General features: G+C 51.0%; 1 protein-coding gene across 1 annotated transcript; it reads right to left on the bottom strand.

Annotated features, from left to right (window-relative positions):
* Positions 1-38563: 38563 nt before the first annotated feature.
* LOC144670500 (NF-kappa-B inhibitor alpha-like) lies at positions 38564-61577 on the bottom strand. The gene is made up of 6 exons (XM_078533000.1): positions 61020-61577; positions 55652-55754; positions 50304-50550; positions 49275-49363; positions 42667-42915; positions 38564-39835 (listed from the first exon to the last, which is right to left on the bottom strand). Exons 1-6 carry the CDS (start codon positions 61316-61318, stop codon positions 39779-39781), a joined length of 1044 nt encoding a protein of 347 aa, XP_078389126.1. The 5' UTR covers positions 61319-61577; the 3' UTR covers positions 38564-39778.
* Between the last annotated feature and the right edge of the window lie 10361 nt (positions 61578-71938).

Here is a 71938-nt window from a genome sequence, read left to right as displayed (position 1 = left end):
AGCTTGATGCTGAAATAGGGTGCATCAAAGGCATCCTGCGGAATATCATCAGATTGTTTCACGCTGTATATCATGCAATCTCAAGAATGGCCCTAAGGCTGTCACTTTTGGCCCTGAAAAGTGGCCAGTCTACCTCGCATTACCCTGGAAGGGCAAAGGGTATCTCATAAATTTGAACAATGGGTGAAGCTAGCTGCTTCACGCTGCTCCTATGCAGTAGCAACACGAGCGGTATTCGCCACTAACAGGGTGCTGCCGTCAAGCCAAAAAGACGTTCTGCCTATCATGCCAATGAGTAATGTGGTATATGAGTTTCAGTGCCAGTGTGATGCTCGGCATGTAGGCCGTACGTTCCAAAGACTGGTGGATCGTGTCAAACAGCAAGCCCCAGCCACTGTTCACAACGAGCAAGGTACAGACTATACCCAACCAGCCCGTGCTTGCAAAACACAAAACACACCGTGTCCAACATGAGATGCTATTCCGTGATTGAACAATATTTGCTAAATAATCCTCAGGTGCTAAGACTAACGCTGACAACTAATTTAAGATTGTCAGCCAGGCTCACAGTGTGGCTTATTTGCGTGTACTGAAAGTTACATATATTAAGACACAGGGCCATGCTCTTTGCAAACAGAAAGAACATGTGCACACGTTTCACCTGTTTCAGCTAAACAAAATCAGTGACAGCCATTCACTGACTCATTCCTCAGGGCAATGCCTTGACCGATCAGGGTCAAGCTGTCTGGTTTAAATTTCAAACAATGCTTGGCAGTTAACTGTCAGGCAGCATCACTGGTGCGTTCTCCATGGCAGCCAATCAGGATGCGCTTGCCAACCAATCAGCACTCTCTTCACATACAGTATAAATTGTTGTTTTCCTCATATATTCGTATACTTGCAAAGTGTTCTGATGAGTGCAAGACGAAAAGTTTTGACGTGTCTCTTTTTTTCAGAAACGCTTATCAACTTCGTTTTCGTAAGACCCTCCATCCTCGCCTCTGGCAAATGTGACCCTCTAGACCTCAGCAGGCCCATTTCTCCTATGCTTCGTTCCAAAATAGCAGAAAGAGTGAAAAGGAATTTGCACAGTGAGAGAAACCAGGAAAAAAAACGCAGCGATTTAAAATAAATAAATAAATGGGGGAAATGGCAGTGATGGAAGAGAGACAATTCAAGAGGGGGAGAATGCAACTAAGGCACCTTTACAGTAGGAGCCATTGAATAGTGAGCAGAAGCAGGAACTCTGGCTGGTTTATGTCCTACCTTAGGCCAGAGGCCAATTTTAGATGCTCTCACTGCTATCTGAGATTATTGCTCAGCAATGCTGGAAGCTGCAGTTGATGGCTAGAGAAGAGGAGACAGCTCAGAGTGGAGGTGGTGTAATGGAGGATGGCCCTTTTTCCCCTCCAGGGTATCCTCTCCATAGGACAGCATTGCTACGTGCCTGACAGGAGCCAGAGAAGGGAACTATTACTGTTTGCGAGTGGTGCCAGCTGTATTGCATGTATGAACTGCAGGGGTTCTAGCTGCAGATGGCAGGGCTGACGCAAAAGACTCTGCAGCTCATTGCCAGGTAAGTACACTTGCCTAGCGTGGCTGAGAGACACTGACAGGTATGTACCGACTGCCTCTAGTTCAGCCAGACCAAATTCGCATCCCCCAGTTGCTTTTTACCTTCGTCCAAAACAAAACAGGGTAAGCAAACGGGGTATCCCCCATTGGGAAATCCACTCTTACCACACCATGGACCCAAGAGAGAGCAGGTGCTGTAACCTTTCATAATAAGGCTTTATGACCAACTGAACAGAAATAGGAAAGAAAGAAAGAATCAAGTTTAAATGGAGGTTCAGCAGTAGCTTCAAGGTTCTGCTACAATCTCCCCCGCAGAGACTGAAACGACAAGAAAAGGCAATCTTATTCATCACCGCTAGACACAGGGCATTCTCATGCTCTACCTCAGCCTCCTTGAATGTCCCATCTGCAAACAGCAGACACCAGTAGCTTTGGATAGCTGAATGAACACAACACTGAAGGACGCGTTAGAAAACTGCATAAAAGGCAAAACGCTGTGGAAATCTGAGACGAAAACAAAAAATGCTGGAAAAACTCAGCAGGTCCGACAGCATCTGCGGAGAGAGAAACAGGAGCTAACGTTTCGAGTCTGCTCCGAAGAAGAGTCATGTGCACTTAAAAAATCACATAGTTGTCTAAATGATAGAATCGAGCACTACTGTAAAATGTCAGTTATCCGCCGTTCTACCAACCGGAATTCTCTATTAACCGGAATTCTGAGGTGTTTTTTCTGTCTGTCGATGTCAAACTCACTGATAGTTGTTATCGGCGGCCTGTCCTCGCACCGGTCTCAGCCTCCCACTGTCCTGTAGCAGCATCTCCCCTTGGCACCGCTCACTAGATTCACGCGCTCCTGCATCCCTCCTCACGAGACCTCGAGACCCACACGATCACCCTGGACCTTCCTCACTGGATGAGAAGGCAGAGCTTACCTTGCGTCGTAGTGAACTGGCATATTTGATTAACCGGCCCCTCCTAATCCCAGAGCCGGTTGGATAACGGAGATTTTCCAGTGGTTGTAAAATTCACTGCAAGCTGCCGGGTACCTAGGTGCTGCTGTAAAACCCAACCGGAGAAGCTTTGATGGGGTGCTGAAAGGGTGGAATTCTGTCACAACAGGTCTTCTCCCCCCGTTCACGTGTTGGCTCTGCTCGCCTTACACCCGGTAATTTAACATATTTGATCAGAAATCCTTCCCTTGACCGGTGGAGTGGGGTAGGGTGGAGGGGGCAAAAACTTGGATCTCGCACAAAAACAGCCCATTCAGCCCCACAGGCCAATGCTGGTGTTTATGCTCCACCCAAGACTTCTCCTACACCCCCCCCCCACCCCCCTTCATCTCACCCTAACCCCACATCCTTCTCTTCCTTTCTCTCTCAGATGTTTATCCAGGTTCCCCTTAAATGCATCAATACTATCCGCCTCAACCACTCCCATGTGGTAGTGAAGTTCCCTCATCGCACCACCGTCTGGGTAAAGAGGTTTCTCCTGGATTCCTGGTTCTTGCTGATGAACCAGAATTTTGAAGCAATGAAACCTACAAAAAACAAGTGAGTGCAAACTGGTCAAATTTCAGATGACCCAACGACCAACGCCGTCCAGCACCAAGTAACTGGATTTCAGAACAAACAAACGTCAAGCGACAGAGGAAAGGGCAAATAGAAAAATCTGGTAGCCCAGGACACATTAAAGCCTACAAGAGAATGACGCAGGCTCCAAAATAAGATAAACCGGGCAAATAAAATTGGAATAAAAACAAAACGAGGTGTGGGGAAGAGTAAAAGATTTCGATATAAAGACTGAAAACACTGGAAAACACTCAGGAGGTCATGCAACACCTGTGGAGTGAGATCTCACTCCAGTCAATTTACACTGCAATGTCTCCCAACGCCAGTATGTTCTCCCTGAGGTGTGGTGCCCCGAACTGCACAAGTAACTCCAGGTGTGGTCGCACCAGGGCTTTGTAGAGCTAAGGCATGGCATGACTGCTACCCTCTTGTATTCCAGTTTAATGTCAACGTCCCTTTTCCCCTCACTTGCCCTTCACAGTTGGTTATTTGTATACTCTCCGCCTCATTGTCACGGTATGCTTTTGGTGTTGTAGTTCCATAAGGAGCAAGGTTTTTTTAAAAAAAACTACAGCTCCCATGACGCAGCTCACTCCCACTGAATTTCTCCACAGGGAGCAGGAGCTCTCTGACCCATTTCCGCCCGGTTTCCACGCGGTGTGGGATGCCGTGGCACACTCCAGCTCTTGTAGTTCCACAAAAGCAGGTCCAAACACTACACTCCCTACGACGTCTCTTTCCCTCCTGCGGAATTGTTCCCAGAAACTGTGGCGCTGCAGGAATCTTACACGGGGTGGAAATGATAAGTTTCCCATTCTCGTCTCAAAGACCAGAAGCCGGCCGCTGGTGCTATCACCCGTTGACTGGCGAGTTTGCTCTGATTAAGTGGGTCACGTTACCTGCACTTGGGGACTTTGGTGCAGCTGAGAGCTGGCATTTGATGGGCAGAGCCTTCTGCACACCAGCGTCATCCTTTCAGATAAGGAGTGGACTAGACAGGAAATTAGGACAGGTCTGATTGTCACAAATTTCAGCTAAAGGATCCACAGTATTTTAGGTAAAAGATAAAGCCTTTATATTTCATGCTGAGATACCAGCGGTGGCTCACTCTCTCTCCTCTTGAGTCAGTAGGTCATGGCTTTGAGGCCCACTCCAGAGACTAGAGCACATAATACTCACTGGTGCACCGATGGAGGTCAGATGCGATGGCAAACAAAGGCCATGCCCATCCTCACAGGTTGCCACTATTTCGAAGAGCTAGTGGTGTTCTCGCCAGGTTCAAGAAGGCAGCTCACCGCCACCTTCTCATGGGCAATCAGGGATGGGCAATAAATGCTGGCCTAGCCTATGAAGCCCACATCCCTTGAATGAATAAAAAAGAATTGTCCTGCCTAACATTCATCCCTCAAATAACATCAATATTAACTAATAAAAACAAAAAACTACTGCGGATGCTGGAAATCCAAAACAAAAACAGAAGTACCTGGAAAAACTCAGCAGGTCTGGCAGCATCGGCGGAGAAGAAAAGAGTTGACGTTTCGAGTCCTCATGACCCTTCGGCAGAACTCTGTTCTGCTGAAGGGTCATGAGGACTCGAAACGTCAACCGTTTTCTTCTCCGCCGATGCTGCCAGACCTGCTGAGTTTTTCCAGGTAGTTCTGTTTTTGTTATCAATATTAACTGATTTGCTATCACACTGCTGTCTGTGGGAGCTTGCTGTGCCCGTATTGGCTGCCCTGTTCCCTGCATTACAACAGTAACTACACTTCGAAAGCTCTTTATTGGCTGTGAAGCGATTTTGGACATGCTGAGGTGGTGAAAGACGGTACAGAAATGCGAGATGTTTTAATGCAGCACCTTTCACCCACATTAGGTTGCCAAAGGGCTAAATTTGAACATCCATGCAAGTTGCCACTTGAACTGCTGAGAATCTCCTTCTAATAATCCACCCTGAGGACCTGAGTCAGGACCAGTTCGGTATATGGAATATTCTCACTTTCAGTGGCCCAAAGCTGTAACACTTGTCGAGGATTCTCTCCTGGTTTCCCCTCTATCCCCTGGCAAGTCCCAGGCAACACCAGTGTTGGTGTATTCACAGCTGCTGTACTGAAGACCTGAGTTAGGGCCCTCACGCCGGTTTGGCTCCAGCTGATGTTGCGGCACTGTGGAGAAACAGAACGATTCTTGCTGTGATGAACCTTGCACTTTGGGGGAAAAAGGCCTGTATTTCCTTTTTGTGCAGGCCCCTTTAAACACAGAGTGAAACTAAGTTCTGGGAAAGGAATTTATAAGCCAAATTACCAACTGGGTATCACTTCTGAGAAGTGCATGTGGCCCAGGTGGCTACGGAAATGCAAAAGCAAACAGACAATTAATTTGGGATTTGGTGTTCTGCTGGTAGTGGGTGCAGAAGACAAAGGCATTTACACAGGATCACAGAACCACACAGTGCAGAAGAGGCCCTTCGGCCCATCGAGTCTACACCGACGCGTGAGAAACATCTGACCTACCTACCTGATCCCATTTACCAGCACCTGGCCCAGAGCCTTGAATGTTATGACCTGCCAAGTGCTCATCCAGGTACTTTTTAAAGGATGTGAGGCAACCCGCCTCCACCACCCTCCCAGGCAGCGCATTCCAGACCGTCACCACCCTCTGGGTAAAAAAGTTGTTTTCCTCACATCCCCCCCCCAAACCTCCTGCCTCTCACGACGGATTCTCTTGGTAGCAGAAGAAGCAATCTTGCTGTGGAGGACAATTTTATCAGAGCCAACTAGACTGTTTAACAGATCTTACTTAAGGGTTTGGACAAAGGAGTCTCTGGAAATCTGTGCTGTTAGGACTGAGGTTCACCGAAGTGTGCCTTGCTAGCTTTAATCATATCCGGACGACTCAGATGGAGTGGAGCCTTAGCGGAGGCCCTTGGAAGTTTTGACCCTGCATGACGAGAAGTGGCGAAACGCTACTGGAGAGTTGGGAGAAACTTTGGGCCCGCCCTTGATGTTACATGTCTGCCAGTAGCATTTGCGATATGAGTTTAAGCTCAAATTTGCTTTTCTGTTTGAAGTACCATGTGCCTGTTAATTAATGTTCCAATTCTGTTGACTTTAGTTTGTTTGTTACAGTAAAAGTTTTAAAAGTTAAATCTTGTTCATGGGTTTCTTCCGTCGACACTACCTGGTCCAGAAAACCTGACTGAATAGCAGCAGCAGAGGGCAGCAGAGCCCTAACAATTTTAGGAACTGGAATCCAACCCTCGACTATAGCAGGAAGGCTGCAAGTAAATGTCTTTACAGTAAAGAAGCAGCCTTTCATTATTCAGTCAGCTCACATGTGTATCAGTGTCAGCTCCTGTGCATGTACAGTACACAGCAGGCAAAAGGAACTGATTCACTCCCCTCTGGCACTTATGTCGTGTGTGTGTGTGTGTGTGTGGGATAGAATGACTGAGGATTATATGCAGCAGGACTGACGCCAGCTTTGTTTTCTTTAAATTTACTTATTTAATTAGAGTTAATTGATGCAATCTGTACAAGTCTTGCCCAATCCTCCAGTATCCCCTTGGGCACTCCTGGCAGCCTCTCAAATCCGGGAGATGCGTGTGAAGCTGACACTGTGGGCGATGCATCAGTGATAACAACAGAAATACACCCTGTAAAACCCAATTCCGTCCAAGACTTCAATCACCCTCTTTTCCCTGTTCTTCCTTAAACGTTAGTGTCCCGTACTCAGCTTCTCAATCCCTCAAAGAAACCTGTTATATGTTCAAAGGAGACAGCTAGCAGACCCCTGGCAGCCCAGATTAGCCAGGATAATACTGGAGATAAAATGTTTTAACATACGAGAACACGTTGCACAGACTAGGCTTGTATTCCCTCAGATATAGAAGATTAAGGAGTGATCTAAGCGAGTTGTTTAAGATGATTAAAGGATTCGATAGGGAGAAAGGATTTCATCTGGTGGGGTTATGAGAAGGGGAGTCCAGAACAAGGGGGCAGAACCTTAAAATTAGAGCCAGGATGTTCAGGGGTGATGTCAGGAAGCACTTCTTCACACAAAGGGAAGTGGAAATCTGGAACTCTCTCCCCAGAAGACTGGATACTTGGGGACAATTGAGAATTTCACAACCGAGATCGATAGACTAGGCAAGAGGATTAAGGGCCACAGAACCAAGGCAGGTGGATGGTGTTAACATACAGATCAGCCATGATCTAACTGAATGTGGAACAAGCTCGAGCACACTCTTGTTTCTATGTTTTACTGTTATACATGAGACCTGCTCTTACTTAGCTGCCCAGTTTACATCTCGCTGCTATTTGTCGCTAATTGCTATCACCTTGCACCACCTCCTGTGTGCTCCAACCCACCCCCCTAAGCTCCCATTCCAGCAACCTCATCTAAGCAACTCTTGCGATTTTCCTAAAAATGACTTCTGAACGCACGAAAGCTTTACGGCTACCATTAAGCACGTCAAGGTCAGGGAAAGGGTGCGGAGGATATTTACTTAAAATGGTTACATAGGATGAGGGACTTCGGTTATGTGGAAAAGCTGGGATTGTTCTCCTTAGAGCAGAGAAGGTTAAGGGAAGATTTCATGAGGTGTTCAAAATCAAGGTTTTTTTTAAAAGAGTAGCTAACAGGAGACTGTTTCCACTGGTAGCAGAGTCAATAACTCTCTGATTTAAGATAATTGGAAAGGGCGATGACGGGAGGGTGGGGTGGTTGGTGGGGGAGGGAGGGGGCCAATGAGAATTAATTTTACGAGTGGTTGTGATCTGGAAGGCGCTGCCTGAAACGTCGGTGGAAGCAGATTCAATAGAAACTTTCAAAAGGGAAATTGGATAAATACTTCAAAAGGAGAAACCTGCACAACGATAGGGAAAGGGCAGTGAAGTGTTACTGATTGGATAGCTCCTTCAAAGATCCAGCATAGGTCCAATTGGCCAAATGGCTTCCTCCTATGCTATAAGATCCTGTAATTTCACTGCGAACGTATAATGTACTGTGTGTGTATTGTACCACACTACTACCCTTTGCTGCCCATGTGTGATGTATGAACTCTTAATCCTGATCTAGTTCTACATCTGGGTGATGCCTCCAGTCAGGAATATGAGTTAGCTCCATTCCAGTATGTACCTGTTGGCATTGTGTCTCAGAGCTCAGTCCTGTTCCACGACGGCGCAGATAAGAGAGAGTGAGTTCCAAGTTCCAAGATGTAGTGATGATAGTTCTGACAAATGTAGGACTGTCACTTTAAGAATAATCGTGTGCTGTAAGATCACATGATCTGTGTAAACCAATGAGTTAGCAGCGCGGGGAACCGCTAGGAGAGAGTTCTTCTTTAGTGATAGAGTTAGATGCACACATGTAGCTGTTGCTGCTGTCTTATAAATAAAGTTCAATGTTTCCACCAAGAAAAGTTGCCTGGAAAATCAACTCTATAACAAACTGGCAACGAGGATAAATCCGATTCAGATCCGGTGCTGTTCCCCACCCAGCGATTGCGAGTATCTAAGATAATTAAAAAGAAAGGATGGTATACTCATCCGAGATGCCACAGTTTGGCAAAATCGATCCCTTTGAACCAGCCACAGATGACTGCTCTCAAGTAGAATGCAAGACGTTCTATATATTTTAAGCCAACGAAATCACAGGGGAGGAAAAGAGGAGAGCGATTCTCCTGAGTATTTCTGGGAACAAAACCTAAGTTTAATTCGAGGCTTGATGGCCCCCAGTGCCCTAGATTTGAAAACCTTTAGTGAATTATTGGAGCTCATTAAGCGGCATTTGCAACCCAGCCCTCAGTCACAATGCAGAGGTTCAGGTTCAATTCACGGAATAGAGCCCCGGGGGAGACCATTGCTACCTGCGTGGCGAAATTAAAACAACTGACAGAGTAATGTGATTTTGGTGAAACCCTGAATGATATGCTCAGGGATTGTTTGGCCTGTGGCGCGCAAGAGGATGCTATTCAGCGAAGATCGCTGGCCGAAGTGGATCTTGGTTTTATGAAAGCGTTAGAAATAGCGTTTGTGATGGAAAGCGCTGTAAGGGATTCACAAGCGATTCAAGGTGCGCAAAATGGCGCCGCTATCCTAGTTGGCTGGGAGCGGTCAGCCGAAAGTGGCGCGGAAAGCCGGGACTCCGCCCCGAAGCAGGAAACAGCCCCCCGCTACCCGAAAAGTTGGAGGAAACAGCTGGGCAGCAAATTCAAAAACAAATTTTTATTGACGCGGAAACAACCACACTCCTAACGATTGGCGACTTAAAGAAATGGGAGTGTTATCTTTGTCACAAAAGAGGGCACATATCGAAACATTGCAAAGCAAGATTAAAATAGGCTTCCAGGCAACAAATCAAGTCCAATTAAGCATGTAGTGCGGAAGAGCCAGAAACAACCAATTCTGACATCAATTCCTTATTCAACATGAAATTTAGGAAGACAGAGCCAATTACTGTCACATTGCAAGTGAATGGTAAACCCTTAAAAATGGAAGTAGACACTGGTACTTCTACCACTGTAGTAGGAGGACACACTTTCAGATATTTAAGTAAAGGTGCTCAACAATTAAATTTAGAACAAACCTCTGCCAAGTTGAAAACGTACACAGGTGAAGAAATCCAGGTAAAAGGTATCACAAGAATGCCTGTTTATTATAGACACCAAACAGCATAACTACCAGCGATGGTGGTAGATGATGAAGGACCAAGCCTTCTAGGTCGTGATTGGTTGAAAGAGGTTAAATTAAACCGGTCTGAAATCTTCCAGTTGTGAGCAGGAGGACTGCCAGAGCTGCTAAAAGAAAAATGACACCATCTTCAAGGATTATTTAGGAAAAATCAAAGACCTACAGGCCAAGATTTATGTGGACCCAGGAGTAACTCCTCGCTTCTTGAAAGCACGACCGGTGCCATACGCCCTGAGAGAGGAGGTTGATGCTGAGTTGAACCTGCTAGAGAGGCTGGGTGTCATAAAAGCAGTTCATTCTCAGAGTGGGCAGCACCCATAGTCCCTGTCCTAAAACCGGATCAGACCGTCCGGATCTGTGGGGACTATAAACTAACGGTCAATAAAGCAGATAAAAACAAAAAAACTGTGGATGCTGGAAATCCAAAACAAAAACAAGAATTACCTGGAAAAACTCAGCAGGTCTGGCAGCATCGGCGGAGAAGAAAAGAGTTGACGTTTCGAGTCCTCATGACCCTTCAATTCTGTTGAAGGGTCATGAGGACTCGAAACGTCAACTCTTTTCTTCTCCGCCGATGCTGCCAGACCTGCTGAGTTTTTCCAGGTCAATAAAGCAGCCTGGACAGGTACACTATTCCCAAGATTGAAGACCTCTATGCCAAACTAGCAGGAGGGACAACATATACAAAGCTTGACATGAGTCACGCATATCAGCAACTGGAACTGGATAATGCCTCCTGAGAATTTGTGACCATAAACACCCACAAGGGGTTATATCAATACACATTCCTGCCCTCCGGTGTTTCTTCAGCCTGTGCCATTTTTTCAGAGGACAATGGAGAGCTTGCTACAGGGACTACCTCAAGTTGTGGTCTACCTGGACGATGTGGTAATAACTGGATTCGTGGAAACAGAACACTCGGCTAATCTAGAGGAAGCCCTGAAACGATTTTTAGAAGCAGGAGTGCGCCTAAAGAAGGAAAAATGCACTTTTCGGGCAAATGAAGTCATTTATTTGGGCCACCGGGTAGATGCCCAAGGGTTACACCCTGTTGAAGAGAGGGCTAAGGCAATCAGAGAGGCACCTGCACCTAAGAACGTCTCTGAACTTAAATCATTTCTCGGGATGGTAAATTATTATGGCTGATTTCTACCACATTTATCAATGGTTCTGCCTCTCTATATTCACTGCTGAAGAAAAACCAGTGTTGGGTTTGGAAGCCACCCTTAGAAGAAGCCTTCATGAAAGTAAAACAGCTCTTGCACTCTTCAAATTTGTTAGTGCACTACGACCCGACAAAGGAATTGGTGCTACGCGTCCCCCTATGGTGTGGGAGTGGTACTATATCACAAGATGGACAATGGTACAGAGAGGCCGATAGGCTGTGTATTCAGGACACTGACCACAGCTGAAAAGGGGTATTCTCAGATCGAAAAGGAAGGTCTCGATTATTTTTGGTGTAAACAAAATTCCACCAATACATGCATGGGCAACTTTTCACGATAGTATCAGACCACAAACCACTTTTGGGTCTGTTTAGCGAGGAAAAGGCTAGCCCTCCCATTGCTGCTGCACGAATTCAAAAATGGGCCCTAATTTATACCTTGACCAGGGATTCATTTATCCAATGCCGATGCCCTAAATCACCTTTCTTTGCAAGAGAACAACGAACATGTCCCAATTCCCCAAGAGCTTGTATTAGTGATGAATTTCCTGGATTCCTCACCAGTCCATGCCAGGCAGATAAGAAACTGGACGAATCGTGATCCAGTCCCGTCTCGAGTGAGAGACCAAGTGTTACATGGTTGGTCCCAGGAACCAGTCTCTGATGAATTGAAGCCATTTTTCAACTGAAGACACGAAATGAGCAGTCAAGATGGTATTCTATTATGGGGAGCAAGAGTAGTAGTTCCTTCACGAGCAAGGGAACCATTCTTCATAGAGTTACACAGTGCCCGTCCGGGAATCTCAAGAACGAGGGTGATAGTGCGAAGTTATCTGTGGTGGCCGGGAATGGACAGCGATATTGAGAAGGTGGTTAAATACCATATGCAATGCCAACAGCTACAAAAGTTGCCGGTGGCAGCCCCATTACACCCATGGGAGTGGCCTGGTAGACCCTGGGTGAGATTGCACATAGATTACGTCGGTGCTTTTCTTGGAACCATGTTTCTACTGATTATGGATGCTCATTCCAAGGGGTTAGACATATATGAGGTTAAGTCGCCAATGTCAGGCGCTACTTTAGAAAAACTACGCCAAAGCTTTTCTATTCATGGATTGCCAGAAGTAACCGTCCCAGATAATGGTACTGTGTTTACTAGTGCTGAATTCCAAAGATTTGTCAGCCTAAATGGTATCAACCACGTGAAGACTGCACCATACCATTCATCATCCAATGGACTGGTGGAAAGAGCAGTACAAACTTTTGAGGCAGGAATGAAAAAGTTAACCGATGAATCGTTGGAAACTAAAGTTCCCCATTTCACTTTAGAACAACCCCCCTCACACCACGACAGGTGCAACACCTCCAGAGTTATTGTTGAGGCACCGTCTTCGAACAAGATACTTCCCAATTTGGAGGGAAGGTGAAGAAAAGTCAAGGGAACCAAAAAGCGACTCGACTTGCATGGTCGTGAGCGACAGTTTACTGTTGGAGAAGCAGGATATGTAAGGAAAGTCGGTGAAGGACCGAAGTGGCTACCTGGTAAAGTAAGCTCCGTGACCGAACCATTGTCATACCACGTGGGAGTGGAGGGCCGGATCACCCGTAGACATGTGGATCATTTAAGAAGAAGGGAGATACCCCAATAAAATGATGCTCCACCTGTAACCATTGCTGAACCAGTAGTTCCTGTTGAAGTTGCTCAACCAAGGATAGACATGCCCGATGTCTCTGTCGGAGTGGAAGCCACTGAACTGCCTGTGCCTAATGATGTTAATGCGGTTCCAGAGAATGTGGTTTATGCAAAAGAATCGGAAGTTGTGGAGCTACGACATTCCACACGGACCAGGAAACCGCCTGAAAGACTGAACTTGTAATTTCTTGACTTGCGTAAATAGTGTAATGTCATGAGATAAATATCCTTGTAACTACAAAATATACAGAAAAGTTAAAGGGGGAGGAATGTGGTAATTATAGTTCTGATAAACGTGGACCGTAGCTTTAAGAATAATCCTGTGTTGTAAGATCACACGATCTGTGTCAACCAATGAGATAGCAGCGCGGGGAACCACTAGGAGAGAGTTCTTTAGTGATAGAGTTAGATGCACACATGTAACTGCTGCTGGGGTCTTGTAAATAAAGTTCAATGTTTCCACCAAGAAAAATTGCCTGGAAAATCAACTTTGTAATACAGGAGCACACAGGTTATGGTAAAGTTATGGTAAAGTGATCAAGGAACTGCATGAAAAAATGGGGCAGTCAGTATGGTGCAAAAAAAGGGAATTACAAAACACAGGAATGAGATCAAGGAACCAAACGGAATAATACCCAGTGTAAACAATGTGCGCAGTGAATCACATCCAGAGTGAATAATACCCAGTGTAAATGATATCCAGTGTAAATGATACCCGGTGTGAATCACATCCAGGGTAAATGATACCAAGCAAATGATACCCTGTGTAAATCACATCCAGAGTAAATAATAGCCAGTGTAAATGATACCCAGTGTGAATCATGTCCAGAGTGAGTAATACCTGATTCTATTTCGATAAAAGAGCAGGAGAGTTCTCCTTGGTGCCCTGAGGCCAATATTTATCCTCAAATTAATGTCACTAAAAACAAACAATCTGGTCATTATCACATTGCTGTTTGTGGGATCTTGCTGTGTGCAAATTTGCAGCCGCATTTCCGACATTACCATGGGTGACTACCCTTCAATAGTACTTCAATGGCTGTAAAGCGCTTTGGGATGTCCTAAGGCTGTGAAAGGCGCTATAGAAATGCAAGTTTTTAATCTTCTTGCATTTTTCTACCTGACGCTTCAAGTCACTCATGGTGTGCAGGGCTCGGGGGAGTTTATGACTCCAGCCCACGCACAACTGGCTGCCACATTCAGCTTGCTGTTTGATCGATTGAGGAAGGATCAGTACCACTGATTCGTGCTGCTTCCTTTTGTACTTGGGGGACATGTCGGTAAGTGCTGAGCTGAGCGACCACAGAGCTCACCCTGGCTGCCTGGAAGCAATGCGGTTGATGTACATCCGCCCACAATCCTTTAAACCCACAGAGAGGAAAAGTTGACAGCGAGAATCAGACCATCCAAATCAGGGCTGTTGTAGCCTCTTGGAGACCTGTCGAGAAAAGGGGAAAACCGAGGTGTGACCTGATGGAGGCCTTTAAAATTACAAAGGGACTAAGTAGGGTAGATGTGGTGGAGACGGTTCCACTTGTGGGAGCCAAGAACTAGTGGTCATCAAAATAAGATAGTCACTGATAAATCCAATAGGGAATTCAGGAGAAACTCCTTTACCCAGAGGCCTCTCATATTCTACCCTCCACAAACTTGAAGTCATCCAGAACTCTGCTGCCTGCGACCTTACTTGCACCAAGTTCCATTCACCCATCACCCCTGTGCTCGCTCCCAGTCAAGCAAAGCTCGGCTTTTAAAATTCTTATCCTTGTTTTCAACCTCCCACTTGCTCTTGTCCCTCTCTATCCCTCTACTCTCCTCCAGCTCTTCAAAACCTTCCTTTGCGTTCACCTAATTCTGGCCTCTCGGACATCCCCAATTTCCATCGCTGCACCATTGTTGGACGTGCCTGATGCTGCCTGGGCTTGAAGCTCTGGAATTCCCTCCCTAAACCTCTCCACCTCTCTCTTCTCCTTTAAGACACTATTTAAAACCTACCCCTTTGACTGAGCTTTTGGCTATCTGCCCTTAATATGGGCTGATTTGGCTCAGTGTAAGAAATTACATCACTCATGATCCTCTGTGCTCAGTGACCTAAATTGGCTCCCATTCTGCCAATGACAACTTCTTAAAACTCTCATCCTTATTTTCAAATCCCTCCACGGCTTCACCACGCTGTATCTCTGTAATTTCCTCCAGCCCTGTAACACTCTGGGATCTCTGTGCTCCTCCAGTTCTAGCCTCTTGCACACCTCCTGATTTTAATCGCTCCACCATTGGTGGCTGAGCCTTCAGCTGCCTGGGCCCTAAGCTCTGGAATTCCCTCCCTAAAACTCTATCCCTCTTTCCTCCTTTAAGACAGTCCTTAATACTTTTGACCAATCATTTGGCCATCTGCCCTAATATCTCCTTATGTGACTTGGTATCAAATGTTGGTTGATAACATTTCTGTGAAGTGCCTTGGGATGACGTACTCTGTTAAAGGTGCTAGATAAATACAAATTGTTGTAGCTCCATTGTCTCGACTCAGTGATGTTGAAGGAATGGCGATATGGTCCCAAGTGCAACTTGGAGGTGATGGTGCTCCCTTCAACTGCTGTGCTTGATGTACCAGGCGGTGGGATGTGGAAGCATTGGCAAGTTGTAGATGTTACACACTGCTGCCGCTGTCCGTTTGTGGTGGAGGAGTGAATGTTTAAGATGACGGATGGGGTCAAGCGTGGCTGCTTTGTCCTAGATGCTGTCGAGCTTCATGAGTGTTGTTGGAGCTGCACTCATCCAGGCAAGTGGAGAGCATTCCATCACACTCCTGACTTGTGCCTTGTAGGCTGAAGGACATAAAGCAGAGGGCAGTGCAGCAGAGGGACTGGATGATTAAGCTTCTGGGTACAATGCTGACTCCTACAGACAGAGGTTAAATCCACAGACTTATAAATTTGCAAATGCCTCAAGTTGTTCACAGTAACAGATGCCAGTGTTTAATTCAGAAGTTATTCCCAATGGGCAATAATGCTAAGAACAGTCCTTTGTATGTCGTCCAGACATTCAAACAGGACAAATCATTAAACGAGAATTCTCAGGGTGCGGATCAATTATTCAACTGCTGCGGGCATCATGGCGGCACTTGACCTGTTCTCACACACTGTCGCCATGTGTGCCCCTTCCTCCAACGGTCTCTTGGTAGTGATATAGGGACAGAAACACTGGCCCCTGTTCCCCATCCTGACCCAGGGGCACTGAGATCAGGCTCACTTCACCAGAGCAGGGCTGGAACCGGGGATCTTCCGATCCGTGTCATACGTTTTTGGAGGGGAGGGTTGCTTTCCACGGTTCCATTTTCATAACAATGTTTCCTGTGTCTTGACACTGACCAGGATGATGCCAAGCTCATTCCCCATTCTGTGTTCCGTTCGCTGATCTCAACTGGTGCTGCATTGCTGAGCATCCCCCTCCCGCCCTCGCCCCCTACCCCACCTCTCCACACGTAGCAGGGAGGCCCCAGGCTGCACCCTTGGCTTAAGATGGATTAGCTGACTTCAGAATGGTGCAGCAGTAGCCTCAGCACCACTGAGCCAGGGGAGGAAAGTCAGCCAGGATTCCTGTTTCCTGCTGGAATAATTGGCCTATGTACGTTGTGGGAGGACAGGTGACAGTTTGAGGCAGTGTAGGCAACTCGGGGCCCAGGAAGAAACCAGTGCACACAAGAGAGAGAGAGAGACAGACAACAGGAAACTGATCACAAAGAGAAACCAGAAAGCAAATTCTCAGAAATGTCTGGTCAAAGTTTGCTCTTTCAAGGGATTTTTTTCTTCTGACTGAATGACGAGCAGTTTGACACACTTTCAAACCTCAGCTCCCCCACAATATAAGCTTTTCTTCATTTTCGTTCTGATCTACTTCCCCATTCTGCTCTCCTCACCTCAGGCTGAGATCTCAGTGAGAATGCTGAGCGTGTCCCCACTGAGGCTATACTTGGGGACAGGGTGCGACCCCCACCCCCCCCATCATCGCCAGCCCGTTCATCCTTTGTCGCTTCATAGACAACCGACCTAGCCTCCCCGCCTCCTACCTGGGACGAATCTGAGGTTAAAAAGACTTTCACACAGAAGATTTTCCACAGTAACCTGCCAAGTTTCAGCAACAGCCTCTGTAATCTGGTGCAGCAGCTCAGGCTTTGCTACCTCGTGCACATTGTCCTGCTTTTTTGTGTCAGCTTTTTCATTCTTTATCCTATTAACAGAATGCCCATTCTGGCACTGTATCCACGGAGCAGCAGGATCCCCAGGTCCTCCCAGGGGTTAGCTGACCTCAGCTGTGGTAGTAGTGCCAGGGGCGGGGCGAAAATACTTGGCCTCGGTACCTCCTTGGGATAGGGGAGCGAAAAGCCGACCGCTCCTGATCACTATCCAGCAACCTCCATCTCCCTGTCAATAAACAGGCATCTGTGTGTGTGTGTGTCTGTGTGTGTATTAGCTCAGGACTGGAGTGGTCTCAGCTGTGATGGCTTCTGTGGTGCAACAGCCTCTCACAGCCGCAATTAGCCATTGGGCAGCAATGCAGCCGGTACCTGGGTCCTGCCATTGACGGAAAAGTATGTAAACATGTCATGCTGTAATTACATCTTCCCACCAATGGTGGTGCTAGGTGTGATTCCAGCAACAGGTTCCACCAGGAATGTGGATATAGGAATTTGTAATTGGAAATTATTAAAGGGCATGATAGTCCAGTGGTTCATTTCCTGGATTAATGATCCAGAGAACGTGAGTGCAACTCCCACTGTAGGCACTTTGAGAACTTGAATTCAGTTTTGAAAGATCTGGGAATAAAAAGCTGGTCTCAGTAAACGTGATCATGAAGCTGCGGGATTACCGTTGAAAACCCAACTGGTTCACAGATGTCCCATTAAAGAAGGAAACCTGCCATCCTTACCTGCTCTGGGCCAATACGTGACTCCAGTCCCACATCAACGTAGCTAAGAGTCAACTCTCAACTGCCCTCCCAAAGTGGATTAATGCATTGCTGAGTTGTACCAAACCAACTACTGGTGTTGGGCCCTCCAAATATGCAAACCAGAGACGTGCTGAAAGAGCCCTTTGGGAGGTGGGGTGACCAACGACTCTATCTGTTAAAGATCAGCTCCTACCGCTCTTTGCGGTTACTTGAAAAGCTGTTGCAGGAGGATTTTTTTTGGATGGGCGGGGGTTAACCCGCCATTGATGAACTCTGCTGATTCTTTGTTCATTGCCCTGTGATGATAGGCCTCTGAGGCTGGCCCCAGCTCTGCTCCTCAGAGGGACAGTCCCATCTGTCTGCAAGTCTTCCTGCAGCTTTCAACATGCAAACTAGGGCTCGCTACTGATGCATGGACGGTAGGAGCATTGCACATTCAGCAGCTCCTATTCTTGGGACAGCCGTGATTCATAGAATCGTAGAGCACAGCATAAGGCTATTTAACCTACCATGCCTGTGCTGGCTCTGTAAAATTAGCCCCCACGTCTTTACTCTCTCCCCATAGTGCTGCACATGTTACCTTTTCAAGTAATTATCCAATTCCTTTTTGAAAGTTATTATTGAATCTACTTTCTTTCAACGGAGCATTATACATCATTAAAACTGGTTGCAATAAAAATATTTCTTCTCGTCTCCCCACTCGTTCTTTTGCCAATCATCTTCAATCTGTGTCCCCCTCTGGTTACCGACCCTCCTGCCACTGGAAACAGTTTCTCCTTATTTACTCTATCAAAACCCCCTCGTGATTTTTAACGCCCCGCTTAAATCTCCCCCTTAAACTTCCCTGAGAAGGAGGACAATCCCGGCTTCTCCAGTCTCTCCACATGAACTGAAGTCCCCTCATCCCTGGCTCCTCCGCACCCTCTCCGAGGCCCGGACACCCTTCCTAACGTGCAGTGCCCGGGATTGAACGCAATACTCTAGCTGAGGCCCAACCAGTGATGCCTGAAGGATTAATGGAACTTCTCTGAAGTTCTGAAGAAGAGTCACACGGACTCAAAACACTAACTCTGCTTCCCTTTTCCACGGATGCTGTCGGACCTGCGGTTTTTCCAGAAAAAAATTCGGTTCTTATTCTCATGAACGTAACTTCCTTGCTTTTGTGCTCTGTGCCCCCGTCAATAAATTTAAGAATCCCATGCGTTGTTTTCACAGCTTCCTCAGATTGACCTGCCACCTTCAAAGATTTGTGTCTGCATGCCCCTCAGGCCTCTCTGGTCCCCCACCCATTTAAAATTATGCCACTTATTTCATATTGACTCTCCTCATTCTTCTGACAACAGTGCATCAGCTCTCACTTTGTTGTCAGATTTCATCCGTCACATGTCTGTCCATTTCACCAATTTATGTTCTCCTGAAGTCTTCCCATTGTTTACTACCCTTCCCAGTTTAACGTCACCAGCAGACTCCGTAATGCTGCCCTCTATACCCGGGCACAGGTCATTAAAATGCATTGCAAAGAGCAGTGGTCCCAGTATCGACCTTTGCGGAACACTGTATACCACCCTCCAGTCTGAAGAACAACAATTCACCACTACTCTCTGCTCACCTCAGCCAATTTTGCATCCATGCAACCATTATCCCTTTATCCCCGTATCCCCATAAGCTTCAGTTTCGCTAGAAAGTCTAGTGTATGGGATGGGAGGGTCTTGCGGCGCAGTGAGTAGCATTGCTGTCCCTGAGTCAGGAGCTCCAGGTTCGAGTTCCACCCCAGAGACTTGACGGGCAAGGAAGGTGCATTCATAACGTAGCCAAACAGGTTGATTATCAGCCTGTGAGTCCTTCCAACGCATGTTAATGGTAGGTGGTAAGAGTGGGAGAGATTCCTGGTCAGCCATGTGATGGAAAGAACATTGGACTCTCTACCATCGTTCCAGACTAGAAACATTCACTGAGAGGGTTGTAAATCTTTGTAATTCTCTGCCCTGGAGACCTGTGATGCTAATTAATTCAATATATTCAACTAATTAATTCAATATATTCATAAATATGAGATCTAATAGACTTTTGGCTTCAAAGGGGCTTAAGGGATATGGAGATAGTGCAGGGAGGTGGAGTTGAGGTAGATCAGCCATGATCTTATTGAATGGTGGAATATGCCTGAGGGATTTACTCCTGCTCCTCTTTCTTCTGCTCTTACGAACGTCCTTGCCATATACAAGGCATCAACCACGCTACCTTCCTGAATTTGCTCTGTTGCTTCACTTAAGAACTCAACGTATGTCAAACACAATTTACCTTGAACAAATCTGTGTTCGCCGTCATTGATTAAGCCAGAGAGTGGCAGAGAGTCTCCTGCCAATCCTAGAGGAGGCCCTTAGGGATGAAGAGCCCAGCAGATTGTTCCAATCCACCTGGGAACTGCCTGGACTCCAGCTCCCTGGGTTCTGAAAGGAACCCGTGGATGGCAGTGGGACTCCGCAAACCTCTCGAACGTTAGGACAAGCCAGCCCATTGGACCTGTCCTCCCCTGGCACGGTGCACTTCATCTCGGACACCATGTAAGGATTTGGAATGAGTCACTTCTCTGGGCCTGAAATGATACCCTGCCTTCTTCATTTCAGGAATTGATTGATTGCTGTACCGTTCCAGTGTGTCACAGTTCATACTACAGATTTCCAGCCTCTCTCCAGTTTCGTTTTCCCCCAGTTAATGATTGAGTTGAATCCGGTTACTCAGACTGTTTGTGGGAATCACAAACAGTACAGGAAGAGCTGAGTTATAATTAGAGACTGTCACTGATTTATTAGCAAGCTGTGTAACTGGATCTAACCCCGTGCTGTACCTGTCCTGGGAGTGTTTGATGGGACAGTGTAGGGGGAGCTTTACTCTGTATCCAACCCCATGCTGTACCTGCCCTGGGAGTGTTTGATGGGGACAGTGTAGAGGGAGCTTTACTCTGTATCTAACCCCGTGCTGTACCTGCCCTGGGAGTGTTTGATGGGGACAGTGTAGAGGGAGCTTTACTCTGTATCTAACCCCGTGCTGTACCTGTCCTGGGAGTGTTTGATGGGGACAGTGTAGAGGGAGCTTTACTCTGTATCTAACCCTGTGCTGTACCTGCCCTGGGAGTGTTTGATGGGGACAGTGTAGAGGGAGCTTTACTCTGTATCTAACCCCGTGCTGTACCTGTCCTGGGAGTGTTTGATGGGGACAGTGTAGAGGGAGCTTTACTCTGTATCTAACCCCGTGCTGTACCTGTCCTTGACCAGCACGATAATGAACAGCAGCGACAAAATAAAAAATCTTCGCCTCAGCTGGCACTTGAAGTTGAGATGAATATACCTGATATCGCAGAAACATGGGGGGGGTGAATTTTATGGGGAATGTATTCCTTGCTCCCCACAGCTGAAAAGTCGGTCAGCAACTTGCCGACTTTAAAACGGGATGCCCCAGAACGATGATATGCTGGGGCTGTCTGAACAAGGTGAGCATCCGACTTGTGCCCCTCAGGCACAGGAGTTCCCACCCTCGGGAGCTGCCGACCAATCGGACTGACCGGCAACTGAGTCGTCCCAGTAGTGGAGAACACAGCCGTGGCCACTGCTGGGATCACCAAGAGTCCCGAGAGGAAGGAAGATGGAAACTGGACTTCAAGGATGAGGCTGGAAATTTTGTTTGGGGAGAGATCGAGACCCCTAGTGAGGTGGGGTGGGGGGGGTGGGAAGGGGGTGTCGTGTTTTAGAGGCCATTGAGGGAAGGCACAAAGGTGCGTTATCCATTTTGCAGGGGGGGTGGGGGGGGGCGGCGGTGCACAGGGCATGGGCATAGGGGCACTCCCGCCCGGGCAAAGAAAGTAACCCCCTCCCCATCCTTCCCACTTTTTAGCCAAAGCTGCCAAGTTGCGGGCTGGTCACCTTCCTCACCCTTCCACGGGCCAACATATTACAGCGGGATTGGCAACTTAAGGGCCTCAATAGTCCGAAGGATGGGCAGGCAGCCTGGCGCCTTACCCTCCCCCCCCCTCGTAATACGGGGGGACAGGTCAGAGTGGGCGGTCAGTCGGTGGGCTGGCCGCCCACTTCATTTTACGAGCCACCCATCCCGCCTTCAGATACATCAGTGTCGGGGTTGGGGGGGTGGTGTGGGGTCTGGAAAATTCCCCCCATGGGGGGAAGCTGTAGGTGCTGCATGTGAAGATGGGACTTGGAGAAGAGTCTGTAGGGTCATGAAACTGTGCCCATAAGGCCCCCCCTCTCAAGCCCTGCGCTTCTGGTGGTCAGCCCGCCAGCCTCAGAGCCCAGCTCTCTGGCTCAACGAGGCCGTGCAGGCAACGGCTGCTCCGCAGCAGAAAAGAGAAGGCTGACGGGTTCCCTGACTGAGATCTTTAAATTTCAAAAAAGGGGGTTCGACGGGATCGACGTAGAGAAGATGTTTCCGCTTGTGGCGAGCCCAGAACTGGAAGCCAACAATGTAGGATAGTCACTAATAAATCTAATGGGGAATTCAGGAGAAAATGCTTTACCCAGAGAGTGATCAGAATGTGGAATCTGCTACCACAGGGAGTGGGCAAGGAGGGAGGAAGGATGTGGTGATCGGGTCAGATGAAGAGGGGCGGGAGGAGGCTCGTCTGGTGCATAAACACCAGCATGGAACAGCTGGGCCAAACGGCCTGTTTCTGTGCCGTACAGACTGTGTTTCTCGATGTAACATATGCTGGCACTGGCTGCAACCTTTCAGCTTGCCTGTTGTGGTTTCAGGTGCGGAGCACTTCCTGCAACCTGTCCCCGAGGCTCCTGCAGCCGACTGCTTCCTGTTTCCTCGTGTATGATGTGGCTAAAGGTACGCACGCAGAGTGTAAATTTTCCACTACCCCCGTATATTTTTGTTTCAATTCATTCGTTGGATGTGGGCGTCGCTGGCTGGGCCCAGCGTTTATTGCCCACCCCTCATTGCCCCCTTGAGAAGGTGGTGGTGAGCCGCCATCTTGAGCCGCTGCAGTCCCTGTGGTGTAGGTACACCCACAGCGCTGTTAGGGAGGGAGTTCCAGGATTTTGAACCCGCGACAGTGAAGGAACGGCCGATATATTTCCAAGTCAGGATGGTGAGTGGCTTGGAGGGGAACTTCCAGGTGGTGGTGTTCCCATGCGCCTGCTGCCCCTGTATTTCTAGATGGTAGCGGTCGTGGGTTTGGAAGGTGCTGTTGAAGGAGCCTTGGTGAGTTGCTGCAGTGCATCTTGTAGATGGTACACACACTGCTGCCACTGTGCATCGGTGGTGGAGGGAGTGAATGTTTGTGGATGTGGTGCCAATCAAGTGAACTGCTTTGTCCTGGATGGTGTCGAGCTTCTTGAGTGTTGTGGGAGCTGCACTCATCCAGGCAAGTGAGTATTCCATCACACTCCTGGCTTGTGCCTTGTGGACAGGCTTTGGGGAGTCAGGAGGTAAGTTACTCACTGCAGGATTCCCATTCTTCTGATAAAAGCAAAATACTGCGGATGCCGGAAATCTGAAATAAACACAGAAAATGCTGGAAAAAACTCAGCAGGTCTGACAGCATCTGTGGAGGGAGAAACAGAGTTAACGTTTCGAGTCTGTATGACTTCTTCAGAGCATTTTTATTCCATTCCTCTGATCTGCTCTTGTAGTCACAGTATTTATATGGCTGGTCCAGTTCAGTTTCTGGTCAATGGTAACCCCCAGGATGTTGATAGCGGGGGATTCAGTGATGGTAACGCCATTGAACATCAAGGGGTGATGGCTGGATTCTCTCTTGTTGGAGATGGTCATTGCCTGACATTTGTGTGGCGCGAATGTTACTTGCCACTTGTCAGCCCAAGCCTGGATATTGTCCAGATCTTGCTGCATTTGGACATGGGCTGCTTCAGTATCTGAGGAGTCGCGAATGGTGCTGAACATTGTGCAATCATCAGCGAACATCCCCACCTCTGACCTTATGATGGAAGGAAGGTCATTGATGAAGCAGCTGAAGATGGTTGGGCCGAGGGCACTACCTTGAGGAACTCCTGCAGTGATGTCCTGGAGCTGAGATGACTGACCCCCAACAACCACAACCATCTTCCTTTGTGCTCAGAATGACTCCAACCAGCGGAGAGTTTTCCCCCTGATTCCCATTGACTCCAGTTTTGCCAGTGCTCCTTGATTCCACATTCGGTCAGATGCTGCCTTGATGTCAAGGGCAGTCACTCTCACCTCAACTCTGGTGTTCACTCCTTTGTCCATGTTTGAACCAAGACTGTAATGTGGATAGGAACTGAGTGACCCTGGCAGAACCCAAACTGAGTATCAGTGAGCAGCTTATTGCTAAGCAAGTGCTGCTTGATAGCACTGTTAATGACCTCTTCCATCACTTTATTCATGATCGGGAGTAGACCGATGGGGCGGTAACTGGCCAGGTTGAGTTTCTCCAGCGCTTTGTGAATGGGACATACCTGGGCAATTTTCCACATAGCCGGGTAGATGCCAGTGTTGTAGCTGTACTGGAACAGCTTGGCCAGGGGGCGCAGCAAGTTCTGGAGCACAAGTCTTAGTACTGTTGCCGGAATAATGTCAGGGCCCATAGCCTTTGCAGTGTTCAGTGCCTTCAAGCATTTCTTGATATCACATGGAATGAAGACTGGCATCTGTGATGCTGGGGACCTCCTGAGGAGGCCGAGATGGATCATCCACTCGGCACTTCTGGCTGAAGATTGTTGCAAGTGCTTCAGCCTTGTCTTTTGCACTCATGTGCTGGGCTCCTCCATCACTGAGAATGGGGATATTTGTGGAGCCTCCTCCTCCAGTGAGTTGTTTAATCGTCCATCACCATTCACGAGTGGATGTGGCAGGACTGCAAAGCTTAGACCTGACCCGTTGGAATTGCTTAGCTCTGTCTATCGCTCGCTGCTTATGCTGTTTGGTACGCAAGTAGACCCATGTTGTAGCTTCACCAGGCTGACACCTCATTTTTAGGTATGCCTGGTGCTGCTCCTGGCATGCCCTCCTGCACTCTTCATTGAACCAGGGTTGATCCCCTGGTTTGATGGTAATGGTAGAGTGGGGGATATGCCGGGCCATGAGGTTACAGATTGTGTTCGAGTACAATTCTGCTGCTGCTGATGGCCCACAGCGTCTCATGGTTGCCCAGTCTTGAGTTGCTAGATCTGTTCGAATTATCATGGTAGTAGTGCCACACAACACGATGACCCTCCATGTGAAGATGGGACTTCGCCTCCACAAGGACTGTGTGGTGGTCACTCCTGCCAACACTGTCATGGACAGACATCTGCGGCAGGCAGGTTGGTGAATCGTGCAGCAGCTCCCTCTGTGCACTGTAAGACTCTATCCCTGCACGGGCCCCACCGGTATGTACACTGATGGGCTGCCTATGTCTCAGGGCATTATCTAGCCCCAGAACATTCTCGTGGTTATAGATAAATCTAAACAGGCAGTTACTGGCCATATAACACACACTGGTGAGTGCAGCATCTCACCTGCCAGTACATATCTTGCCCGTCAGTGCAGACCTTCACCCTACACGTGCAGCATCCCACTTACCAATGCAGGGTCTCTCTCGCTGGCCTTACCCTCCTGTGCAATGCCTCACATGGCAATGCACTGTTTCACTCCACCACCATCACACTGTGCTGGGTTTCACCCTTCCAGTGCTTTATTTCACCCCTTCCCCCCAGCAAGGTATTGCCATTAAGGCCCCTCCCCCAGCTGAGGTGCTGCATTTCACCCCCCCCAGTGCTGCGTTTCACCCCCTAGTGCTGTGTTTCACCCCCTAGTGCTGTGTTTCACCCCCTAGTGCTGTGTTTCACCCCCTAGTGCTGCGTTTCACCCCCTAGTGCTGTGTTTCACCCCCTAGTGCTGTGTTTCACCCCCTAGTGCTGCGTTTTACCCCCTAGTGCTGTGTTTCACCCTCCAGTGCTGTGTTTCATCCCCTAGTGCTGTGTTTCACCCTCCAGTGCTGTGTTTCACCCCCTAGTGCTGTGTTTCACCCTCCAGTGCTGTGTTTCACCCCCTAGTGCTGTGTTTCACCCTCCAGTGCTGCGTTTCACCCCCTAGTGCTGTGTTTCACCCTCCAGTGCTGTGTTTCATCCCCCAGTGCTGTGTTTCACCCCCTAGTGCTGTGTTTCACCCTCCAGTGCTGCGTTTCACCCCCAGTGCTGTGTTTCACCCTCCAGTGCTGTGTTTCATCCCCCAGTGCTGTGTTTCAACCTCTAGTGCTGTGTTTCACCCTCCAGTGCTGTGTTTCACCCCCTAGTGCTGTGTTTCACCCTCCAGTGCTGTGTTTCACCCTCCAGTGCTGTGTTTCATCCCCCAGTGCTGTGTTTCACCCCTAGTGCTGTGTTTCACCCTCCAGTGCTGTGTTTCATCCCCCTTTGCTGTGTTTCGCATCCTAGTGCTGTGTTTCATTCCCCAATGCTCTGTTTCACCCCCCCTAGTGCTCTGTTTCACCCCCCCCAGTGCTGTGTTTCACCCCCCAGTGCTGTGTTTCACCCCCCAGTGCTGTGTTTCACCCCCCAGTGCTGTGTTTCATTCCCCAGTGCTGTGTTTCACCCCCCAGTGCTGCATTTCACCCCCCAGTGCTGCGTTTCACCCCCCAGTGCTGCGTTTCACCCCCCCAGTGCTGTGTTTCACCCCCTAGTGCTGTGTTTCACCCTCCAGTGGTGTGTTTCACCCCCCAGTGCTGTGTTTCACCCCCTAGTGCTGTGTTTCACCCCCCAGTGCTGTGTTTCAACCCCCAGTGCTTGATTTCACCCCCCCTACCCCTCCAATGCTGCGTTTCACCCCCCTCAGTGCTGCTCTTCACTTCCCCAGTGCTGCCCTTTACCCCTTCCAGTGCTGCGTTTCACCCCCCCCACCAACCACCGCCCAGTGCTGCCCTTCACCCATTCCAGTGCTGCGTTTCACCCTCCCACCGCCCAGTGCTGCCATTCACCCCCACTGTGCAGTGCTTGCCAACATTACGGTGCCTCATCCTCCAGTGCAGCGCCTTATGTATTATTGCATTTCCTCACAGACAGCCCATTTCCCTTGCAGTAACATATCACCGTACTGCAGCGTCATATTCACCTGGTCCCTGCGGACTGGCATTGCTGGCACCAGTCGAAGTGCAAGAAACTGTCCTAATTTTCCAACCGCACTTCGATTTGCTGACAATTGTCTTGACTCAGATGACACACCTCTGACAGTCGCTGTCGGAGCACCGTGGTTTATTTGGCTCGTCCCAGCAGTAAGCTTGAAATGAAAAGAACCTGACAGAACCAGGTTTCATTTCTCTGGAACTTAGCCCGTGGCTTCCCAGGAAACAGAAAGCCTGGCCTTCCATCCCTCCAAAGCCAATGCTCAAAGAAACAAGATCCATTCTGGGCTGCAGTTCCAGGCTAAAGGGTCATATCGTCCGTTCGTCAGAACCAGGGTCCGCTGATTCTGATGCAGACAGCACCGCTTGCGAGGGCTTATGGCCCACTGCAAAGTCACATCGGCCGAAAGGGCCCAGTTCCCATGTCCGCAGCCTGGGCTGAATTAGCCCCTCAGCAGAGCTGGAAAACGTTAGCGACCTTTACAAGTTTTTAAGCCAAACACAGAGGTAGGGAAAAGCGGAGAGCGGAGGAAAGGACAGAGGGTTGATAGGGCGGAAGGCAGGAGAGATTAAATGGCAAAAAGGGGATGATGGCGCAAGGTGAAAGGAGGTGGCGATGGGAGAGGTAAAGAGACAGAAGGTGGGTCCGGAGGAGGTGTAAATGGCAACAGCACCTGCTGACGGGGAAAAGAAATGGGAGCGGCGATTGTGACCCGAAGGAATTGTTGAACTCCATGTTGAGTCTGGTAGATTGAAATTTGTTAAGTTAATCTTGCCCTTTACAAAACAGCATAGGCGGTAACGAGAGGCGAGAGCTTGTGGTACTGGAGCACAACGGTATCTAAGGTGGGAGACGCATGCCGGGAGGAATCCATCAAATGTAAGAATGTGGGTAAATGGTGGTGGATATAGCTTAGTCATGACATGCAATGCAACAGAAATAAAGTTGGTAGTAAATTCGTGCAACCATTACAGGAAATGCATGGCAGAAATTTAAGATAAAGCCACTGATCTCCTGTAAAGTACCATTAACTCTCAACAGTAATTGAAAACCCTTAATCAAAACCCTTTTCGTAAACTAAACACTGACTAACCGCAATTAGGAGCTATTTATATTTCGAAAAATAGCAACCTGGTGACAGCTCAGGATGATGCAAGACCTTAAGCAAGCTGTCAGGTTCCTCCTTCAACCAGCACCACCTAGAAACTGGATATTCACCTCATTGCCGTTGACGGGATCTTGCTGTGTGCAAACTGGCTGCCGTGTTTCCCTGCATTACAAATGACCGCACTCTGGGACGTCCTGGGGATGTGAAAGGTGCAGCGTCTCAGTCCAAGGACATCGCTCAGGACAGTGCCCTAGGCCCAACCATCTTATCAATGATCTTCCCTTCATTGTAAAGTCAGAAGTGGGGATGTTCACTGATGATTGCACAATGTTCTGCACCATTCGCAACTCCTCAGATGTTGAAGCAGTCCATGTCCAAATGCAGCAAGACCTGGACAACATCCAGGCTGGGGTTGATAAGTGGCAAGTGACATTTGTGCCACACAAGTGCCAGGCAATGACTGTCTCCAATAAGAAAGAATCTAACCATCTCTTCTTGATGTTCAACAGTATTATCATTGCTGAATCCCCCACTATCAACATCCTGGGGGTTACCATTGACCAGTAACTTAACTGGACCAGTCATATAAATACTGTGTCTACACGAGCAGGTCAGAGGCTGGGAACCCTGCGGAGACTAACTCACCTCCTGACAGCTCAAAGCCTGTCACTATCTACAAGGCCAAAGTCAGGAATGCGATGGAATACTCCCCACTTGCATGGATGAGTGCAGCTCCCAAAACACTCAAGAAGCTCGACACCGTCCAGAACAAAGCAGCCCCGCTTGATCGACATCCCATTCCCCACCTTACACATTCATTCTCTCCACCATCGATGCATACCAGCTACAAGATGCACTGCAGCAACTCGCTAAGGCTTCATGACCGCACCTTCCAAACCTGCAATCTCTGCCACCTAGAAGGACAAGGGCAGGAGACGCATGGGAACACCACCACCTGCAGGGCCCCCTCCAAGCCACTCACCATCCTGACTTGGATCCTGTCGCCTTTCCTTCACTGTCGCTGGATCAAAATCGAGAACAGCTGTTGTTCAGTGGAGAGTGAAAGGTTGATGTATAACCTCGGGTCTCAGTTTAAGATTACATTACATACACATTGCAGGCACAACTGGTCCGTGCTGGTTCCATATGAGCCTCATCTCACCCCATCAACGTATCCTTCTATCCCTCATTAACTTATCTAGCTTCCCCTTAAAAATGCAGCGCAGTTATTCACCTCACCCTTGCATCCTTTAACTTCCCTGTGACTTACTTCGAAGCAAACAAAACAACAATCTGCATTTATGTAGCTTCCCTTCGGTAGAACTCGCCCTGGAATACCAAATAGCAGAGTACTGTACTGCTGCTCAACCTTGCTCAGGAGCCACCGCTTCACCCCCAGGAAGTCATGAGGATTATTCCTGGAGCGTTGAGACCAACACAGTCCGAGTGGTTTCCTGTGTTGGCACGTATTGAGCCTCCTGGTGTCCGCAGGGAAAGCATCCTCCTCATAGAACACCGCTGGCTGACAGTGAACCAGGCACTTCCATTGACACGGAACCTCAGAAAAAAGCCCACGCACCCGTCTGACATCCCGTAGCCTCGACCGGAACACCCTCCGCACCCTACAAACCGACGACAGCCCCACCTCGCGATAGATCGCCTCCTGGGTTGACTGCGAAACGTCACCAACCCACAACCTGGGGGAAGCTGACCCGAGCGGTGAAGCCACAGGTTTCAACTCTCCACGGGAAACCTGGACGACCCTCAACCCTCGCTTGAGGACGGGTCAGGGAAGGGGTCCACTACGTGAAATGCGAGGGCATGGCTCAAGTTGTGACTTGCGGCCATCTAAGTTAGACCACACTGAGCTCCGGGCCGCGAGAGATCCCATCCCTGGTGGGCGTATCTCCCCTGGTTGCGCTGCAGCAACTGAAGCTGTCGAATGGGTTGTTAATCTCGACATCGAACCACGGCGGCTGCCCCAGCCCAATATGAGAATAAAATGTAGAGACGCAGCCCAGAGGGGTGTGGAAAGAAACAGACAAACCAAAGGACAGGAGGAGGGTGGGCGGAAAAAAAAAACAAACCTTGGTCAGAACAGTGGCTTTTAAAGGCGATCCAAGGAGAGGAAGAGGTGGAGAGGCTCAGGGAGGGTAACTCCTGAGGTTAGGCCCCAGGCGGCTGAAGGCAGGGTCACCAACGGCGGGCTGCAGGAGTTTGAGGATGTGGCTTGAGGCCTGAATGGCAGGAGCTCAGATATTTCAGAGCGTCGCAGGGCTGGAGGAGGCTACAAGAGATAGGGGAGCAGGCGAGCCCGCGGCGGCATTTGGAAAGGGGAAGGAGAATTTTTAAAACCCAGGCTTTGATGGGCCGTGAGCCTGTGTAGGGCGGCGAGCTCAGAGCCGGTGGGGAGGGGGGGTGCGACGGACGGACAGGACCTGTGTGTGTGTGTGTGTGTCAGTTGGGACAGGGGGGGCACCTGAGCTTTTGGATGAGCCCAAGTTTACGCTGGGTGGAAATTGGGAAGCCTGACAGGAGTAGGCCGAGCTTAGAGGTATCAAAGGCGTTGGGCGAGCGTCTCAGCAACGGGTGGGAGCTGACGCTTTACGGAGGGTGGGAGTCGAGGTGACCTAAAGCTTGGCCAAAGGCGTTGGCTTTGAGGAGGATTGAAGGAAGTGGGGGAGAGAGGTTTAGACAGGGAAGTAGCTGAGAAACGTTCTTGTTATGGTCCCCGGTAATTGCCTAACTCTGCCGCTCGTTTCGGGGAAGTGTGCAAGCAGGCGGGTCCTGGACTTCACGAGTCCTGAAGTCCTGTCGCTACGTTGTGGTTTCACTCTGCCTGTGGGTGCAGTCCCACTTGTTCCCCCCCAGGGAATGGTCATGTAGCCCGTGAGTCATTCGTGCTGAGCACTCAGGCGGTGCGCAGAGGGGCAGGGAGGGTGACGGGCGAGCCTGCCACATGGGCCTCCGCACAGGCCTACGACATGCAGGACATGCCTCCGGCCATCAGGCTGAACACACACATTTCCTGCCTAAACTTCTTGATAACTCTGACTTCCTGGAACTTCAAACCATTTTCATCGTTAATGCCTTGAACAGGCTGTGTCGACTCACACTTTAGAAAGATTGAAAAGCCTTGCATTCTGATAGCACCTTGCACAACTTGAGGTCAACCCAAAGGCTTCACAACCAATGAAGTCCTTTTTTTTTTAACAGCGTAATCACCGTTGTAGGAAACGTGACAGCCAATTTGCGCACAGCAAGTTCCCAAAAGCAGGAAAAACGATAACCAAATACCCTGTTTCAGTGATGCGGTTGAGGGATAAATATCGGCCAGGCCGCTAGGGAGAACTCCCCTGCTCTTCTTCCCCTAGTGGGTCATTTTGGTTCAATGCCTCAGCACCTCCAGCAGTGCAGCACTCCCCTGATGTCGGTCCTGGGAGTGCCAGCTTGGATCCTGGGCCCAAGTCTCTGGAGTGGGACCCAAACCCGGAACCTTCTGACTTTGAGACGAGAATACCAGGACGGGAACCCAGTCGCACGATCTCTGGAGAGAAAGGAACCAGAATTTCGCATTGATGACACTTCATCAGAGCAGGGCAAGGCTGGCTCAATGCCTAAGCTGGGCTGGATTCTCATGATTGACGGATGCCAGCAGTTAAGACCCAGGGTGAGGCCGCAAAGGCGCAGACTGTTACCCCTTGTTACATACCTGGCACTCAAACGCTCTGGTGGTTGGACAGACGGCTGAGCCTCCCTATGTTTAAGGATGGGCAAAACAAGGAATCCCTTCAACCAGGGGAACTCCAGAGCTCTGTTCCATTGGGAGTAAGACAGCCTCTCCGAGAGAGAACAGAGCTATGGGTTGGTAGCATGGTGCTGCTGGAGTTCACCCAGGCAATCGCATGTCACCTACCATCACAAAGCACAGTTTAGCTCTCCAGGCAACCTGTACTTACTTAAGGAAGGACGTATTTGCATTGGAGGCAGTTCCAAGAAAGGCTCACTGGGCTGATTCCTGCAATGAGTGGTTTGTTTTATGAGGAAAATGTCCAACCAGTTGGGCCTATGCTCGTTGGAGTTTCGAAGAATGTGAGGTGTTTGTCTAAATCTGCTGTTCACTTCGGGGAAGTGGATAGCGGGCAGGCCCTGTCATACAAGTCCTGAAATTACTGAGCCATGTAGGATTCAGAAGGCAGGGTAGGTTCTGAGGGGATGTTTCCCCTCCTTGGGGGAAATCTAGAACGAAGGGGCACAATTTCAGAATAAAGCGTCTCCCATTTAAGATGGAGAGGGGGAGGAATTTCTTCTCTCAGAGGGTCGTTAGTCTGTGGAATTCTCTCCCCCAGAGAGCAGTGGAGGCTGGGTCATTGCAATATACTCAAGGCTTGTGTTAGACAGATTTATGGATCGACAAGAGAGTCCTGGGTTATTGGTTGGGGTGGGGAACAGACAGGAAAGTGGAGTTAAGACCACAGTCAGATCAGCCATGATCTGATTGAATTAGGAGCAGGCTCGAAGGGCCGAATGGCCTACTCCTGCTCCTGATTCATATGAGTTTATGTTCACAGTTGTTAGCTGTGGCTCTGTTGATCACGCTCTCACCTCTGAGTCACGAGGTTCCAAGTCCAAGTCCCACTCCAAGGCTTGAGCACAAGAAGCAAGGCTGGCACTTCAGTGCAGTACTGAAGGAGCACCGCACGGTCAGGCGTTCTGTCTTTTGATGCTCGGGTGGATTGCAAAAGATCTGGCGGCACTAAACCAAAGAGGAGCAAGGGAGCTATCCCTGGGGCCAATATTGGTCCCTCACTCTACATCACAGAAAATAGGTTGTCGGTCGGTATCGCGTTGTTGTTTCTGGGATCTTGCTGTGTGCTCATTGGTTGCCGCGTTCTCTACATCACGACGGTGACCCACACTTCAAAAATACTTCGCTGGCTGCAGAGCGCTTTGAGACGTCCGGCGGTGGTGAAAGGCGCTGCACAAACGCAAGCCCCTTTGACGAGTACGGCTAGCGGGAGCCGAGTGGGAACTTCTGTTCCAAGTACTTATTTGAGATACGTAATTGTCCACAAACCCTTGCCGTTATTCTTTTGTCCCTTTTCCTTCCTCAGGGGTGTTTATTTTTTGTATCAGAGGCACTTTGGGACAGGAGGAGGTCACTCAGCTGCCAGCAGGAACTGGACTGAGGTTTATCCCAAATTGTTTCATGTAGGGGTCCTTCCTCTGCCCCAGCCTTGGCTATCAGCCCTAACCCCATCCCAGCATTACAGAGGGACACCTCTAGAGCGCGGTGCTGAACCCTGTTCCACCCTTCGCCCACTCTGCTCTAAGTGGAGGTGATGGGGGCGCCGGGGGCAGCAGTGGATGACTTACGATTGGCCCTGGAGGCTTGGGAAATGGGAATACTAGCCAGGGTTGTGCCCCGGGTCACCTGCCAGTCACACTGCGGCCCCCCTGCCACATGGATAACAGGCGAGGACAGGATCGACCTTGCTGACGATGCCCCCGCGAGTCGAATAGCTGCCATCGCTCGCGCACGCCAGGCAGGTTGCTCCAGGCCGGAGGGGGGGTGGGGGTGGAGGTGTGGGGGGGTTGGGAAGGGGCTGGTTCCCGCCAAAGCCGAACCCCCCGAGCCAAAGGAGACGACGGCCGAGGGAGGGGGTGGGGTAAGAAAGCTGGTCGAAGGGCGCGTCCACAAGGGTTCATCCTCCGGGGGGAGCGGCGTGTGTGCAACAGACGGGGAAACAAGGAACGTGAGGAAGCTCTGAGGAAGAAGCCAAGATTTCAGCAACAACGCTTGTGACTCTTGGGTTGGACCACCACCCCCCCCCCCAAAATGTTGACACACAGGGTGCTGGATTTCCACATGGACGGGAGTCCCCACACCCCCGGTGTAAGAGTCAGAGCTGAGCCCGCCTGCAGTTGGCTGGCTGACACCGCGGCCAGACCTCCCACCCACGTCTGGGGAGAAGCCCCCGCCCTCCGGGAGCTGCCTGCCAATCAGCCGGCCGGCAGCCCTCTCGTCCCGGTGGGCGCCGCCCTCTCGTCCCGGTGGGCGTCACCGGGAGCGGTGGCCGCTGCTGGGAGCCCCAAAGAGGAACCCTGCCGGAACTGGGGCTTTCGGGTGAGCTCGTGGTCTCGCTGGGGCCGACCCTGGTGGGGGGCGGGGGTGGCCGGGATTGACAGGACAAAGGTGTGTGGTGGTGGTGAGTGGGAGGGGTGGACTCTGATGGGCACAGCTTGCCCAAACAAGGGGCACTGCCCTAGACCACTCACAGGGCTCACCAGCTTTCATTGGGCGGCCTGGACACTTGTCACCGGCCCTCCCCCACCAAGGGTAAGATCTCAGCAGCGGTGGGAGGAGGCCCTTAAACGGCCACTAATTGGCCACTCGATAAACTGAACTGGCTCGTCGGCAAGCAGGCCGCCTGATGCCTTCCCGCTGTGGGTAAAGTACCCGTGTGTGGGCAGGTAGGATATGCTGCCATGGCAGATACTTTTATGCGCCACCCCACCCCCCCCACCCCCCACCCAGCCTGGCCATCCCACCCTTGGCGGGGACGGGGTGGGAGTGTAAAATTCCAGCCTGGGAGTCAAGACCAAGTATCGCGATGTGGGATCAGAGACCAGGTGAGTGTTGTGGGGGGGGAGGGAAATTGAGCACAGACGTGTGCAGAATTTTACACAGTGGACAGGAAACAGGCTATTCGGCCCATCTGGTCTATGCCAGCGTTGATGACCCGCGCAATCTTTATATTTTGATTATAAATTGTCCACGCTCGCAGATTATAATGGAAATCTTCTATGTAAACGTATCACGCTGCAGTCACAGCCTGCTTACCAGCTGGTCCACCTGTACAGAAAGCTGAGTGGAATTACGGCGTGACATGTTTACATAGGCAATTATCATGATAAATCCAGACATGTGGATTTATAATGGAGAGCCTTGACGAGAAGTATGCAAATGTAACATGATTAAGATATTGCGTGAATAGAATATATGGAGAAGGTGTTATATTTACTTATAAGTGGATTTATTGATTAAAATTCTAAAAAAAAATAATGCTGCTCGCAACCCCATGCCCTCCCTCTCAGTGGGGAGTTTGGCTCGAAGACTCCTTGGTCTAAATCTTTTGGTATCCGGATCGTCGGAGACTTGGCTTAAGTTGGGACCTTGCAGCAGTCCTGGTGTGCGCACGTGCACTGTTATTGCCCAGTAAGCTTAAACTTCCGATGGGCTGTTTCCTGCTACCCTGACCTCTCCGTGAATGTCTCCGACCCTGGGCTCAGCGAGAGAGATTTGGGCCAGATGCGCGGGACTTACCTGCGTACTTAACCCGGGGAACCTTGGTTAATACCTGGTTTAACTCACTAGGTGAGTGTTGGGCGGGGGGTAATTGAGCACAGACGTACACAGAGTTTTACACAGTGGACAGGAACCAGGCTATTCGGCCCATCTGGTCCATGCCAGCGTTTATGACCCACACAATCTTTATATTTTGATTATAAATGTCCACGTTCTAACTCAGAGGTTAGCCAGTGTTACTGAACTGAGCACCACAACTGAACCACCACCCCCCTGACCACATGCCAACCAACTCGACCACCCCGCCCCCCCTCCCTCCACCAGACTCAGTCACCCACCCACTCACTAACCCACTGACAGACCTGAGGCCTCAGAAACACACCCGAATACGGCAGCTAATGTGGTGAAAGGGGGGGCGTGTCCTCGCTTTGCCTGTCTCTTCTTGCACTTGTCGATCGACTCCTTGAAAGGCTACGCTGGACCCTTCGATGCGAAAAGGTCAGGTCGTAGAAATCTTTGCGGACGGCGTCGGTCAGTGCGCCGTAGCATCAATGCTGACCAGAAGACCTGGGCCCCGAACTCCTTTCGGAGCATATCCCGTGTGAACAGCCGTGGGTTTTAGCATCACCGGAATTTCCCTGCCTGGTTTCTCGAATGGTGTGGAGAACACTGCATGCTAGCCGAGGTGGTTGGGGTAGTTAAAGACGCCCTGGGGCATGGGGAGCACTGGGTGAGGAGGTGCCTCATCACAGCAGTTGGATTCTATATCAAAGCCCCAGGGTCTAAACTCTGGGGGGTCCCAGGATACAGAGGCCAGGGGTCCCAAACCGAGCTCAGGGTACACAGCCCAGAGTACAGAGCCCAGTGGTTCCAGGTAACAAATCCTCTAATCCTTTATTTTCGTAGAGGACAGTCAATTCTCTTAAGTACAGGAAGCCCTTTAATTTTTTTCTTTTTTTTGAGGGTCATCTTAAAGGGGCCACTTTTGTTGTCAGCCTGGCCACACAGCTTAGAGGTAACTTTGGTCCTGAGCTGCTAATCTGCAGGGGAATCTCCACCCAGCTGCTGTTGCTGGGTGTACACATTGGCAGAGGATCCTCTGTGATCCTTCCTACAGTCAAATAGCTTCCTGACTTGCCCAGACTCCTATCCAGTTAGGATATCAGAACAGATGGCGCCATTGGGAGAGGAGGGGAGCAAATGAGGTCTTCGACTAGGGAGGGCTTCGCAGATAAGCCTGAAACTTGCTCATCCAATGCCCATTCACGCACGCACACACACACACACACACGCGCGTGTGCTTTCCAATTGAGCTGGAGTGACCTTGGCTGGTTAACCCCCATCACCCTGGCCCAGGATGCTGAGGCCAGTATTAGCAGCCTGGCCAAACTAGGCACGGATTGGGGATGGATTCCAGGACCTGCCAGTTGGACAATAAGTGCCAGCATGCCACGACTGGCTAAAAGAAAAACAAAAAATGACAAGACTCAGGTACCAGGCAGAGAGAGACCGAGGAACAAAAGAAAAACCACCTGTTGACACCGAGTCAAACACGGTTGTTTCTGTTTAAAGGGAAAGTATTGTGTTTAATTTCCCCGCATCTGTAGGAGGAGGTGGGCGCTAACCGGTAGCTGCTGCGATTTCCAGGAACCCGTTGCGATGCACATGTAGTCGATCAGCCGGGTCAGTCTCGATTGAGATCAACATTCTCCTGCGCGCACAGAACTCGTAATCACCGATGCGATTCATTAACAGAAGTCAATCTTTTTTTTAAATCTTAGCTCCGATGGGTTTTTTTGGGGTTGAGTCAGTGGATTGAAACTAGAAAGCTGCCTGCGGTTTTGAGAAACGTGCTTTCACTCAGAGAAGAGAGCGGAGAGTCGACTGTTTGGGAACAGGAGGCCGGTGGTGGGAAATGAATTGCACGAGCACGAGCTGGTTGGGGCGGGGAGGGTGGGTCTCCTGACATTTTCGGGGACATTTTTCACCAGCTGAGCCTCCATTTTAGCTCGTCAACTAATTTGGGCGTGGGGAAGAGTTGAGGGACGAACGCGCCACAGAGGACCTCACCTCCTCTAGGTCTCTCCTGCTGGAAGCATTGTTCTGTGCCTTTAAGGCCAACCCTTTAGTACCTCACCAGGCTCATCATGGTGAGCTCTTCGACTAGGGAGGGCTTCTCAGATAAGCCTGAAACTTGCTCATCCAATGCCCATTCTCTATCTCTCACACACACACACACACACGGGGCGTGTGCTTTCCAATTGAGCTGGAGTGACCTTGGCTGGTTAACCCCCATCACCCTGGCCCAGGATGCTGAGGCCAGTTTTAGCAGCCTGGCCAAACTGGGCACGGATTGGGGATGGATTCCAGGACCTGCCAGTTGCCTGCTTCTGTCCTCGAATCCCAACTCCTTCGCTGCTTCAGTTACAGAATCACACAGCTCGACAGAAGGCCATTCGGCCCATCGTACCAGTGCTGGCTCTTTGAAAGAGCTATCCAATTAGTCCCACTACCCCCTGTTATTGAGGTGTCAGCTGTGGCTCAGTTCATAGCACCCTCACCTTTGAGTCAGAAGGTTGTGGGTTCATGTTCCACTCCAGGACTTTGAACAAAAAAAAAGTCAAGAACTGTGAATGTACTCGAAAGAGTTACCCCCTGTTATTTCCCCAGAGCTCTGTAAAATTTTCCCCTTCAAGTATTTATCCAATTCCCCTTTGGAAAGTCCCTATTGAATCTGCTTCCGCCGCCCTTTCAGGCAGTGCCTTCCAGATCACAACCACTCGCTGTGTAAAAAAAATTCTCCTCATCTCCCCCCACTCTGGTTCTTTTGCCGACTCTCTTAAATCTGTGTCCCCCTCTGCTTTTCCAACCTTCCTGCCAATGGAAAGTTTCTCCTGATTTACCCTATCCAAAACCTTTAATGATTTTGAATGCCTGCATTAAATCTTTCTCTGCTCTAAGGAGAACGATCCCAGCTTCTCCAGCCACTCCACAATAACTGAAGCCCTCAATTCCTGGTCCCGTTCTGGTAAATCTCCCCCACCACCCCCGCAGCCTCTCCAAGGCCTTGACCTCCCTTCCTCACCTGCAGTGCCCCCCCACCACAATCGTACACAATGCTCCAGCTGAGGCCTAACCCAGCCGTTTATATAGGGCTAGCACAAAGTCTTTGCTTCAGTGCTTTGTCACCCTTCTTAACGAAGCCAAAGACCTGGTCTGCTTTTGTTTAAGCTGCTCTCTCCACTTGTCCTGTCCCACCTTCGAAGATTTACGAGGTTCGACAGAGGGCCCCCTATCCCTGCACCCCCTTTTAAAAATTGTACCCTTCACTTCTCTCGTTTGAAATCTAAGGCTGAGGGGGAGAAAGGGCCAAACCTGGATGGCCAAACTAAAGAGCGAACCAAGCAAGACGACAACTTGAGTTTATTCTGTGCCTTTAATGTAAGGAAAATCAAAAGCACCTGACACATTGGGCGGAAAATAGGGTTAGCAAGAAGGGATCGAGTAGGAAGAAAGAACTTGCATTTGTATAGCACCATTCACTACCTCAGGGCATCCCAAAGTGCGTTACGTTTGTGAAGTGTAGTCACCGCTATAATGCAGGACACGCGACAGCCAATTTACAAACAGAATTGACGTAATGACCAGATGGCCTATTTTTAGCAATATTGGCTGGGGGGGGCGGGGGGGTGGGTAAGTATTGGCCAATGGGAGAACTCCCCAGCCTTGCTCTTCTTCCAAGAGTCATAACGGCACAGAAGGTGTCCATCAGGCACGTCGAATTGCGCCTGGCTGACCGTTGACCTCCCCACCCGAGAGCTCAGTTTCACCTCTCGCCTTGAAGGACGGCACCTCGGGCAGTGCAGCACCCCCCTCGTCACTGGCACCGGGGAGCGCCGGCCCGGGTTGCGGGGCTCAGACGGGAGGAACTAGGAAGAAAAGCTGGTCCGAGGGGGGTTGGGTTTTTGAGGGCGTTTAATTTTTTTTTTAAAGTCGAGAGAGGTGGGCAGCTTCAACGAGGGGGAAGCTCGGAGGGAGCTGGACGGAGGCTCTCGAAGGCCAGCTAATTTTGGGGCAAGGGACGCAAGGTGAGAGCCAGCGGGGAGACTGAAGCATGCGGAGGGGGGTCGGGGTGGGGAGTGTTTAAAGCTGGAGGAGGTTGCAGCGATGAGAACAATTTTAAATTTAACGCGGTAAAATAAAACGCAATCAGTATGTACAGATTACCGGCCCCCCCCACCCCACCGCCTCCCAACTTAACACCTGTCCTAGAAGCGAGTCTCCTCCAGAAGCTTCCTCCTCAGGTATTGTTTAACCCATTAAAATCATGGCTCGTTCCTGCGAGGCCCCACGCAGCCTCTTCCCGCGTGCCTGGCCTGGCCCTGGCCTGGGGGGGGGGTGGGGGGTACACCGCACCCTCCTGTTTCTGTAGCAACGTCCTCAGTCGTCCCCGCTGTCCAGGAAGCGGAGTCAGGGCAGAAGGAGGCGGGCAGGACCGGTTTCTCCAAGCCGCGCGCTTGTCTGCAAGGTCCCCATGCCGGGTGGGCCTCCCGCAGGCCGCGAGACTAGGGCCTCATCCCCTTGCTTCTCAGTTGCGTTCTGTACAGACCGACGTCCGCTGGTCCTGCCCTGTCACACCACCGGCAGTCCCCGTAGCCTCACGTCGTCGAACGGACACAGCTCGAGAACCTGAAACAAGGGACAACGTTGAACGTCGGGGGAACGGGAGGAGGGGGCCATTTTGTTCCTTAAGCCTGTTCCGCCATTCATGGCCGACCTGGCTCATATTTACCCAACTGTGCACCATATCTCTTGATACCTTTACCCAGCAAAAAAAAAACGTCAGTCAGCCTTGAAAGCTTAAATTGAGCCTAAGTATCTGTGGCATTTTTAGGGAGAAAGTTCCATATTTCCACTCCCCTTTGGGTGAAGAAGCACTTCCTGACATCGCCCCTGATTGACCTGGCTCCCATTTGAAGACTCTACCTACCCCCTTGCTTCTAGGCTCTTCCTGCCAGCTGATTTCTCTCTGTCGACACTAAAGAACAAACACTTTCAAACTCCTCGATTAGGTCACCCCACAATGTTCGATGCACAAGGGAATACAAGCCTAGTCTGTCCTCAGAATTTAATCCTTTAAGCCCTGGTATCATTCTGGTGAACCTACACTGTGCCCCCTCTAAGGCCGATATATCCTTCCTGAGGTGCGGGGCCCAGAACTGAACCCAGTTACCCCACATGGGGTCTGATCAGAACGTTATATAAACTGTAACGTAACTCCCGCCCCTTTGGATCCCAGTCCCCTTGGGATAAAGGCCAACATTCCATTAGGCTTTTTAATTACTTTTTGTACCTGGCCACTAGCTATTAGTGACTTGCTTAAATTTTCTCTGCTCCTCCCCATCTCCTCGTCCCAGTAAACATTCAATCTCCCACATACCCACCAGGTTACAGGAATATCCATTTTGTTAAGAATTCATCGAGATTGCACCATTTTAATGAGAATACCGCTCTGAGATGGAGAGAGGAAGGATGCAGGGAGAGGGAGGGACAACGAGGGAGAAACACAGAGAGAAAGAAAGAGAGAGAGAGAGAGAGAGAGGAGATGGAGGGAGGCAGAGAAAGAAACAGACACAGAGAGAGCAAGTAATAGAAGCCAACTGAAAGAGAGGGAGAGAGACAGAGAGATCAGGATTGGAGAAAAGAGACAACAGAAACCTGTATTTGCATTTATAAATCGCCTTTAACATAAAGCATCCCAAGGCACTTCACAGGGGCACTAACAAATAGAATTTGACTCCGAGCCACACAAGGAGATATTAGGGACGGGTGATCAAAAGCTTGGTCAAAGAAATAGTTTTTAGGGAGCGTCTTAAAGGAGGAGAGAGAGGCGGGGAGGTTCTTTTTGACTAAAGCTAAAAGCAAAATGCTGCGGATGCTGGAAATCTGTAATAAAAACAGAAAGTGCTGGAAAAACTCAACAGGTCTGGCAGCGTCCGTGGAGAGAGGAACAGAGTTAACGTTTCAGAGTCCGTATCTGAAGAAGTCATACGGACTCAAAACGTTTAACTCTGGTTCTCTCTCCACAGACGCTGCCAGACTTGCTGAGTTTTTACTGCATTTTCTGTTTTTATATCTTCTTTTTGACAACTTGAGTGTTTCTCTCGGCCGCTTCAGAGGTCAGTTAAGAGTCAACCAGGTTGGTGTGGGATTGAAGCTACGTAATAGGTCCAGACTGGGTAAGGACGCCAGGTTCCCTTCCCTTCGAAGGACATTGACAACAATCCAACAGCTTCATGGTCACTTTTTACTGAGCGCAGCTTTTTATTCTGGATTTTACTGAATTCAAATTCTCAAACTTCCATGGTGGGATTCGAACTCGTGTTATTTTTTGGATGTTTATATCTGGGTTTCTGGGTTACAAGTCCAGTAATATAACTGCAACCCTGCTGGTTAATTATTTCCAATGATAAAATGTCATGATGAAAACACATCTAGCCCCACTACTGGTGGGAGGGTGTAACTGCAGTGTGACATGTTTACGTAGCAGTTTCCATTTCTGATGGAGAAATCAAAGTCTTAGGACAGGTAGGGTTGACAGGAAATGAGTGCAGGAGTAAGTCTTTGAATATATTGTAGATATATATATATATAGATTTATTTTTGGTTTAATTCTTTTCGACAGATGGGAGACATGAGACAGAGAAAGAGGACAGTCTTTCTAATATTGAAATTGAGCAGCAAGTGTGTGACAGGGTATTGGAGAATACATGAACACATGAAATAGAAGCAAGGTTAGACCATTCAGCCCATCGAGCCTGTTCCACCATTCAATGCTGATTTTGGTCTTCAACTCCATTTTCCCACCCGGTCCCCATTTCCCTTAATTCCCTGAGAGGTCTATCTCAGCCTTAAATGGATTCAATGATGGAACATCCACAACCTTCCATGGTAGAGAATTCCAAAGACTCACAAGTTATTTCACGAGCGAAATAACTTCCCCGCATCTCGGTCCTAAACGATCGGCCCCTTAGCCTGAGACTGGGCCCCCCCGTGTTTTAGATTCCCCGACCAGCGGGGACAATCTCTCAGCGCCCACCCTGTCACAACCCCTTCAGAATCTTGTAGGTTCCAATGAGATCGCCTCCCATTCTTCCCAACTCCAGAGAATATAAGCCCAGTTAACTCAGCCTCTCATCACAGGGCAACCCCCTCATCCCAGCGACCAATCTTCGCTGCACCTCCTCCAATGCAAGCCTATCCTTTCTTAAATATAGTGACCAAAGCTGCACATGGTATTCCGGGTGTGGTTGCACCAAAACCCTGGACAACTGCAGCAAGACTTCTTTACTCCAGTACCCGAATCCCCCTCGCAATGAAGGCCAACGTGCCCCATTTGCCTTTCTAATTCCTTGCCGTACCTTTCTTTGGCAGTCCCGCGCGCCCCTCGATCTCTGCCGTCAGAGGACCCCCCCCCCCCCCCCCGCCCCCCCCCCACCCCCCAGGAAGGAGTCACGTACATTCCAGCTGCTGCTGGCGAGGTCCAGCGGTGTCTCTTCCTCCAGGTTGGGCAGCAGCAGGTCGGCACCCGCCTGGCAGAGGGCGGCGGCGATGCCAGCGTCCAGCCGCCCCACCGCAAGGTGCAGAGGGGTGCAGCCGTTGTACATGGGAGCGTCCACGTCACTGCCGCCCCGGAGCAGCCGGGACACCAGGCCTATCTCGCCCAACTCCACCGCCAGGTGTAGGGCCGTCCGCCCACTCGTCGCCTCCTGCCAACCGAACGAGAGAGAGAGAGAGGGGAGAAAGATTAGATGGGAGACAGGATGACGTTCCCCCCGCCACCCCCACTGCCACCACAGCCCCCCGCCAGATGTTCCCCTTCAGCATCTCCATCCCAGAGTCATGTAGAGTCGTACCCGGGTGAGGGGCCCGTTACCCTGGAGCGGGGAAGCAATCACTGACCCACCCAGCGAAGTCAGGGGTTATCATTATATTCATCTGGAGTTCAGAAGAATGATGGGGGGGATCTCATAGAAACCTATAAAATTCTAACAGGACTAGACAGGGTAGATGCAGGAAGGATGTTCCCGATGGTGGGGGGAGTCCAGAACCAGGGGTCACAGACTGAGGATATGGGGTAGACCATTTAGGACTGAGATGAGGAGAAATTTCTTCACCCAGAGAGTGGTGAGCCTGTGGAATTCACTACCACAGAAAGTAGTTGAGGCCGAAACATTGTATGTTTTCAAGAAGGAGTTGGATATAGCTCTTGGGGGGGCGAAAGGGATCAAAGGGTATGGGGAGAAAGCGGGAGCAGGCTATTGAGTTGGATGATCAGCCACGATCATAATGAATGGCGGAGCAGGCTCGAAGGGCCGAATGGCCTACTCCTGCTCCTATTTCCTATGTATGCTTCTATGTATGGCTCTTTAGCAAGGAGAGTCACAGACAACAGAGCCTTCAGTCAGCCAGAAGAGGCTAGCCAAGGTTCCGAATTTCAGGACTGCCCATTATAGCGCAGACGCGTTGGAGCCTTGTTAAAGCCCTCGCCCACTTCTACACTGCCTTGACCACGTGGTCTACAACAGTAGACTTAGAGTACCAGGGATTGAGATGAAGGTCCTCCCCATTGCTCAGGGACATTTGCCAAGGAACCCCCTGTACAGCCTGTCAGCTGGCTTTCTCCAGGGCAATGGGGGATGGGCAATGAAAGTGCTGGCCGAGCTAGCGACGCCCACATACCGGGAAAGAATCAAAAAAATTTAGCGAGTTTGTGTGACCTTCACTGTGACTACCCGGACCCTTAGGTTGAAGTTATGTGGTGGATTTGTAGACCAGAGATTGGTGATCAGCCCCAACGGGTGGGGAAGGATGCTACTCCGATCACTGACCCGGCGCACGTTCACCCCGGGATCGCACGTTCGCCCCGGGATCGCACTCGCCCCGGGATCGCACTCGCCCCGGGATCGCACTCGCCCCGGGATCGCACTCGCCCCGGGATCGCACTCGCCCCGGGATCGCACTCGCCCCGGGATCGCACTCCCACTGTGTACATTCACCCCAGGCTTGCACTCGCCCCGGGAGCGCACTCGCCCTGGGATTGCACTCGCCCTCACCCAGGGCTCGCACTCACCCAGGGCTCGCACTCCCACTGTGTACATTCACCCCACAGGCAATCACCACGGGCACATTCCCCCCTCAACATGCACTCACCCCCACCGTGTGCACACTGAACCCTCCACACACATATTCAACACCCCACAGGCACACTCACCACCCCCCCCCCCTCAACCATGTGCACACTCACTCCCCTATACACACACTTGCCCCCCGTGCACAATTACCCTCTGTGTGTACACTCACCCCGGGCACACGTTCACAAAGCCCAGGACAGATTTACTTGCAATTCTTTATTGGGGAAGTACGAGGGTGGGGCGGGGGTATATTGATGTTTAGAGGATGGATTGTTGTGTAAGGGATATATTTGTGCTTAAGAGGGGGACTGGCATGTAGGAGGGTATATCGCAGATCACAGAATCTCTACTGTGCAGAAGGAGGCCATTCGGCCCATTGAGTCTGCACTGTCTCTCTGAACGAGCATTCTACCTAGTGTCATGCCCCTGTCTCATCCCCACAACCTTGCACATTCTCTCTTTTCAGGTAGCAATCCAATTCCCTTTCGAATATCTCGATCGAACCTGCCTCCACCACCTTTCAGGAAGTTCGTTCCAGACTCCAACCACCCTCTGGGTGAAAAAATTTTTCCTCACATAACTTTTACTCCTTCTGTGAATTATTTTGAACCTGTGCCCTCCAGTTGTTGATGCTCTCTTGAGTGGGAACAGTTTCTCACTATTTACCCTGTCCATACTCCTCAGGATCTTGATACATCTTTCAAATCTCCTCTCAACCATATTTTCTCCAAGGAAAACAGTCCCAACCTCTCCAATCTATCCTCATAGCTACAGTTCTGTATCCCTGGAATCATTCTTGTGAATCTCCTTTGTACTCTCTCCAATGCCTTCACATCCTTTCTCAAGTATGGCATCTAGAACTGAGCGCAATGCTGCAGATGAGGCCTAAAAAGTGTCTTATACAAGTTCAACATGACCTCTTTACTCTTGTACTCAGTGCCCCCATTAATAAAGCCTAAGATACTATATGCTTTATTACCTGTTCTTTCAACCAGCCCTGCCATCTTCAATGACTTATGTACATAAACACCGGGGTCCCTCTGCTCCTTCACCTCCTTTAGAGTTTCTCCCTTTATTTTACACTGTCTCTCCATAATCTTCCTGCCAAAATGAATCACCTCACACTTCTCTGCATTGACCTTCACCTGCCACTTGTCTGCCCCATCGACCAACATGTCTATGTCCTTTTGAAGTTCAAGACTATCCCAATCACAGTTGACAACGTTTCCAATCTTTGTATCATCTTCAGATTTTGAAATCATGCCCTGCACACCACAGTCTCGGTCATTAATATATATCAGGAAGAGCAAGGGTCCCAATACTGACCCCTGGGGAACTCCACTACAAACCTTCCTCCAATCTGAAAAACAACCATTTATTACTATTCTGTTTCTAGTCACTCAGCCAATTTCTTATCCAATTGCCTCCTTTCCCTTTTATTCCACGAGCTGGAATTTTGCTCACAAGTCTGTTGTGTGGCACTGTATCAAATGCCTTTTGAAAATCCATATACATCACATCAACAGCGTTGCCCTCATCAACCTTCTCTGTTACCTCCTCCAAAAACTCCAGCAAGTTAGTTAAACGTGATTTTCCCTTAATGAATCCATGCTGGCTTTCCTTAATTATCATGCACTTGTCTAAGTGACTATTGATTTTGTCCCAAATTTTAGTTTCCAGAAGTTTCCCTACCACTGAAGTCAAACTGACTGGTCTGTAGTTGCCAGCTCTATTCTTGCACCCCTGTTGAACAAGGGTGTAACATTTGCAATTCTCCAGTCCTCTGGCACCACCCCTGTGTCTAAGGAAGACGGGAAGATTATCACTAGTGCCTCTGCAATTTCTACTCTCATTTCCCTCAGTACCCTTGTGTGCATCTCATCCGGTCCTGGTACCTTATCAATTTAATAAAGATAGCCTTCCTAAAACCTCCTCCTTCTCAATTGTAAATTCTTCCAGTGTACCAGTTACCTCCTGTCTCACCTCAGCCTGGGTAGCAACTTCCTCCTTTGTAAAGGCAGATGCAAAGTACATGTTTAATACCTCCGCTATTTCTCCTGCCTCCATGCGCAAGTCCCCCTTTTTTTATCTCTAATCGGCCCTACTCTGTAGGGGGGGGCTATGTTGATGGGTACGAGCTATATTGGTGTGTAGGGGGTATATTAGTGTGTAGGGGGTATATTGGTGTTTAGGGGTGGTAGATTGGTATGTAGTGAGGTAAATTGGTATGTAGTGAGGTATATTGGTGTGTAGGGGGATATATTGGTGTGTAGGGGGATATATTGGTGTGTAGGGGGGTATATTGGTGTGTAGGGGGGTATATTGGTGTGTAGGGGGGTATATTGGGGGTTTAGGGGGGTATATTGGTGTGTAGGGGGGTATATTGATGTGTAGGGGGGTATATTGGTGTGTAGGGGGCTATATTGGGGGTTTAGGGGGGGTATATTGGTGTGTAGGGGGGTATATTGGTGTGTAGGGGGGTATATTGGTGTATAGGGGGGTATATTGGTGTGTAGGGGGGTATATTGGTGTGTAGGGGGTATATTGGTGTGTAGGGGATATATTGGTGTGTAGGGGGTATATTGGTGTGTAGGGGGTATATTGGTGTGTAGGGGGTATATTGGTGTGTAGGGGGTATATTGGTGTGTAGGGGGTATATTGGTATGTAGGGGGTATATTGGTGTGTAGGGGGTATATTGGTGTGTAGGGGGTATATTGGTGTGTAGAGGGGGTATATTGGTGTGTAGAGGGTATATTGGTATGTAGTGAGGTATATTGGTGTGTAGGGGGATATATTGGTGTGTAGGGGATATATTGGTGTGTAGGGGATATATTGGTGTGTAGGGGGTATATTGGTGTGTAGGGGGTATATTGGTGTGTAGGGGGTATATTGGTGTGTAGGGGATATATTGGTGTGTAGGGGGTATATTGGTGTGTAGGGGGTATATTGGTGTGTAGGGGGTATATTGGTGTGTAGGGGGTATATTGGTGTGTAGGGGGTATATTGGTATGTAGGGGGTATATTGGTGTGTAGGGGGTATATTGGTGTGTAGGGGGGTATATTGGTGTGTAGGGGGATATATTGGTGTGTAGGGGGGTATATTGGTGTGTAGGGGGGTATATTGGTGTGTAGGGGGATATATCGGTGTGTAGGGGGTATATCGGTGTGTAGGGGGTATATTGGTGTGTAGGTGGGTATATTGGTGTGTAGGGGGTATATTGGTGTGTAGGGGGATATATTGGTGTGTAGGGGGATATATTGGTGTGTAGGGGGTATATTGGTGTTTAGGGGGATATATTGGTGTGTAGGGGGATATATTGGTGTGTAGGGGGGTATATTGGTGTGTAGTGGGTTATATTGGTGTGTAGGGGGGTATATTGGTGTTTAGGGGGGGTATATTGGTGTCCATGGGGCTGGATTGGTGTGTAGGGGGGGTATATTTGTGTTTAGGGGGGTATATTGGTGTGTAGGGGGATATATTGGTGTGTAGGGGGATATATTGGTGTGTAGGGGGATATATTGGTGTGTAGGGGGGTATATTGGTGTGTAGGGGGGTATATTGGTGTGTAGGGGGGTATATTGGGGGTTTAGGGGGGTATATTGGTGTGTAGGGGGGTATATTGATGTGTAGGGGGGTATATTGGTGTGTAGGGGGCTATATTGGGGGTTTAGGGGGGGTATATTGGTGTGTAGGGGGGTATATTGGTGTGTAGGGGGGTATATTGGTGTATAGGGGGGTATATTGGTGTGTAGGGGGGTATATTGGTGTGTAGGGGGTATATTGGTGTGTAGGGGATATATTGGTGTGTAGGGGGTATATTGGTGTGTAGGGGGTATATTGGTGTGTAGGGGGTATATTGGTGTGTAGGGGGTATATTGGTGTGTAGGGGGTATATTGGTATGTAGGGGGTATATTGGTGTGTAGGGGGTATATTGGTGTGTAGGGGGTATATTGGTGTGTAGAGGGGGTATATTGGTGTGTAGAGGGTATATTGGTATGTAGTGAGGTATATTGGTGTGTAGGGGGATATATTGGTGTGTAGGGGATATATTGGTGTGTAGGGGATATATTGGTGTGTAGGGGGTATATTGGTGTGTAGGGGGTATATTGGTGTGTAGGGGGTATATTGGTGTGTAGGGGATATATTGGTGTGTAGGGGGTATATTGGTGTGTAGGGGGTATATTGGTGTGTAGGGGGTATATTGGTGTGTAGGGGGTATATTGGTGTGTAGGGGGTATATTGGTGTGTAGGGGGTATATTGGTGTGTAGGGGGTATATTGGTGTGTAGGGGGGTATATTGGTGTGTAGGGGGATATATTGGTGTGTAGGGGGGTATATTGGTGTGTAGGGGGGTATATTGGTGTGTAGGGGGTATATCGGTGTGTAGGGGGTATATCGGTGTGTAGGGGGTATATTGGTGTGTAGGTGGGTATATTGGTGTGTAGGGGGTATATTGGTGTGTAGGGGGATATATTGGTGTGTAGGGGGATATATTGGTGTGTAGGGGGGTATATTGGTGTTTAGGGGGATATATTGGTGTGTAGGGGGATATATTGGTGTGTAGGGGGGTATATTGGTGTGTAGTGGGTTATATTGGTGTGTAGGGGGGTATATTGGTGTTTAGGGGGGGTATATTGGTGTCCATGGGGCTGGATTGGTGTGTAGGGGGGGTATATTTGTGTTTAGGGGGGTATATTGGTGTGTAGGGGGATATATTGGTGTGTAGGGGGATATATTGGTGTGTAGGGGGGTATATTGGTGTGTAGTGGGTTATATTGGTGTGTAGGGGGGTATATTGGTGTTTAGGGGGGGTATATTGGTGTGTAGGTGGGGTATATTGGTGTCCATGGGGCTGGATCGGTGTGTTGCGGGATGTGTGCAGTCGGTACGTGGAAGGTCGATGTAACTGGAGTCCCGGGGCTCAGTCTGACCTGGGTATTGACCCTCGCTCCTGAAGCCAGCAGATGCTCCACCATCGCGTCATTCCGATAGAGGACTGCCAGGTGCAAACAGGTCAAACCTGCAGAAAGAACCCCAGAGACATCGTCCATTAACAGCCCCGAACACAGTCAGGATCCCGCCTCTGCCACCCCACACTCCAAAGGAAGGTGGGACATCATTCAATACAAGCTAACCCCCTTCCTCCATCCCACCCGGCTCTAGTAGTTTCTTCACAATGCGAACGGAATGGAGCCCTTTACTAGCACGAACGGATAAGAAACCCTGTCTCAGTAAACGTACCCCGCTGTGTGCACTTCATAACTAAAAAGCGAACTCAAGTGTTTTGATTAGAATAATTATTCCCGGCGACGAATGGGTCTGTTTCAAAAAAGAAAGACTTGCATTTGTATAGCGCCTTTCTCGGCCGCTGGATGTCCCAAAGCGCGTTGCGCTAGTAAATCGCGTTTTGAAGGATAGTCGCTGTTGTAGTGTAGGAAATGCAGCAGCCAATTTGGGCGCAGCAAGATCCCACAGACAGCAACGGGATGACGACCCAGATCATCTTTTCTCCTTCTGTGTGTGATGTTGGTCTGAGGGTTAATGTTGGCCAGTAACTCGCCTGCTCTTGTTTCAAATTGTGACGTCGGGCGGGTATTATTATTTTTTTTTTTGTTTATGTCCACCCGAGCATGGGCCTCGGTTTGCCGCCTCGTCCGAGAGACGGCGCCTCTGACAGTGCAGCACTCCTTCAGTACTGCGATGGAGTATCAGCTTTGTGTTTTTTTATTGCATGTAGATGTGAACACAGAGCCTTGTGACTCGGAGGTGACCAACTGAGAGTGTCCTCTCCACAAACTGCCCTACACCTGTGGAAGTGTGACTGAACACTGCAAAGCTCCTGCTCTCCAATACATACAGCCCCCCAGCCTACCCCTTTCACCCTCACAAAGACAGTTAGCAGAGGTTTTGCGATTATAAGGACTGTTGGCATAAATGCTATGTCCTCGCTAACACTGCACCTTGCCAGTTGTGTCGTTCAAGGTTCGGAGGTCCCGACTCGTTGAAAGCTTCGCATCCCAAAAGGGCGCGCTCTTCGGCTGCGACGGGCTTCGTAAGAGCCTGCACGCACTCCTCCAGGCTGTACTGGCAGGCCAGGTGCAGTGGGGTGTTTCCGTTGCGATCCTGCAGCTCTGTGTCCGCCCCCTTCAGAACCAGCTGGCGCACGATGTTTGCCTGTCGGGTATACATGGCCAAATGCAGGGGTGTCTGAAATTCAGAGGGAACAGCGGTTAGTGCAAGTTAGAGCACAGATAGCACACAGTTGGTGCATAGACAGAACATGGCACACAGTAACAATACAGCACGTGGCTGGAACATAGTTAGTGCACAGTTAATGCATAGATAGCACACAGTTAGTGCACAGAGCACAGCACACAGTAGTGTAGCACACGGTTAGAACATAGCGCACAGTTAACGCATAGCTAGCACAGTTAGTGCATAGACAGTGTACAGCGCACAATAACAACACAGCACATGGTTAGAACATAGTGCACAGTTAATGCATAGATAGCAAACAACGCATAGATTTTAAAACATTTATTCTTTCACGGGATGTTGCCCCTTGAGAAGCTGGGGGTGAGCTGCCTTCCTGAGCCGCTGCGGTACCGATGGTGTAGATACATCCACAGCGCTGTTAGGGAGGGAGTTACAGGATTTTGACCCAGCGACAGTGAAGGAACGTAGGGGATATAGTTCCAAGTCATAGAAACATAGAAACTAGGAGCAGGAGTAGGCCATTCGGCCCTTCGAGCCTGCTCCGCCATTCATTATGATCATGGCTGATCATCCAACTCAACAGCTTGCTCCCGCTTTCTCCCCATACCCTTTGATCCCTTTCGCCCCAAGAGCTATATCTAACTCCTTCTTCAAAATATACAATGTTTTGGCCTCAACTACTTTCTGTGGTATTGAATTCCACAGGCTCACCACTCTCTGGGTGAAGAAATTTCTCCTCATCTCAGTCCTAAATGGTCTACCCCTTATCCTCAGACTGTGACCCCTAGTTCTGGACTCCCCCACCATTGGGAACATCCTTCCTGCATCTACCCTGTCTAGTCCTGTTAGAATTTTATAGGTTTCTATGAGATCCCCCCTCGTTCTTCTGAACTCCAGCGAATATAATCCTGACCGATTCAATCTCTCCTCATCCTGCCATCCCAGGAATCAGTCGGGTAAACCTTCGCTGCACTCCCTCTATAGCAAGAACATCCTTCCTCAGATAAGGAGACCAAAACTGCACACAATATTCCAGGTCCAAGGCCCTGATTAATTGCAGCAATGCATCCCTGTTCCTGTACTCAACCCTCTCGCTATGAAGGCCAACATACCATTTGCCTTCTTTACCGCCTGCTGCACCTGCATGCTTACCTTAGCGACTGGTACATGAGGACACCCAGGTCTCGTTGCACATTCCCCTCTCTCAATTTATAATCATTCAGATAATAATCTGCCTTCCTGTTTTTGCTACCAAATTGGATAACCTCACATTTATCCACATTATATTGCATCTGCCATGTATTTGCCCACTCACTCAGCTTGTCCAAATCACACTGAAGCATCTCTGCATCCTCCTCACAGCTCACCCTCCCACCCAGCTTTGTGTCGTCTGCAAATTTGGAGATATTACATTTAGTTCCCTCATCTAAATTATTAATATATATTGTGAATAACTGGGGTCCCAGCACCGACCCTGCGGTACCCCACTAGTCACTGCCTGCCATTCGGAAAAAGACCCGTTTATTCCTACTCTTTGTTTCCTGTCTGCCAAACAGTTTTCTATCCATCTCAATACACTACCCCCAATCCCATGCACATCAGGATGTTAGAACACAGCGCACAGGCAGAACACAGCGCACAGGCAGAACACAGCGCACAGGCAGAACACAGCACACAGGCAGAATACTGTTCGAACACAGCATGCTGTGCACTGTTAACACACCGTTAGAGCACAATGCACAGTTAAAACACAGTTACAGCATTACAGACAATTTGGGGAGCTCTATTGTAGAAAGGAAAGACAGCTTTTTTTTTACAAAATATTGCTCAGAATGTTGGTATTGTTGGCAATGCTGGCATTTATTGCCAATTTCCCGTTGCCTTTAAGAAGGTGGTGGTGGGCTTTCCTCCTGAACTACAGCAGGGTCTGTGAGGTTAAATCCCTCTGTACTTTCGCGGGAGGGAGATCCAGGATTTTGACCTAGTAACAATGAAGGAACAGGCACCACAACTCCCAAGCCAGGATGCTATGTGGCTTGGAGGAGAACTTGCAGGTGGTGGTGTTCCCATGCACCTGCTGCCCTTGTCCTTCTAGGTGATGGGAGGTGCTGTCGAAGGAGCCTTGGTGAGTTGCTGCAGTGCATCTTGTAGACGGTACACACTGTGCGTCGGTGGTGGAGGGAGCGGATGTTTATGATGGGGAGTGGCATGGTTTCAGCACAATGATACCAGGGGTGGCAGTCTGCAGTTGTGAGGATTGAGATATTAGGTCTGCTTTCACCAGAGTAGTGAAAGTCCAAAGGAGATTTTAAGATGCCGAATAATTTCGATTGGACGAAGCGGGAAAGATTATTTCCTCGGGTTGGGGGAATCAGTGACAGCTTTTAATATTAAAACCCGTTTAAAAGTACCACTGTCGCTGAGGAAAGACGTTGGAGGAACTTTCATGACACTGAGGGTTTTTGGAACATGGAATGGTTTGAGACATGGAGTGATTGAACTGCAGCCTTTGAAGAAATAAAGATTTTCATTTCTATAGCGCCTTCACCGCCTCAGGATGCCCCAAAGCCTCTTACAGCCGAGGAAGTACTTTTGAGATGTGGTCACTGTTGAAGTGGAGGAAACGCATCAGCCAATTTGCGCACAGCAAGCTCCCACAAACAGCAACGAGATAATGGGCCAGATCATTAGTGTTTAGTGATGTAGGTTGAGGGATAAATATTGGCCCCAGGACTCCAGGGAGAACAACCCCCCACACCCACCCAACCCCACCCTCACCCACCTGCCGCTCTTCTCCCAATAGAGGCTATGGAATGTTTTACATCCACCGAAGAGGGCAGGCAGGGCTTCGGTTGACCGGCTCACCTGAAAGACGGAACCTCCGATAGTGCGGAACCCCAGCACTACTAAGCCTCCAACAGTGCACCACTCCCTCAATACTGATCCTCCGAGAGTGCAGCGCTCCCTCAGTACTGATCTCCTGAACTTCTAACAATGCAGCACTCCCCCAGTACGGACCCATCGACAGTGCACCACTCCCTCAATACTGATCCTCCGACAGTGCAGCACTCCCTCAGTACTGATTCTCCAATAGTACAGCACTCCCTCAGTACTGGCCCTCCGACAGTGCAGCACTCCCTCAGTACTGACCCTCCGACAGTGCAGCACTCCCTCAGTACTGACCCTCCGACAGTGCAGCACTCCCTCAGTACTGACCCTCCGACAGTGCAGCACCCCCTCAGTACTGGCCCTCCGACAGTGCAGCACCCCCTCAATACTGACCCTCCAACAGTGCAGCGCTCCTCACAGCTATGGGGAGAGAACGGGGGGCAGTGGGATTAGTTTGGGATTGATACAGGGCTATGGGGAGACAGCGGGACAGTGGGATTAGTTTGGGATTGATACAGGGCTATGGGGAGACAGCGGGACAGTGGGATTAGTTTGGGATTGATACAGGGCTATGGGGAGAGAGCGGGGCAGTGGGATTGGTTTGGGATTGATACAGGGCTATGGGGAGAGAGCGGGGGCAGTGGGATTAGTTTGGGGATTGATACAGGGCTATGGGGAGGGAGCGGGGCAGTGGGATTAGTTTGGGATTGATACAGGGCTATGGGGAGAGCGTGGGGCAGAGGGATTAGTTTGGGATTGATACAGGGCTATGGGGAGAGAGTGGGGCAGTGGGATTAGTTTGGGATTGATACAGGGCTATGGGGAGAGAGCGGGGGGGCAGTGGGATTAGTTTGGGATTGATACAGGGCTATGGGGAGAGAGTGGGGCAGTGGGATTAGTTTGGGATTGATACAGGGCTATGGGGAGAGAGCGGGGCAGTGGGATTAGTTTGGGATTGATACAGGGCTATGGGGAGAGAGCGGGGCAGTGGGATTAGTTTGGGATTGATACAGGGCTATGGGGAGAGAGCGGGGCAGTGGGATTAGTTTGGGATTGATACAGGGCTATGGGGAGAGAGCGGGGCAGTGGGATTAGTTCTGCGCTGAAAACTTTGATCTGCCGGGGAACGGGGCGAGAGATTTTGTTTAAAACAACACGAAGCTGTCTCGCATGCGCGGGAAAATTGCGCTTTGAGGTTTTCGCGAGCAAAGCGTATTTTAACGACACTGGAAGCTGGTTCAGGTCAAGATATAAATTCCCACGGGATGGTTAGGAAGTGAGCAGAGCAGCCCTCTTGGTGCTGCGGCTGCACTTGTCCCTCATCCACCAGCCGTTTATAGCTCACTTGTGGTTCATTTCGTTGCTGCTTTTGGCATCATGCTGTGCACAAAATGGCCGCCCCGCTTTTCCACTTCCCACCCCTTCGACTCAAAGAGTGAACCAGTCCCGCCGAGCTCTTTGGAGCATCGTGACCTAATAAGGCGCCATCCGAAGGGCCAGAACGTCGTGACAACCTGCCCCAGCCACATTAGCAAAGCCTTCCCCTCCCCACCTTCCATCAGAACGTAACTTGCCCGTTCAGGCACGGTTTGACTATGAGTGAAGGGACTTTACCACAGGGAATCCCCTGATCAGAACAAGCCGGGCAGAAACCCCACTCTAACCGAGTTTCAGTTTTACTCCTGTAGCCCCCAGGTTCCTCAGCCCCAACGGAAGAGTGAGACTTGCTGTTCCATTTGTGTAGCGCCTCTCCTGACCTCTTGACGCCCCAGAGCGCCTTACAGTCGGCGAGGCACACTTGAAGTGTCGTCCTCTGTTGCAATGTAGCAAACGCGGCAGCCATTTTGTGCACAGGAAGCTCCCACGGACGGCAGCGTGATAATGACCAGACAATCTGGTTTTTTTTTTTCTCTTGGTAGTGACGCTGGTTGATGGATCAATATTGGCCTCAGGACATCGGAAAGACCCCACCCCTCCCACCCGCCTGCTCTCCCCTCGAATAGAGGCCGTGGAGCTAAGTGCTAATGTCTCATTGGAAAGGCGGCGCCTCGGACACTGCAGCACTCCCTCAGTGCATCACTGGAGTCTTTGGAGAGAGTTCCTCCACCCCCCACCCCACCACAACATTACTCAGAGGCGAGAGAGACATACCCGGTGAGCATGTGAGCCCTGCACCATCCCGTTCAAGGCGCTTGTAGTTTACCTGAAGGAGGTCATTCTGCCAGTTCAGATACTCCAGGGTGCAGTGGGCGATGAAAGCCAGGGCCAAGGCCTCAACCTCGTGAATGATGCAGAGATGGAGGAATCTGAAAAAGGAAGGGATTAGGGATCAGGAGAAGGCAGGACTGTCAGATTTCCCAAAACGTGGGGGCATTCTACCAGTCCAGCAAAACCCACCCCCCAGAAGGCGAGCGTGACTGGCAAGGCCAGTGCTGGTTGCCCATCTCCCTGATAGTCCTGGGTAAGTGCTGGTGAGCCACCTTTAAGCGCTAATGGTTCGATACAGTCGTTTCGGGCCTTTGCATCGGGCAGTTAAGAGTTAATCACGTTCGTGTAGGTTTCGGGACCAAGTTTCCTTTTCTAAAATGGTGGGATTTGAGCCCATGCTCTGTGAATTATTAATCCAGGGCTCCATTATTAGTAACATAACCACTACACGATGGTGCATTTTGTAAAGAGGGACCTCTAGAACTGATCTGATCTTTAGGTTATGGCCCAATTTGCCTGGCAACAATTTGCCTTAGGAGTGAATCTACCACTAGTTAGACTTGAGTAGCTGGAATCATCCAGCACAGAAGGCGGCATTCAGCCCATCGTGCCTCTGCTGGCCCTTTGAAAAAGCTATCCAATTAGACCCACTCCCCCCCACTCCTGCTCTTTCCCCCCCCACTATCCCTGCAAATGTTTCCCCTACAAGTATTTATCCAATCCCTCTTTCGAAAGTCCCGATTGAATCTGCTTCCGCCGCCCTTTCAGGCAGCGCCTTCCAGATCACAACCACTCGCTGCGTTTAAAAAAAAAAATATTCTCCTCATCTCCCCCCCCACCCCGCCTCTCTCTGGCTCTTTTGCCGATTCTCTTCAATCTGTGTCCCCCCCCTCTGGTGACCGACCCCTCCCTGCCGCTGGGAAAAAACAGTTTCTCCTGTCTTAGACCCTCGTGATTCTGTCCACCCCTGTCAAACAGAGGGCCGCAAGGCATCGGCAGACTTATTGACGGAGAACTTGGCCAGCGTTTTCACCGTGGAAGGGCGGGGGGGATGGGGGAGGCGGATTTACCACGGGTACGAGGGGGAACCTAAAAATGAAGCCGGGGAGGGGGGGGGAATTTTCAATTTCAGCGAGGCAACGCGAATCCAGGGAACGACGGGACTTAGGAGTGCCACGAACGTCTGGCTGTCGACAAAACAAGGGGGAAGGGATTTGGCCGAGTGCGTCATTCACAGTTCCCAGAATCTCTCCAGGTTCGGGAATCGTGCCGTCGGGTTGGGAAAAATGGCAAACTGGGACGTGAGTTTTTAAGGGAGGGGGCGGGGTGAAGCCGCACAGCCGCAAGTCCGTCCGTTTATAATCGCTTTATGGAGCGCCGGGAATCCACAGTCGCACCTCGTCCCGGTAACGCCGCCTCCACGCAGTCCGGGTCACGGCAGCTGGTCCGCACCCTCTGCCCCGTTTACCGGCCCTGGCTCCGCATTCATTACTGAACAAAAAAAAAATCTACCCGTCCCTCGGTCTTCAAAACTGCACCGCCCCCCCTCCCCCCGCCCCGCCCTGCCCCAGGATCCGCAGCTCTTTTTGGGAGGGGAGGGAGTTTCCAGATTCCCCGCTCCCCCCCCTCTGCGCGTAGAAGCGTTTCCTCACATCCCCCCCCCCTCAACGGCCTGGGGCTCTCCTTTCAAGGTTTTGCGTCCCCACCCTCCCCCCCCACTCCCACCCTCCCCCCCCCACTCCCACCATCCCCCCCCCATCCCCCCCACTCCCACCCTCCTCCCCCCCTCCACCATCCCCCCCCACTCCCACCCTCCCCCCCCATCCCCCCCCCACCCTCCCCCCCATCCCCCCCCCACCATCCCCCCCCTCCCCCCCCCACCATCCCCCCCCCATCCCCCCCCACTCCCACCCTCCCCCCCCCATCCCCCCCCACTCCCACCCTCCTCCCCCCCCACCATCCCCCCCCATCCCCACCCTCCCCCCCCCACTCCCACCCTCCTCCCCCCCCCACCATCCCCCCCATCCCCCCCCCCACTCCCACCCTCCCCCCCCCCATCCCCCCCCCACTCCCACCCTCCCCCCCCACTCCCACCCTCCTCCCCCCCCACCCTCCCCCCCCCATCCCCCCCCACTCCCACCCTCCCCCCCATCCCCCCCCACTCCCACCCTCCCCCCCCATCCCCCCCCACTCCCACCCTCCCCCCCCCCACTCCCACCCTCCCCCCCCCCACTCCCACCCTCCCCCCCCCCACTCCCACCCTCCCCCCCCCCCCACTCCCACCCTCCCCCCCCCCCACCATCCCCCCCCATCCCCCCCACTCCCACACCCCCCCCCCCCCCCCCCCCGCCGTGTTCTGCGCTCCAGCTCGCCAGAGAAAGCAGTTTCCTCCCATCGAGCCGGGCAGCTTCTTTTAATCATCTTAAAACACCTCGATTCGATGACGATTAGTCTTCTAAGTTCAGTGGAATAGGGGTGTCAGGAATTGGAACATCCTCCCCCCCCCCCCCCCCCCCAGGACTAGGAATTGGAACATCCCCACCGCCCCCCCCACCCAAGGACTAGGAATTGGAACATCCCCACACCCCCCTCCCCCTGGGTCAGGAATTGGAACATCCCCACCCCCCCCCCAGGACTAGGAATTGGAACATCCCCACCCCCCCCCCCCCCCCCCCAGGACTAGGAATTGGAACATCCCCACCCCCTCAGGAATAGGAATTGGAACATCCCTACGGGGTCAGGAATTGGAACATCCCCACCCCCCCCAGGACTAGGAATTGGAACATCCCCACACCCCCCCCCCAGGACTAGGAATTGGAACATCCCCACACCCCCCCCCCCCAGGACTAGGAATTGGAACATCCCCACACCCCCCCCAGGACTAGGAATTGGAACATCCCCACACCCCCCCCCCCCAGGACTAGGAATTGGAACATCCCCCCCCCAGGTAAGGAATTGGAACATCCCCACCCCCCAGGACTAGGAATTGGAACATCCCCAACTCCCCCCAAAATTAAGAGGCTGGACAGGGAGAGCATTGGAACGCTTGAGTCCGGAGGTGACAGAGGCACAGGTGGGGGTTTCAGTCTGAAACCCGGCACTCGAGAGGTGATTCCACAAAGGGACTCAAGATAGCCGGAGAGACCGGAGACAGTAAAGCTCGACTCGTGTTTCAGAGCGGGATGGGTCAAGCTAGGGAAAAGGGAACTGAGGCTGGGAACGTTTTCACGTAAAGGGATCGGGACCTGGAACGATCCAGCGGGGGCTGTGAAAACCCAGGGTAATTTACAAAGCGTCGGGGGCGCTGCTCTGCGGCTCGGTACAGGTTGCCTCTGAACGAACGGGAAGGAAGGTGGGCAAAACAGCCTCCCGCGCCCCGATAAGGCTGCAGAGACTGCAGATTCAGCTACCCCCCCACCGCCCGGCCACCACAATTAGAATCTCACACACGCACACTCCAGCCAGACCCCAAATCACAATCACACCCCACACCACCCACCCACCCCCCCCACCGCCGCCGACCCTGTTTGCCCCAAATTAACCCTCACCTCAATATTGCTGCAGAAACTCTCAGCACATCACAAGATATAACTCAAACCAGTTCTCGCCTGCCAAAGGTCCAGGAGGACAATTCCCCTTCCCCCACCCCCAACCCCCAACCAACTCCATGATCATTTGACTCCTGGGAGAGGTGAGGCAGGGGTCAAATCACTAAAATGCAACTCTGGGCACCGGTAGATGAAAGATCCTCTTTGCACAGAGAGCAATGGATAGTTAAAAATGGACTTCCAGATAGCGCGGTGGTTGGGTGTGGAGTGGGGGGAGTCAGGAACCTCCAGGAATCGTTTAAGAGCCAATTGGGATGCTGCCAGGGAGTTGGGAGGTGTAGGGTCTTTGTGAGGGGGTAGACTAAGAGGGGGGTGGGGGGGTGGCTGAACAAAGTTATGGCGAACCTTTGTAAAACACTGGCTCCTGCCTCAAGCGGACAGTTCTGAGCACCGGACTCTAAGCAAGGATGCGAAGACCTCGGAGAGGGCGCGGAAGGTTCACGAGGACGGTCCCAGGGATGAGGAACTTCAGTTGTGAGAAAGCAGATGGGAGAAGCTGGGACTGTTCCCATTTGGAGAAGAGAAGGTTGAGAGGACATTTGATGGATCGAAAGCCACGAGAGCGGGGGCGGGGGCGGGGTGGAGGGTCTGGACAGAGAGCCGATGGGGAGAAACTGTTCCCCTCGGCGGAAGGATCAAGAACGAGAGGGCACAGGTTCAAGGCTATTGGCAAAAGACCCAACAGCAGCTCCATAAAGCCAAGCCTTTACACGCAGAGAGTGGTTAAGGTGGAATGCACTGCCCGAGAGGGCGGTAAGAGGGGAGGGTCAGCCGCGGCACACAGAAGGAAGGCGGGTAATTATTTTGGAGAGAAAATCAGATGGCAGGGCCGAGGGGAGAGGACCGGGGTGGGAGGTGGGGAGTGAGACGAGGCGAGTAGCCATTGCAGAGAGCTGGCACGGCCGCAGCGGGCTGGTTGGCCACCCAACGGTCCCTTGGCTGTGCTGATCTCGCAGGAGGCATCGTGGCTGCACGCCACTGCCAACGCCGTCGGGTCGCGCGACCTGTCTCAAGAGCCGAGAGCGCGACCGACTGAGCGCCGGAGTTTTCCAGAACTTCCGCCTCGAACGATCCTGGATTAAAGAGGGTGGAAGGTCACGGCTCTGGGGCACCACTCCCCACCTCACCCCCACCCCGCAACCCCTCCAGTGGTCTTCCTGGATCCGCAACTTAACTTGGGCACGCGCAGCGCCAACCACGTCCCTTCTGGGTACCACCCTGTCTTGCCTCGGAGACAGTGAGTTGTGGGTTCGACCCCCGTTCCAAAAGGCTTGAGCCCCGTAATCCAGACTTGACACCACCCCCCCCCCCCCGCTGGCCAGTACAGAAGGAGTGCCGCACTGTCAGAGGCGCCGTCTTTCGGCTCAGACGTTGGGCACGAGGCCCCGTCTGCCCCCTCGGGTGGACGCGAAAGATCCCACGGACGCTGGGGGGCGGGTGCAGCCGAGGCAGTTCTCCCCGGTGTCCCGAGGCCCAATGTTTATCCCTCAACCAACACCACATAAAGAAAAAACAGATGCTGATCTGTGGGTCACTGTGACACATCGCTGTTTGTGGGATCTTGCTGTGCGCGCAAGCCGGCGTCTCCTACATGACAGGAGCGACCACGCTTCAAGAGAAGCGCTTCCAAGAGATTCCCGAGACGCTACAACAGCGACGCAACTCGTCCTCTCCCGAGTCTCGAGCGCATGAATTTAAAAATCGCTTCAACCGGTGCCCCCACCATTAAAGGGGGGGGAAATAGTTTACACTTACGTGTCTCCTTCTTCGCTCAGGTAGGCCCAGGGGTCGAAGGTGGCCTCGTGGACCGGGGCCTTGTTGGAGGCCCCCAGGGAGCAGTGGGAGCTGAAGCTCTCCAGCAGGCCCGAGCCGTAGGCTGAGTCGCAGGCAGACTCGCACCTGTCCTCCCCCGAGCTGCACGGCAGGCCCGGGCTTTGCCCCCAGGGCTCCCGCTGCTCCAGCCCTCCGCCCAGCCCGGAGTCGCACTGGGAGCTCTGCTCCTCGGGGAGTTTAAACCCGGCACATTCCTTGCTGCTGTCGACGCTCAGGGACATGTTCCAAACTGGCAGGTTTTCAGGCAGCGGGTCAGAAGGAGCAAGCCCGGCAGTTCAGAGGGTTTGGAGAAATCGCTTTGGAGTCGTGAGGGGTTGCGGGAGGTGGGGATGGGGTGGGGGTGGTGGTTGGGGGTGGGGGGGTGGTGGTGGAGGGAGGACTCGGACTTGTTTTTCCTTGCCCTCTGCATTAAACTGACTGCAGACTGCCTTTTGCACGTCAAGTCCCGAAATAAACCCTCGCAGTTTGTGGAACTTCCCCTGAGAACCCCTCCCCCAGCCCCTTCGCTTGGCTGACTGCCAGACACTTAAAGGGAAGGTGGAGGCAGCTTCCTGTCCCTTTAACGTGCTGGCAAAACCAGACCTGATCTCATATGAACAACTGCAACCCGCAGAGTGTGTTTGACCAGCGGAGCAGAAGTGGCCCTTTAAGAAACCTTTATCTCCAAACACTTTTATGTAATAAGCAGTAACACATGTCCAATAAGTCACGGTGCAGTTCCAAAGGATATATGGTTCGTTGTGCATCCTATATCAGTGCTGCTGAATGCCAGCCACTATTTAATCTCTGGACTGCCTCTAATATCCCTGATCAAACCCTGCCTCTGATCACCAGCGAGTGACCATCAGTACCTGGAACTCAGGTACAGATCAAACATAAACCAATTGAATATGACAGAGCAAGCTCAAAGGGCTGAATGTCCTCATGCTGTTCCTGTGAGTGAGCTTGTCAGACATTGCATCCAAACCCCCCAACTGGATTCCGGCCTGTAACTCACTCCCGGGTATCTGTTATTCTATATATAAACCCCCCCGAACCCCTCGTTTAGATTCCAGTCTGTAACTCACTCCCGGGTATCTGTTATTCTTTATATAAACCACCCGATCCCCTCGATTAGATTCCAGTCTGTAACTCACTCCCGGGTATCTGTTATTCTATATATAAACCACCCGAACCCCTCGATTAGATTCCAGTCTGTAACTCACTCCCGGGTATCTGTTATTCTATATATAAACCCCCCGAACCCCTCGATTAGATTCCAGTCTTTAACACCTCAGGAAAGATATATTGGCTTTGGAGGAGGTGCCGCGGAGATTTACCAGGATGATCCCGGGCCTAAAAGGGTTAAATCACGAGGACTGGTTACACGGACTAGGCTTGTATTCCCTTGGGCATAGAGGCTTAAGGGGTGATGTAATCGAGGGGTTTGAGACGATTAAAGCATTCGGTAGGGTTGATAAAGAGAAACTATTTCCTCTGGTGGTGGGGAGCGAGTCCAGACAAGGGGGCAGAACCTTAAAATGAGAGCCAGGCCGTTCGGGGGGGGGGATGTCAGGAAGCATTTCTTCACACAGAGGGGAGTGGGAATCTGGATCTTTCACCCCACCCTCCCCCCCACCCCCACAAAAAAACTTTGAATCTGGGGGCGTCAATTGAAAATGTCAAAATGAGATTGATAGATGATTGTTGGTCAAGGGGATTAAGGGTTACGGTTAAAATACAGATCAGCCCATGATCCAATTGAGAGTGGAACAGGCTTGAGGGGCTGAATGGCCTCCTGCTGTTCCTTTGAGCGCTTGAAAGGAAGATTGAGGCAGGAGCTGCAGGGAGATGAGTTGGGAGCGCTGCACATTGTGAATGAGCAGCACCTTCGCACAGCCAAGGGAAAAAGGCCGGACCTGCAGGTTTCCAGCCTGCGGTTCACTGTCAGATCACTTGAGCTGCTACCGAAGCTGATGGGCTCTGGCCTGAACCAACACCCAGGCAACATCTGGTGCGTGGTGCCCTCTGCTGGGCATCCCCGGGAGTGCGGAGCGCTCGTTCAGCATTCACACTGCAGTGCCCAGGGAAGCTGGCATCTTGTTTACTGCTGAATCCCTGGCCCAGGGGGAATAGTCAAACAGGTGTGAGACACACCTACAGTACCAGACCTGAGCCACTGTTACCCACTGAGCACTGTACATGTACAGGAGCTGACACACACACACAAACAAGTGTGCATGCACACACACACACACACACGCGTGCATGCACACACACACACACACACACACGCGTGCATACACACACACACACACACGCGTGCGTGCACACACACACACACACACGCGCGTGCGTGCACACACACACACACACACACGCGTGCATACACACACACACACACACGCGTGCGTGCACACACACACACACACACACACGCGTGCGTGCGCACACACACACGCGTGCGTGCGCACACACACGCGTGCGTGCGCACACACACACACACGCGTGCGTGCACACACACACACACACGCGTGCGTGCACACACACACACACGCGTGCGTGCACACACACACACACACGCGTGCGTGCACACACACACACACACGGGTGCGTGCACACACAGGTGCGTGCACACACACACACACACACACGTGTGCACACACACACACACACACACACGGGTGCGTGCACACACACACACACACACACACGGGTGCGTGCACACACACACACACACACACACACACCAGGGAGTGAATCATTCCTTTAACCTAGTTCTTCCCACCTTGGCTGAGACAGGAGGCCTGACCGATTCCTATTGCAGCCCCCGATCTGTTGTTAAATGATCTCAGGGCTTTGGGCCCCAGCACTTGTCCACTCCATGGGTCAGGAGACCTCGGCATAAAGGGCTTCCTGACATCAGTCCTCACGGGTCAGAACCTGTGACCTAATTCCAAGTGATATTCCCGGCGCACCCTTCCCCTCCTCTGAGATACCTTGTTTCCCCTCTGTAAGTTCGCCTCCCATTTCCTTCGCTCTCGTCTTTCCCTTGTAACCCTGACGCTGGATGCCAAGCTCGCATTTCCTCCCGGCGATGCCTCAAGTGGCCGAATATCTTCCCTCTGCCACCCCCCCCCCCCCCCCCGGCTACCTCTGGCTTCCCAAGGAGGTCAGATGGGCAAACAGGGCGGACAGACAAAAACGAAAGACTTGCATTTCGATAGCGCCCTTCATGTCCTCAGGACAGAACAAAGTGCTTCACAGCTGATGAAATACTTTTTGAAGTGTAGTCACCTGTTATAGTGCGGGAAACGGGGCAGCCAATTTGCGCACAGCAAGATCCCACAAACAGCTGTGTGGCAATGACCAGAACGTCTGGGTTTAGTGATGTTGGTTGAGGGATAAATACTTGCGACAGGACACCATTGGAGAACTCCCTCCTGCTCTTCTTCCAGGAGAGGCCGTGGGATCCCTAACGGCAACTTCAAAGGGCAGACGGGTTCTCAGTTTAACAACTCATCTCAGAGACAATACCTCTGACAGTGCAGCACTCCCTCAGTACTGACCTTCCAACAGTGCAGCACTCCCTCAGTACTGACCTTCCAACAGTGCAGCACTCCCTCAGTACTGACCCTCTGATAGTGCAGCACTCCCTCAGTACTGACCCTCCGACAGCGCAGCACTCCCTCAGTACTGACCCTCCGACAGCGCAGCACTCCCTCAGTACTGACCCTCCGACAGCGCAGCACTCCCTCAGTACTGACCCTCCGACAGCGCAGCACTCCCTCAGTACTGACCCTCCGACAGTGCAGCACTCCCTCAGTACTGACCCTCCAACAGCGCAGCACTCTCTCAGTACTGACCCTCCGACAGTGCAGTGCTCCTTCAGTACTGACCCTCCGACAGTGCAGCACTCCCTCAGTACTGACCCTCCGACAGTGCGGCACTCCCTCAGTACTGACCCTCCGACAGTGCAGCACTCCCTCAGTACTGACCCTCTAACAATGCAGCGCTCCCTCAGTACTGACCCTCTAACTGTGCAGCAGTCCTTCGGTTCTGACCCTCCGACAGCGCGGCGTACCCTCATAAAGAAGGAAAAGGAAGTGACGATGTGTTGGAGCCGGTCTTGGGGAGGCGGAGGTGGGCGAATGAAACTGAACTGTAGGCAAAGACGACCTGCCTTTGGTCAGGCGTATTTTTCCCAGGGCGATGCAGTTGAGGGGTGAGGTATAGTCCGTCACCTTGCCGACGGTTTTCCATCGGCCACTGGACAAGTGGCCATATTGCGTCCACGAACCCACACCTTGTCGAGTGGCTATTCGACTACCCAGCCCATTGCCACCAACAACTGATACCTGGGATTTGGGGTGGTAATCTAACAAGGAGAGCAGCGGAGGCTGGGTCACTGAATATTTTCAAGGCTGAGGTAAATAGATTCTTGACCAACAGGAGAGCCAAAGAGGACGGCGGGAATGTAGGGTTAAGGCCACCATCGGGTCAGCCATGATCGGACCGAATGGCGGAGCAGGCTCGAGGAGCCGAGTGGCCAACTCCCTGCTCCCGATTCTGATGTCGGCCCGTACGTTCGTATGAACATGTTGTTCTCCCTCTCCCACACGGCTCACAACTCTCCAGTGACCCGCCAGGCTCGGTAACTCTGACCAACCGGGGATTGGGCAGGATGGCACCGAGCCCACAGCATCCACAGGGGCCAGCGGGGCCAGGTGGTGAGGGGGAAACGTTGTGGAGAGAGCGGGAAGTGGAATCGGACAGGATTACGGGAAAACGCAGAATCTGAAAGTAATGAGCTGGACTGAGATCGAGAGACTAAGCTGGAGACCACTGTTGGGGTCAGTGGTAGTCAGAGTGTGACTGCTCAGAAGCCCGGATACAGACACATCGATAGCGAAAGGCTTTAAATGAGTCATTCAAACACCAAAACCGCACGGCTTAAAATGACGCAGTTCACAGCTTCGTGAAGGGACACAAGATTCAGCTTTGCAGGGCATCTGTCCCTCAAGTGGAGTGTCATTAAACCTGGGGAACGGGACTAGATACAGAGTAAAGCTCCCTCTACACTGTCCCCATCAAACACTCCCAGGACAGGTACAGCACGGGGTTAGATAGAGAGTAAAGCTCCCTCTACACTGTCCCCATCAAACAGTCCCAGGACAGGTACAGCACGGGGATAGATACAGAGTAAAGCTCCCTCTACACTGTCCCCATCAAACACTCCCAGGACAGGTACAGCACGGGGTTAGATACAGAGTAAAGCTCCCTCTACACTGACCCATCAAACACTCCCAGGACAGGTACAGCACGAGGTTAGATACAGAGTAAAGCTCCCTCTACATTGTCCCCATCAAACACTCCCAGGACAGGTACAGCACGGGGTTAGATACAGAGTAAAGCTCCCTCTACACTGTCCCCATCAAACACCCCCAGGACAGGTACAGCACGGGGTTAGATACAGAGTAAAGCTCCCTCTACACTGTCCCCATCAAACACCCCCAGGACAGGTACAGCACGGGGTTAGATACAGAGTAAAGCTCCCTCTACATTGTCCCCATCAAACACTCCCAGGGCAGGTACAGCACGGGGTTAGATACAGAGTTAAGCTCCCTCTACACTGTCCCCATCAAACACTCCCAGGACAGGTACAGCACGGGGTTAGATACAGAGTCATATAGTGAAGGGATTAATACACTGAGTCAATGTTAATGATGTCCTCTGCTGCTGTTAGATACTTTGAACTTGTTGAAATATTTACTGATACAGTGGGGAGAAGGGATGTGCTTGTAGATGGTCCAGACCGTTCCTCCAATCATGATTGTGCGGGGTGTGAACTGTTTGTTGGGCTCCTTCTTTATGCCTGTAAAACCACAGCACACATTAGTGACAACAGCCATTGAAAATAACTTTAGATCATCACCCGACCCTCCCTTCACCCCATCCGGTGCCCCAAAAACACCCCTTCTAGGCAAAGCAGCGATTTATGTGTACTCCCTTCAATTTAGCATACAGTCCTCGCTGCTCAAACACTCCCAGGACAGGTACAGCATGGGGTGAAATACAGAGTAAATCTCCCTCTACACTGTCCCCATCAAACACTCCCAGGGCAGGTACAGCACGGGGTTAGATACAGAGTAAAGCTCCCTCTACACTGTCCCCATCAAACACTCCCAGGACAGGGTACAGCACGGGGTTAGATACAGAGTAAAGCTCCCTCTACACTGTCCCCATCAAACACTCCCAGGACAGGTACAGTACGGGGTTAGATACAGAGTAAAGCTCCCTCTACACTGTCCCCATCAAACACTCCCAGGGCAGGTACAGCACGGGGTTGGATACAGAGTAATGCTCCCTCTACACTGTCCCTGTCAAACACTCCCAGGACAGGTACAGCACGGGGTTAGATACAGAGTAATGCTCCCTCTACACTGTCCCCGTCAAACACTCCCAGGACAGGGTACAGCACGGGGTTAGATACAGAGTAAAGCTCCCTCTACACTGTCCCCATCAAACACTCCCAGTGAAGCAGCCATTTTCTGCCCAACCACAATACTTAAGAAAGTCAATGTGAAAGAGAGTCAGCAGTAATTATGCAAGGTACTAGCTGCCCTACCACAGTGTCCCAGAGGATGGAGGAATTCGCCCAAAAGACGTGGGGAACCACGATACAGGCCCTTCCGACCCTATCTTCCATGGAGAGAGTGGCCCCTGTTCAACTCGAATCGCCAGTGTCTCGGGACGGCTGACTGCGCTCTCTGAGTGGCAAGACCATCACGCTACTGCTGCCTTACACAGGACAACAGGTGGATTAGACACGGGCCTCCAAGGTGTGACTGCCTTCTCCTGGCTGCTCTGTGGCAGAAAGGCAGCAGTGAAGTGACACTGTCCCATTGGATGAATGGACACAGGCCTGACTGCCCATTGGATGAATGGGCACTGGCCTGACTGTCCATTGGATGAATGGACACTGGCCTGACTTCCCATTGGATGAATGGACACTGGCCTGACTGTCTATTGGATGAATGGACACTGGCCTGACTGCCCATTGGATGAATGGACACAGGCCTGACATCCCAGTGGATGAATGGACACTGGCCTGACTTCCCAGTGGATGAATGGACACTGGCCTGACATCCCAGTGGATGAATGGACACTGGCCTGACATCCCAGTGGATGAATGGACACTGGCCTGACTTCCCAGTGGATGAATGAACATTGACCAGGCTGTCCATTGGATGAATGGACACTGGCCTGACTTCCCAGTGGATGAATGGACACTGGCCTGACTTCCCAGTGGATGAATGGACATTGACCAGGCTGTCCATTGGATGAATGAACACTGGCCTGACTGCCCATTGGATGAATGGACATTGACCAGGCTGTCCATTGGATGAATGGACATTGACCAGGCTGTCCATTGGATGAATGGACATTGACCAGGCTGTCCATTGGATGAATGGACATTGGCCTGACTTCCCAGTGGATGAATGGACATTGGCCTGACTACCCATTGGATGAATGGACATTGGCCAGGCTTGCACCTATCACCCCTTGTACTCAGCTGAACCAGAACCCAATGGCAATGCTACCTCCTCTCTCCCTGGTCCTTGCACAGGTGCTGGTGGAGCAGGCTTTAGCCTCTTTGACCAAGCTTTTCGAGCACCTTGGGACATCTTAGTACATGAGAGACACTGAATGAATGCAAGTCCTTATCCTTATTTGATATCCAATAACTAAATTAACTGTAGTATCCAACTACTTGCTTGGGTTGAGAATCATCCACTCAGGAAAGGCCAGGGATTAAACCTGGACCCTCCCTACTCTATCTACCTTAGGTAGGCCAATGGCGCATGTGTATTGTCACTGGACTAATAATCCCGAGACCCAGGATAATGCTCTGGGGCTGTGGGTTCGAATCACACCACAGCAGATGATGGGATTTGAATTCAATAAAAAAAATTTGGAATTAAAAATCTAACGATGACCATGAAACCAGTGCTCTGAAGAAGGGTCATCCGGACTCAAAACGTTAACTTTGTTTCTCTCTCCACAGATGCTGCCTGACCTGCTGAGTTTTCCCAGCATTTTCTGTTTTGGTTGCATGAAACCATTGTCAATTGTTGTAAAAACCCCATCTGGTTCACTAATGTCCCCTTTAGGGAAGGAAATCTGCCGTCCTTACCCGGTCTGGCCTACATGTGACTCCAGACCCCACAGCAAATGTGGTTGACTCTTAAATGCCCTCTGAACAAGGGCAATAGGTGCTGGCCTGGCCAATGTATATTAAAAAAACCACACTGGTTGGGGGGGTGGTGGGGGGGTGGGGTGGGGGGCATTAGATCCACCCACTTAGTCTCCAAGGCAACAGCTCTGTCCGCCTCATCTGGTGAATGCACCCTGCAAGGATCTGCATCCTTCTCTACCATGCCAATCTCTGGAGTCAGAATCAACATCCTTCAAACACCATCGCTTATTGCCTGGAGATCAATTGCAAAGGGTCTTCTATCAGCCAGTGGTTGAACCAAGCTCATTGAAGTGTGACCTGACCACCTCCTCAACATGAGCTCCATGGGCACACAGCAGTCAACCATCAGTGCCCTGGGACAATCAGGGGCTGGCCCTGCAGCATCACCCACCTACCTGGCTCCTGAGGAGGGTGGGAATCTGAGGCAAAGCCCTGCTTTTAATCGTCGGCAGTCAGGCCAGTGATCATTCATCCAATGGACAGTCAGACCAGTGTCCATTCATCCAATTGGCAGTCAGGCAAGTGACCATTCATCCAATGGACAGCCAGGCCAGTGTCCATTCATCCAATGGACAGCCAGGCCGGTATCCATTCATCCAATGGACAGTCAGGCTAGTGTCCATTCATCCAATGGACAGTCAGGCTAGTGTCCATTCATCCAATGGACAGTCAGGCTAGTGTCCATTCATCCAATGGACAGTCAGGCCAGTATCCATTCATCCAATGGACAGTCAGGCTAGTGTCCATTCAACCAATGGACAGTCAGGCTAGTGTCCATTTATCCAATGGGCAGTCGGGCCCATGTCCATTCATCCAATGGACAGTCAGGCTAGTGTCCATTCATCCAATGGACAGTTAGGCTAGTGTCCATTTATCCAATGGGCAGTCGGGCCCGTGTCCATTCAGCCAATGGACAGCCAGGCAAGTGCTCATCCAATGGGAAGTCATGCTAGTGTCCATTCATCCAATGGGCAGTCAGACCATGAGTCCATTCATCCAATGAGCAGTCAGACCATGTGTCCATTCATCCAATGGGCAGTCAGACCATGCGTCCATTTATCCAATGAACAGCCAGGCCTGTGTCCATTCATCCAATGAACAGCCAGGCCTGTGTCCATTCATCCAATGAACAGCCAGGCCTGTGTCCATTCATCCAATGGACAGTCAGGCCAGTATCCATTCATCCAATGGACAGTCAGGCTAGTGTCCATTCAACCAATGGACAGTCAGGCTAGTGTCCATTTATCCAATGGGCAGTCGGGCCCATGTCCATTCATCCAATGGACAGTCAGGCTAGTGTCCATTCATCCAATGGACAGTTAGGCTAGTGTCCATTTATCCAATGGGCAGTCGGGCCCGTGTCCATTCAGCCAATGGACAGCCAGGCAAGTGCTCATCCAATGGGAAGTCATGCTAGTGTCCATTCATCCAATGGGCAGTCAGACCATGAGTCCATTCATCCAATGAGCAGTCAGACCATGTGTCCATTCATCCAATGGGCAGTCAGACCATGCGTCCATTTATCCAATGAACAGCCAGGCCTGTGTCCATTCATCCAATGAACAGCCAGGCCTGTGTCCATTCATCCAATGAACAGCCAGGCCTGTGTCCATTCATCCAATGGACAGCCAGGCCAGTGTCCATTCATCCAATGGGCAGCCAGGCCAGTGTCCATTCATCCAATGGGCAGTCTAGATGGTTCAGACTCGATGGTCCAATCACTGGAAGCTGTACCAGTTTTCTACAAGCAGCACCGGTCACTGGGTCAAAATCCTGGAGCTCCTTCCCTAACAGCACGGTGGGTGTACCTACGCCACACGGACCGCAGCGGCTCAAGATTTCACCCACCACCTTCTCAAGGGGGGCAGCTAGGGATGGGCAATAAATGCTGGGCCCGGCCAGCGACGCCCACATCCCCGTGAATGAATGGGAAAAAGAAATAGGTGCCACCGGCATGGGGAGGGGGAGCAGGGCACGCTAGCGATACCTAGCGGCAGAAGCTTGTTACTGCAGGGGCCCTCCCTTTTTTTTTACTTGGCTGATGTCGTTCCTTACGCACCCTTCCCTGACCACCCTCCTGCTGGGTACAACCTGGTTCGACGACACCTCCCCCCCCCCCCCCCCCCCCCCAGCTCAAGATCAGAAAGAAGCCCCTCCCATGAAGCCCTACATCCCTTTTGGGAGGTGGGTGGCTTATGCTTAAAGGGATCCTCCCCTGAGCGTGTACATAGGGTGTCAGCTGTGGCTCAGTTCATAGCACCCTCGCCTTTGAATCAGAAGGTTGTGGGTTCATGTCCCACTCCCGGAAAACCAAGAACTGTGAAGGTACTCGAAAGAGTTACATAGGAAGCAGGAGTAGGCCATTCGGCCCTTCAAGCCTGCTCCGCCATTCACTGTGAGCGCGGCTGATCATCCAACTCAACACCCTGCTCCCGCTTTCTCCCCATAACTGAGGTGTCAGCTGTGGCTCAGTTCATAGCACCCTTGCCTTTGAATCAGAGGGTTGTGGGTTCATGTCCCACTCCCGGAAAACCAAGAACTGTGATTGTACTCGAAAAGAGTTGCAATCTGTGACTGTTGATAACTCGAAAGAGTTTCTCCC

This window comes from Cetorhinus maximus, chromosome 31, assembly GCF_964194155.1.
Source record: "Cetorhinus maximus chromosome 31, sCetMax3.hap1.1, whole genome shotgun sequence".
Taxonomy (NCBI): domain Eukaryota; kingdom Metazoa; phylum Chordata; class Chondrichthyes; order Lamniformes; family Cetorhinidae; genus Cetorhinus; species Cetorhinus maximus.
This window is presented reverse-complemented; position numbering and strand designations above follow the sequence as displayed.

Bases quoted from the DNA above. Each gene is read 5' to 3' on its own strand.
- LOC144670500 (XM_078533000.1), bottom strand. From the start codon at position 61,318: ATGTCCCTGAGCGTCGACAGCAGCAAGGAATGTGCCGGGTTTAAACTC. The intron at 50,551-55,651 runs GTAAACTACAAG...TCTGAATTTCAG, and splicing joins GGCAGAATGACCTCCTTCAG to ACACCCCTGCATTTGGCCAT. The intron at 49,364-50,303 runs GTGCAGTGTTAG...TTCTTTCTGCAG, and splicing joins TGAACGACACAACTGGCAAG to GTTTGACCTGTTTGCACCTG.